This window comes from Mya arenaria, chromosome 5 (genome assembly GCF_026914265.1).
Source record: "Mya arenaria isolate MELC-2E11 chromosome 5, ASM2691426v1".
NCBI lineage: Eukaryota > Metazoa > Mollusca > Bivalvia > Myida > Myidae > Mya > Mya arenaria.
In genome coordinates this window covers 76,006,073-76,063,434 of record NC_069126.1, presented here as the reverse complement: position 1 = coordinate 76,063,434, position 57,362 = coordinate 76,006,073, and the positions used below count along the sequence as shown (strand labels likewise).

The 57,362-nt window shown below is 37.3% G+C and overlaps 1 protein-coding gene across 3 annotated transcripts; it reads right to left on the bottom strand.

Moving 5' to 3' along the window:
- Nucleotides 1–10,339: 10,339 nt before the first annotated feature.
- LOC128234461 (uncharacterized) lies at nucleotides 10,340–51,430 on the bottom strand. 3 transcript variants are annotated; one of them, XM_052948712.1, is made up of 9 exons: nucleotides 51,169–51,429; nucleotides 48,026–48,098; nucleotides 23,299–23,462; nucleotides 20,354–20,394; nucleotides 17,730–17,819; nucleotides 17,154–17,243; nucleotides 15,824–15,916; nucleotides 12,857–13,073; nucleotides 10,340–12,413 (listed from the first exon to the last, which is right to left on the bottom strand). In XM_052948712.1, exons 3-9 carry the CDS (start codon nucleotides 23,402–23,404, stop codon nucleotides 11,368–11,370), a joined length of 1,683 nt encoding a protein of 560 aa, XP_052804672.1. In that variant the 5' UTR covers nucleotides 23,405–23,462; nucleotides 48,026–48,098; nucleotides 51,169–51,429; the 3' UTR covers nucleotides 10,340–11,367. The 3 variants fall into 3 exon arrangements, with proteins under 3 accessions (XP_052804672.1, XP_052804673.1, XP_052804674.1); XM_052948713.1 differs by lacking the exon at nucleotides 48,026–48,098 and having other exon boundaries at nucleotides 51,169–51,430; XM_052948714.1 differs by lacking the exons at nucleotides 48,026–48,098; nucleotides 51,169–51,429 and adding an exon at nucleotides 28,589–28,784.
- Nucleotides 51,431–57,362: the final 5,932 nt, after the last annotated feature.

The window sequence follows — 57,362 nt, the reverse complement described above, 5'->3', positions numbered from 1 at the left end:
CTTTAATGGTAAAATAATTTTAAAGCTTGTCCGAGTGATAACTCAACAATGCCTGCACCAATGGCCCTCAAACTTGAAATGGAGGTTGGGCCTGACCAGTAGATGACCCCTATTGTTTTGGGGGGTCATCAGGCCAAAGGTCAAGGTCACAGTGACCTTAAATGGTAAAGGGTCGTCCGAGTGATAACTTGACAATGCCTGCACCCATGGCCCTCAAACTTGACTTGGAGGTTGGGCCTGACCAGAAACTGACCCCTATTGTTTTTGGGGCTCATCGGGTCAAAGGTCAAGTTCACAGTGACCTTGAATGGTAAAAGGTTGTCCGAGTGATAACTCAACAATGCCTGCACCCATGGCCCTCATAATTGAATTGGAGGTTGGGCCTGACCAGGAGATGACTCCTATTGTTTTTGGGGGTCATCGGGCCAAAGGTCAAGGTCACAGTGACCTTGAATGGTAAAAGGTTGTCTGAGTGATTATTTGACAATGCCTGCACCCATGGCCCTCATAATTGAATTGGAGGTTGGGCCTGACCAGTAGAAAACCCCTATTGTTTTGGGGGGTCATCGGGCCAAAGGTCAAGGTCACAGTCACCTTGAATGGTTAAAGGTTTTCCTTGTGATAACTTGACAATGCCTGCACCCATGGCCCTCAAACTTGACTTGGAATTGGGCCTGACCAGTACATGACCCCTTTTGTTTTTGGGGGGTCATCTGGCCAAAGGTCAAGGTCACAGTCACCTTGAATGGTAAAAGGTTGTCCGAGTGATAACTCAACAATGCCTGCACCCATGGCCCTCAAACTTGACTTGGAGAATTGGCCTGACCAGGAGATGACCCCTATGGTTTTTGGGGGTCATCTGGCCAAAGGTCAAGTTCACAGTGACCTGGAATGGTAAAAGGTTGTCCGAGTGATAACTCGACAATGCCTGCACCCATGGCCCTCAAACTTGACTTGGAGGTTGGGCCTGGCCAGAAGATGGTCCCTATTGATTTTAGGGGTCATTGGGCTAAAGGTTAAGGTCACTGTGACCTGGAATGGTAAAAGGTTATCCGAGTGATAACTCGACAATGCCTGCACCCATGGCCCTCAAGCTTGACTTGGAGGTTGGGCCTGGCCAGAAGATGGTCCCTATTGATTTTAGGGGTCATTGGGCCAAAGGTCAAGGTCACAGTGACCTTGAATGATAAAAGGTTGTCCGAGTGATAACTCAACAATGCCTGCACCCATGACCCTCAAACTTGACATTGAGGTTGGGCCTGACCAGTAGATGACCCCTATTGATTTTAGGGGTCAAAGGTCAAGGTCACAGTGACCTTGAAAGCGACCTCGACAATTCCTGGACCTATGGTCATCAAACTTGACATGAAGGTTGGGCCTGCCCAGTAGATGACCCCTATCGACTTTGGGGGTCATCAGGCCAAGGTCAATGTCACAGTAACCTTTAACGCAAAAATGTTAACAAATCTTCTCCCACTGATATCTCAACAATGCCTGAACCTATGATCATTAAACTTGACATGGATGTTAAGCCTGACCAGTAGATCACCCTTATTGATTTTAGGATTCATAGAGCCAAAGGTCAAGGTCACAGTGATCTTGAATGGTAAAAGGTTGTCAGAGTGATAACTCAACAATGCCTGAACCCATGGTCTTCAAACTTGACTTGGAGTTGCATCTGACTTGTAGATGACCCCTTATGATTTAAGGGGTCAAAGGTCAAGGTCACAGTGACCTTGAACGAAAAAAACTTGTCTGTGTGATAACTTGACAATGCCTGCACCCATGGCCCTCGAACTTGACATTTAGGTTTCTGGTGACCAGCTGATGACTCTGGATTTTGAGTTCATAGAGTCAAAGGTCATGGTCATAACACACTCTATCCTCACACTTTAATGGTCATAATCTGAAAACTGCCTTAATGGCAACAAATCAGCTGTCATTTCGGTCCATGCCTATTTCATTCAATTGCCCATATAATCCTGACAACATGGCGCTCAGGGGGGCATAATGTTTGACAAACATCTCTTGTTAACATAGACATGATGATTCAGGGATTGAGGCGTGCAGTGTGCAGGACCTGTAGCTGACATTTACCATAATAGAACAATCTAGGTGCGTTTTGGTTTATCCAAAGAGGGATACGGTGGATAGATGCACTCTAATAGATTGTCAGTTTTGATACTTTTATTGTCTCAGAATCTTCTTATTTTGGCACCAGTGCCTTCAATTCAGTTTTATTAGACCACACACAATAAAACATGCAGTGTATCCCAACTGCATGGTAAACTGTGGAAAATTTCATTTTGCTTAAAGCGAAATTAAGGTTTTTTGCCATAACACATCAATTTTCGAATGTAAATTTGATGAACTGCGATCTGATCATTTGTCATCAGTCTTATAGATTATAGTCTAGTTTCTAGATATTAAGTCAAAATTCAGCTCATTCAAAGACAAAAAAGTCAAAAAATCTGTGAGAGTGCAGCTTTAAAACAAACAACAGTGCCGCAACTGGGAGAAAATTCCATGTAGATATTGTAGAAGTAAGGAATGAAATCATATACAAAGATTTTGGATACTGGATATGTTTGATGAATTTCTGAAAGATCCTGTAGAAGCTTGTCTTACTGGTGAAAACCAACATATTCTGGCCGCAAATCTGGCGTATAACCATTTTTATGCTCCTTTAGAAGAATAGTGAATATATTGCTTTGCACATGACTGTCGGTCGGTAGGTCGGTAGACCAAAACATGTCCGAGTGATAACTTGATAATGCCTGGACATATGGTCCTCAAACTAGACGTTGAGGTTGAGTGGACCAGTAGATGACCCCTAATGAATTTGAGGTCATCTGCTCAAAGGTAAAGGTCTCTTTCATGCATGGAGCTTATAAGTTTGATAAATTGGCAATGGATAGACCTTTGGTCCTCAAACTTGATTTGGAGGCTGAAAGTGACCCTATCGATTTTGAATTCAATTAGGTCAAATGTCAAAGTCACAGTGACTTTGAATGCGAACAACATGTCAAGTGCTTATTTGACAATGCCTGCACCCATGACCGTCAAACTTGACATGAAGGTTGGACCTGGCCACTTATTGATTTAAGGTCATCAAGTCAAGGTCACGGTGACTTTGACTCCGAAAACTTGCCCAAACGATAATTTGACAGTGCTTACACATGACCTTCACACTTGACATGACGATATGAAGGCTGTCGGTGTGCCCCGTAGATGACCCATATTGGTTTTGAGGTCATCAGGTCAACAGTTAAGGTTACAGTGGCCTCAAATGCGAAAAACTTGTCTGAGTGATAACTAGACAATGCATAGACATATGGTACTCGAACTTGACATAGTTGTTGGGTGTGACCAATATATGACTCCTACTCCGACGGTCCTAAAACTGGACGTGGAGGTTGGGCGTCACCAGTAGATTTTAAGTCATTAGGTTATTCAGATGACATATCGATCCATGGATATGTTTTACATGTCCTATTATTCCTGACAAGATTACGCTAAGGGGGGTGGGGGCAAACTGTTGGACAATCATCTCTTGTCTATTTTAAAGAAGAAAAGTATAGCTTGTGTTTCTCTCGTCTGGTATTTAAACTCTCCCAGCCAGATTCGATTTGAAGCTAACTATACAATCATTTTTTTCAAGCTACTGAGTGTGTATAATTATCCCAGTTAGCATCTGCATACCCCAGTGAAAATTACCTCCATAGACCGCCTTTCAAATCGATAACGAATACGTTTTATTTGATTAACTCTGGACCTGGTTTTATTTTGGTTGCAGTTGATGAGCATGCCAACTGAAACTTACCTGATGTTTGTGAGATTCAGCAGCAGGTACAGCTGTGTCGAATGTACACTGGTGGATGAATGGGTTTATTTCTTTTCCGAGAAATGGCCATTGATATCGATTTTGTAAGATTGAACTAAACATGCCATCTGTCAGCCCTGGGACATATTTTATTAGTGTTTGTCTGTAGTTTTAAGGCTGCAGTCTGAGAAGAGTCAACAATGAAAAGAGACTCGTATCATCTGCAAAAAAGGTTTACGACATTAACAATATCGTTAATGTATAAAAAGAACACAATCATAGTTACGATTACTATTTATTGACGAATCATTTTGTGCCCACTCAATAACTTTAACAGCAGTCATCCATAAAATTGTGTACATGTAATTAAACTTACCAAATAAAGATGGCTCACAGATCGGCACGTACAATGTAGTCCTGTAACCAGCCAGCGGGGTCAGTGTTACAGCTCAGCATGAGGTTTTGTAGCAGTCAGAAAAAGGTAAGGACGACAGTAAACAAATCTCGTGGTCAGGTCAAAACTAGATGAAGGTCAGGGTCACAGCTCATTACGTAGTTCTATAACTATCAAGGGAGGTCGGGTTCACAGCTCAGCACTTAGTTTGTAACAATCAGGGAAAGGTCAGATACAGAGCTCAGCACGTAGTCCTGAAACATTAATGGAAAGGTCAGCCTCACAGCTCATTACGCAGCCCTGTAACAACCAGGGGAATGTCAGGCTCACCGGTCAGCACGTTTTCTCCTAAAAGTCGGGCTAAGGTTTTTGTCATAGCTCAGCACGAAATCCTGTAATAGCCAGGCGAATATCAGGGTCACAGCTCAGCAAGTAGTCATGCGACAATCAAGCGAATATCAGGGTCACAGCTCAGCTCGTAGTCCTGTAACAGTCAGGCGAATATCAGAGTCATAGCTCAGTACGAAGTCCTGTAACAGTCAGGCGAATATCAGGGTCACAGCTCAGCAAAAAGTCATGTGACAGTCAGGCGAATATCAGGGTCACAGCTCAGCAAGTAGTCATTTGACAGTCAGGCGAATATCAGGGTCACAGCTCAACAAGTAGTCATGTAACGGTCAGGCGAATATCAGGGTGACAGCTCAGCAAATTGTCATGTGACAGTCAGGCGAATATCAGGGTCACAGCTCAGCAAGTAGTCATGTGACAGTCAGGCGAATATCAGGGTCACAACTCAACAAGTAGTCATGTAACGGTCAGGCGAATATCAGGGTCACAGCTCAGCAAGTATTCATGTTACAGTAAGAAGGGGAATATCTGTGTTACAGCTCAGTCATGATTACATCTCAGCACGTGGTCCTGTAACAGCCAGGGAATGGAAAGACTCACAACTTAGCGCGATGTCCTGTAACAGTCACTGGAAATTATGGCTCACATTTAAACAAGTAGTCCTGTATCAGTGAAGTGAAAGTCAGAAAATTATCAGGGTCGCAACTTAGCACGTAGTACTGTAACGCTAAGGGGAGGGCAAGGGCAATAGCACAGTGTGAAGTTTTGTAGAAGTCAGGGGACCAGCATGGTCACAGTTAAGCACGTGATACTGTGATAGTCCGGGAAGGATCAGACTCACAGCTCGACCATGGTAACAGCTCAGCACGTAGTCCCCAGGTATCAGGGGATGGTCGGGGTCAAAGCTTAGCACGTAGACCTGCTACAGCCAGGGAAGGTCAGGGTCACAGCTCAGCACGTAGTCGTATGGCAGTCAGGGGGTGGTCCGGGTCACAGCTCAGCAAGTAGTCCTATGGCAGTCAGGGGATGGTCGGGGTCACAGCTCAGCACGTAGTCCTATGACAGTCTGGGGATGGTCGGGGTCACCGTTCAGCAAGTACTCCCATGACAGTCAGGGGATGGTCGGGGTCAATCTCAGCAAGTATATCTGTTACAGCCAGGGGAGGTCAGGGCCACAGCTCAGCACGTAGTGCTATGACAGTCAAAGGATGGTCAGGTTCAAAGCTCAGCACGTAGTCTTATGACAGTCAGAGGATAGTCGGGGTCACAGCTCAGCAAGTACTCCTATGACAGTCAGAGGATGATCAGGTTCAAAGCTCAGCACGTAGTCCTATGACAGTCAGAGGATAGTCGGGGTCACAGCTCAGCAAGTACTCCTATGAGAGTCAGAGAATGATTAAGTTCAAAGCTCAGCACGTAGTCCTATGACAGTCAGAGGATAGTCGTGGTCACACCTCAGCAAGTACTCCTATGACAGTCAGAGGATGGTCAGGTTCAAAGCTCAGCACGTAGTCCTATGACAGTCAGAGGATAGTCGGGGTCACAGCTCAGCAAGTACTCCTATGACAGTCAGGGGATGGTCGGGGTCAAAGCTCAGGAAGTACTCCTATGACAGTCAGGGGATGGACGGGGTCAAGCTTAGCACGTGGTCCTGTTACAGTCAGGGTTATAGCGCAGAATGAAGTTCTGTAGCGCCCAGAAGAAGGTAAGGACCACAGTAAACCCATCCCGTAGTCAGGATAAAGATAGGGGAAGGTCAGGTTCACAGCTCAGCAGGTAGTTCAATAACAGTATGGGGAAGGTCAGGGTCACAGCTCAGCAGGTAGTTCAATAACAGTATGGGGAAGATCAGGGTCAAAGTGTGTACGACGTGTAGTCCTGTAACACTTAAGGGAAGGTCAAAGCAACAGCTCATCCCGTAGTCCTATGACTGAAAGGGATAGGTCAGGGTCACAGTAAGATCAACTTGTAGTCCCATAACAGTAAGGGGAAGGTTATGGTAACACCAAGGTAACGGTCAGACTCACAGCTCAGAACGTTGTCAAGAAATAGTCAGGCAAAGGTCATGGTCACAGCCCAGAAAGTAGTGCCGTAGCAGTCAGGGGAACCCATAGTCAAGTAACAATAAAGGGAATGTCAGGCTCACAGTTTAAAACGGGCTCCTGTTACAGTCAGGGTAAGGTCAGAGTCACAGCTCAGAGCGAAGTCATGTAGCAGTCAGGTAAAGGTCAGAGTCACAGCTCAGAGCGAAGTCATGTAGCAGTCAGGTAAAGGTTGGAGTCACAGCTCAAAAAAACATAAACATGTCCATTGTTTTACTAGAAAAAAATCGACGGTAGTTGAATGAAACATATCATTAAGATAGAAAATAGATAAAATCTTAAGTAGTTACGTTTTTAAATCGATAAGTGATTGAGATGTTTCCCTTTCTCACATAATTATATAAAAGATCCTAACCTAGATTTGCCCAGAGTACAATTTACAATCTACTTAATAAGGTGTTGTGTCAGTAATTTAATGAGTTACTCTTTTAAGATATATCAGTAGCTTCATATTGAAAAGCAATGGTAAATAACATGCTCCCTTATAAAGTTTTTTTGTAATAGTTAGATGACGAAGTAACATTTTAATGATTAAAAAAGCGCGAAGTGAATGAGCCATTCTTAATCATTAAAATGTTTATTCGGGCCATCGTATTGTTAGAATACTTCCTCATTTGCTGATGCATTGTCAACGCATGTGTATACTCTGACGCGGGGAGTGTGTATCGGATGAGTAGCAGTAGGCGGGCCTTTAAACAGCCGAGAAAGTTAAAATTCTTAATGATAGTATTTAATGATTGCCTATCTACAATTTCCTTGGCTGTAAGTAATAGTTCGATGACATGAAGTGAATTCTTAATGATTAAAAACGGGCGGAGTGAGCACTTTCTAACTGACTTAGAATGAAACCTCATTGGCTAAAGCATTGTCGACGCAAAATCTGAGGCAGGGAGTGTGTATCGGATGATTGGCAGTAGGCGGATCTTTAAACACGCGCGAAAGTTGACCTACTTAATGGTTGCCTAGCTGTCTGAAAATGTAGGTTGTATTCTAAATATAGATTGTATTCTAACAGGTGTTAAATCTTGCTAATACTAAATGCAAGAATAGCTTAAATATGATATTAGGCCTCCGTTTAGAAGGACTACTGTGCCTTAAGGCTCTCTCCGCCCATTCTTAATCATAAATACAGCTTCATGTCATCTAACTAGTACTTGGTTCAACCGATAGATTTGTTCGCTCACGGATTTACGAAGAAAACAAATCGAGTTATAGTCATTGAGTTCAGCAAGTGTTAAACCTTGGTCATAACTCAGAAGCGTTTAAGATATTAAACTAGTTCTTAAGTTATTTTATGTGAAGAGACAATACGCGCATGTCCATCAAGCACATGTGTCCGGTCTTCCTAAATTGTCCAGTTATGCCCCCTTTTCGACGGAAAACACAGACAGTCGAGCGTTGGCGTTCCCTCCACGGCGCTCTTGTTTTACACCGAGAAGAAATCACTAAATGCTAATGTCGATAAAATATAGTTGTTTTTATTTCATCATAAAATAAACTATGCCAATGGCAATAGTACAAAACAACACACATAACACGAGAAACTAACGGGATTCGTCTACAATGCACCAGTCCTGAACATTGTAAGAGTATGTTTTTCTGGTTGGATATGTATGCATTTGAATTAAAAGTCATACGCCTCCAATAACATAAAACCCGGCAATATGTGCCAGTTTTAAAAGGTTGTTGACTACTAGTTACCGCTACAACAAACGACAAAAAAGGATGAAAATAACAATATATGTTAACATAACATGATGTGTCATAAGAACACAGGTCATATATCTAATAGAAAGAAGACAAATAACCAGATATAATGACTTGCCTGAATTTCTTTGCTAGTTACTTAGGGAGTCGGACAATGAAATTTAAGGCTTAATATACAAATAAAAATACATTTATATTACGTATTATATATATATTGTCATGGACATGTCATGTGAAATCAGTGTGAATTTAGATCATATTGAACAATCTCATGATCCACATTACCCTGAAAGCAAGTATAGTTTCGAAATCCCTTAACGAGTGATTTCTTTATAACCAACAGCCAACATGAATGATAACTTTTTTGCATACAAGTATTCTACAAATGAAAAATGTGCAAAACAAAATATCAGTGAAATAACTATCATGGAAATGAAGATTTTGTATTTTACACAGAAATCGGTCATAACAAATTCAAACCGTCACCTTAGAACGGATATTAAAGATTTATTCCAAAAATTATATGCCTAATAAACGACATTTCTTCCAGGGTATAGTATATGAATACCAGATGGCGTGATGAGAAATATACATGTGAGTCTAATATTCACTCTATTGAGGATATGATTTCCATCTTCCTAATGGAAATGACGTGCTCGATAGTCCAGGCGCATATTGAGAATATGATTTTAAATACGATTTTATAATATTCCTAATGCACCAGGTAATTGTAACCACGGCCCCCCAGGTCCGGGGAATAGCGGGGACTTTGACGTTCGGTCTAGCCAACCCCGGTTAAAATCCCCGCCCCGCACCCCAGGGAGCCAGGTAAGGCCCATTCCCCGCTATATTTTGTGCGAAGACAAAACCACCGCATTCACCCGGCACTGCGGGGCTACCTGAAAGGTAAAAACACGGCCCATTTCCCCGGTTATCCCCGGTATACCCCCGGACCTGGGGGGCCGTGGTTACAATTGACTGGTGCATAATGGAGTTCTCTTCTTATCTCGACTAAGCACAGCAGTTGCGTCAAACGCTTAGGCCTACACATGATTGATGTTGTTGTTTTCTGGCAATTAAAGTAGTTGCAGACATTGCATGGCATATATTATATCATGGAAATCAGCACACAAGTATGCGTAATCAATGTATACGGAACGTTCACAGAGCAGTGAGTCATTATAGTGAACATTTTCTGCCGATGAATGAAACTGACTCATACACAAATGCACGGCGATGGAAGCTCAAATAATGTCATTTTATGTTATATAACAAGAGGATCATTGTGGCCCTTTATCGCACACCAAAGAATCAATGGGATTTGATTTTTGATTTGGCCCAAGCGATTAAGATAAATACTAGGACCCCAGGACGGGGCTAGTTTTGACCTCAGGGACATTATTTGAATACATTTGGTAAAAGACCACTACAAGACGCTGCATACTGAATATCAAGCGTCTTGAAAATTTACTATTTAAAGCCATAGGAACTTTATTGAACCAGGGCCCGCATATTTAACGTAACGCCATAGCAATATCCTACTGGGAAATATAATTATAAAGTTGAATCATTTTGTATTTATCAGATTTTAGATTGACATTTCTTGTTTTAAATAAAACTGCATCAGGTCAATGATTGTTTGAGTATGTAAAAAAGAAAATAATGAACATGATTTTTTTCAGATAACATCAGTTTTCTAATACATAATTGTTTGTTATGTGTCGTCTGTTTAGTAGTATATCAGTGGGTCAAGGAATATTAAACATATGTTTTATTGTTTGAGTTGCCAGTATTAAGTCGCCTACAAACAATCAGCTAGCAAGATTTATAAACATGTAATTTACCATTTGAAACACGTTTTATCATAGTACTGATCATAATGAGGTTTGTTTTATTTCAATGTAGATACTTGCGTGGTATTGCTAATTTGAGATCGATCTTAATTGAATTGAAAGAACGCACACGTAAATTAAACAATGACCATTTATTGTGACTATATAAACAGTGATTGTCATTATTCTATTAAATTATCACAATTGTATGCAAGGCTGGGACAATGCAACGGCCAACGTTACAGTTTTTTTATCCTCTAAGTCTTTACGTACACCATTTTCAATATTTAAACATCTATATGATACCATGTCAAACTAGATACTAGTAGTTAGATTCCTTAATAAGCCGCTAGGCAGCGAACTTCACGTACATTCCTCACTAGCACATCGGGGTTTTCCTTTTCTGTTCATAGGTATGTATTGTTCCCTGTTAATAGTTTGCCATACTAGACAGAACATATATGAATGATTTTACCTATCTTGTATCACTACTATGAAGCACAATGGTTATCTGTGAGTTCTAATATTTCATGAGGAGCTAGTCGATGAAAAATCGTGTCAGACTTTGATATATCGATTCCTTCTTGTTTTGAACACCTCATGGCGAATTATAGGTTACTTTAAACCTGGGCACATTTTGTCCTTCCCAAAAGTGACGTCGGACCATTTTGTCCAATAAGTGACATGGGCATGCTCTACCCATTAAAAAAGTGACATGGACACGCTCTACCCATACAAAAAGTGACATGGGCACGCTCTACCCATACAAAAAGTGACATGGGCACGCTTTATCCTTCCGATAAGTGGTAAGGGCACGCTTAATCCTTCAATTAAGTGGCATGGGCACGTTTTGTCCTTTCAAAAATTGACATGGGCACGCTTTATCTTTCCAATAAGTGGCATGAGCACGTTTTGTCCTTCCAAAAAGTGACATGGGCACGCTTTATCTTTCCAATAAGTGGCATGGGCACGCTTTATCTTTCCAATAATTGTCCTGGGCACGCTTTATCCTTCCAATAAGTGTCCTGGACACGTTTTGTCCTTCCAATATGGAAAAACATTATTTCTGTATCTAATTTCCCTAACACCACCATGGAACACGAATATAAAATAAATATATAAATAAAACTTGTTTTGTCATATTAATCAAATCAAATAAATTTAATTTAAATGATTGTAATTGAAGTATTTCATAGACGCAATCGGCTCCTCTCCTCTGTTATAATACTTCTGTGGCGTCATTTCATATCCAAATAATAGAAAATCCTCCCGGTATGTGTCTTTAAATGCGTTTAAGTCTTTCAAAGGAACGCTTCTAAATGCCTCCATTCTAACTTCATCTTTCTGTTTCTTCAGAACGTCTGCATTTGAACGTTTATGTGCGGCTCGGGCTAGATTGATAAACTCATCTTCACTGACTGTGTCAACTTGTCCACTTGACATGTTAAGTTTAATATCAAACTCTATTATACCACGCATTTGAAGTTTCAGCCAAATCCTCTGTAAAGCTTGATCCCAGGTTATGAACTTACGAATATCTTTCTTCCACTCGAACGGACTTCGGATGCTGTCCGTTATAGCATCATCTATGGAAAGATTTTTCATTGATGATTGAAGTCTCTCCACCGTCTTGTTCATTCCAAGCTTCTTCATAATGAAGAAAGCGTCGCTTGAGAATGTCTCCATACGTCCAATGTACGTAAACTGAGAAGTACAAGGCTTACACCCTTTCCTTATGCTAATGATATGATTATCAGAGGGCTTTGGGTTCATCTCACTGGCTGTCACATATTTTATAAATTCAGGAAAGGTAATGTCATGACCAACTGTAGGAGGAGAAAGGACTACCCCACGTCTCGGGTCACCGGGATTAATCGGCGATCTTTGAATTAAATGTGGGGGCACTTTAAAGCCGGGCCGGCACAATTGTAAGGCTTTAAGGCCGAGTATGTTCCAATACGTAGGGTTCGGAGCAACTAGCTTGTCAATGAAAGCTGACAACAACCGATCGTACGGGTTTCGGACGAACATAAAACTAAAAGCACTGTCACTGAGCAGTTTTTGTGTAGCCTTGTTGACTGGGGTGAACAATATTTTTGAGTATTTCAGGGCGAGGTCAATGGGTACGTCGAAGGGGGTGGAATAGTTTGCCCTCTTGGGCTCCGGGCATGTTAACATGTAGAGTAATCGCCTCCAAAATGTGGTTCCTGGAAACGAATAAACGAGTATTTAGTGCATACAGAAATTGTAATTTTAAGTATAATGTAAAACTTATTTATTTTATAACGATTGTGAAACAAGTGATATGCATAAGTATATCAATGTCTTCGGAGGAAACCCACTTGTCTGCTTATCTGACCACTTACTAACAAAGCTTGTATTGAATGTAGTCTATTTCGTCCTCACCCTAACGCATTTTTCGTCTTTTGTTAGATGATAGTCAAGCTGTGCAGACAGTGAGACAGACAGACAGACGACAAGACAGACAGACAAGACAGACAGACAGATAGACGTTTTTTTTCCAGGTTTATATGGGGGGGGGGGGGGCTATGCAAGGAAGATGAATACATGAACAAACGTATTAATCTGAGCTCTGTATTGTTAATCGTACGCCTTTTAAAAAGTTGTATTGTCCGTGATACTACTGTACCTATCTTCTCCATTGGACAGAAGACCACTCGTAGGCTGGCCACAGTGTGTAGGTGCGCGGGCAATATTACTCCGGGGGACGGGAATTTCTCCGCGCGACATGTTTTTCGCGCATGCGCAGCTAGCTCAAACCCGTCATGACCATCGTGACCAGCTACATGCACGCGAGGGGAGGGCGCCAATTTCCTGGTTACACCCAACATTTTTTTCTGTGTGGGCTGAAAATTTTAATTATAAATTTGAAAAAAAAATGAGAGGCGGTTTTCTTTAAATTTGGTGATGTGTTGAATAACTTTACATTTCAGATAAGAACATAGATTTTTTTAAAGACAAAATTCACCATGCGTTTTGATATTTTAGTGCATGTTGTGAATGGTAATTCCGTTTCCATAACAAAAAGATGTCGTATATTAAAGACAAAACTGCACTTTATTTATATTCTTGAATATATTTCTATTGTTGTTGTTATATTGTTAAATCACGCAACAGCGAGGAAGAGAATCTTTAGGCGTCATTAGAGAGGCATATGTTCCAATTTGTTCCAATTAGTCAGACATTCATTCTACCTGATGGAGGCTCATACAATATTAAGGCTACCTACTGAATCAATAGCGCGACTGTCTCCCGGGAATTTTTTTTTCTTTTCTTTCTGTTAACGATAATATAATGGACCGACTCTGTGTTGATAAGTTGGTATAGTAATAAGATTAATGGGTCATGTTATATATGACAATGTATACGTAATGTAGAAAAATAATCAAATCAGTTAGGTTGTAAAGAAAATAATGCCTAATTCTGATTGTTCAAACACAGATTACAAAAGCTCAGTGAATCACGTACTTCAACTATTCCCCATGCTTTATTCGTTTGAACATATTAACATTAACATATGTTGACTAAATTTTTATAAGCGGATACCCTCTTACAGCATTTATCATTCTTGAACTAGAAATAGATATTAATACACTCGTATCAAATAGCACTGTGGTCGTATCGTATATTTATATCAATTATGTGGGTCGATGCATCGTCCATTATAACACGTCTCAAAAGCATCTGTGACACCAAAGCTTTGTTTTAAAATGGAATCATTCAAATATCGTTGACGTCATTTCAGGTATAGTTCGTGCTATTATGTAAGCCGCAGGAAATTTGATATCAAAACCAAGGCAACGACCAGAATCAAATTGATGAAGTATGATGAGTATTTGTGATGCTTGTAACGTTCGCTGTATTGATGTTTCAAGTGTGTGTCAGTAGGAACAGGTATTTCACCTACGGGGACCGTTTACAGGAGATATAATATTTGAGATGAAACTGGAAAGCAATGCAGTTGCCACGGCCCAAAATTCTCGAGACTTCATTAAGATGCATTCTTACTCCCAAATCAAGATTTACCACAATTGATATAAATATTTTGATATACCAAAAAGGATAAATAAATGTCGAAAACAATGGTTCTTATCTTACAGGATACCGAGTTTTAATTTGAAAGAAAGGTGAAGAAGACATGGTATATATGTACCTTATGAGACTATGGTAGATAACAGTAAATCTTTTAGCACTTACCAATCATTTAATAGTTTTGCGTTTTCAGCTTTTAAATACACGGTAACAATCTTGTTATCACTTTTTAATTTTTCTCTAAATGCATCATTAGTAAGTTGTTCAAGGTTTATCACTCAAAATTTATGTTTGTTGTACATGTGTTTGTATTGATTTTTAATAAGAGTGCCACTTACAACTTATTTCAATTAGCAAAAAACTTAATTGAATTTGAGTTTGATAAATAATGTTATTTCAATGTGTACACCCAGATAAATGCAGTTTATTTCACCTGCAAGTACTTCGTTGAAATGTTCGTCTCATACATTTTTACTATCAAAGAAATATATCGAGGCATGGAAGGGAAATCATCATAGATCTATAATACATGTTAATTATACTAAGAACACTTACTCGGTGGATAAACTAATTTAATGGTCATAAAATATTTACCGACTATGATCGAGCTGACAACTGTTTCCTTTGAATAGTTGATAACCACAATGGGTCCCAAGTGTTCTATGCAATTTGAGTCCTTCTAGTGACTTATACGAATTCATTTTAAACATAATGACCAAAGTTTTACATCATCCCTTTTTCATTTGTATTACCAAAGATTATCAGCTATCAGGATTACTTAGTTTTTGTTTTTGTTTTCAAATCATTTATATACACTACCTCTATATATATTTACAAAAATATTCGGTTAATGTATATGAAGTATTCGATTGAAGATACAATTCACTGATGCTACAACAGATGTTTGTTCGTAAACCGACTATAAAAAAAACAATAGCAATACAATTAAGTCATTTCTTAATTATCTTCAATTCAATGCTGTAACTTACAGTGTAAGATTGTAAATTTGTAAAGATTTGGTGCATATGTTTGTTATACTAATGCTTTAATAGTAATATTGTATTTAATAAATGCTCAGTTACAAACCTACTTTGTCTCGTGTTTCCGTACAAGCGTTAGGAATTAATAGTAAATAAAAATGTGCTGCTGCTTCTACTACTGCTGCTGCTGCCACTACTGCCACTACTGCCACTCTGCTGCTGCTGCTACTGCTACTGCTACTGCTACTGCTACTGCTACTAATAATAATACTGCTTCTGCTGCTACTGCTATTGCTACTGCTACTTCTACTACTACTACTACTACTACATCGTTTAATTAATATAATAGGATCAGAAAGCAGCGCTTTGATTTTTTTACAGTGTATACTATCAAATTGGTAATTATGATACAGATATGTATTTTAAATGTCATATAGAGTTACAGCTTAACGAAATCCATACGGGTTTCATACGGCTGATTCAGCGAAAAAGCTTCCCCTTTTAACAACGATGTTTAGAATAAAGTTATGACAAAATGTCATATTTTTAACTTAAATGTGTATAACATCCACATTTACACTTACAGAAGTGCCGGCATTGTGTGGAAGGTCTAAGAGGGAGAAGTTGCTGTGGTGTTTTTGTCGACCCATTTCCGACCCTGACCCTTCCTCTCGACGCTGCAAATATTAAACACAATTATTGTTTCGACTTGATATCGAGAGAACTGAAAGGGGACGCCAACCCGCGTTGTTTTTTCACTTAATCAAGGGGCATAGTCAAACAACTACCAACACGCGGTCGTTTTACGTAATCAAGGGGCATAGTTAAACAACTACCAACACGCGGTCGTTTTACGTAATCAAGGGGCATAGTTAAACAATTACCAACACGCGGTCGTTTTACGTAATCAAGGGGCATAGTTAAACAACTACCAACACGCGGTCGTTTTACGTAATCAAGGGGCATAGTTAAACAACTACCAACACGCGGTCGTTTTACGTAATCAAGGGGCATAGTTAAACAACTACCAACACGCGGTCGTTTTACGTTATCAAGGGGCATAGTTAAACAACTACCAACACGCGGTCGTTTTACGTAATCAAGGGGCATAGTTTAACAACTACCAACACGCGGTCGTTTTACGTAATCAAGGGGCATAGTTAAACAACTACCAACACGCGGTCGTTTTACGTAATCAAGGGGCATAGTTAAACAACTACCAACACGCGGTCGTTTTACGTAATCAAGGGGCATAGTTAAACAACTACCAACACGCGGTCGTTTTAGGCATACTTCACTAACTACCAACTCAACTCAACTCAAGTCAGTTTACTGCATAAAACATATACACATCTTATAGCAAACACAGGTTATAAATATGTATATATGTTCTACTATCCATAAATAGAGGATGATAAAGAATCTATCTACTTGTTATGCATGTATGCTAATCAGTGGATTAATATATTGCTCCAGTCAATTGTAACCACGCCACCCCCCCCCCCCCAGGTCCGGGGGTATACCGGGGATAGCCGGGGAAATGGGCCGTGTTTTTACCTTCTAGGTGGCCCCGCAGTGCCGGGTGAATGCGGTGGTTTTGTCTTCAGCCAAATTGGCCTTATCGAGGGTCCCTGGGGTGCGGGGGCATTTGGCGTTTTTTTTACCAGAAGTTCGTACCCGCAGGGCGGAAATTTTGCCCGGGCTTGGCTGGACCGAAAGTCAAAGTCCACGGTATTCCCCGGACCTGGGGCGGGGGGGGGCGTGGTTACAATTGACTGTTTAAATGTATCATGGTACGGTTCATTCACCTTAAAAACTTCCCCTTTTAACCACGATGTTTAGAATATAATTATGACAAAATGTCATATTTTTAACTTAATTGTGTATAACAATTACATCTACATTTACACTTACATGAGTGCCGACATTGTGTGGAAGGTCTAACAGGGAGAAGTTGCTGTGGTGTTTTTGTCGACCCTTTTCCGACCCTGACCCTTCTCGACGCTGCAAATATTAAACACAATTATTGTTTCGACTTGATAACGAGAGAACTGGAAGGAGACGCCATCACGCGTCCGTTTTAGACTTAATCAAGGGGCATAGTTAAACAACTACCAACACGCGTTCGTTTGAGGCATAGTTCATTAATTACCAACTCAACTCAACTCAACTCAAGACAGTTTATTGCATAAAACATAAATACATGCTTATAGCAAATACAAGTTATGTATTTGTATATATATATATGTGTATATGTTCTACTATCCACTAATGGATGATAATAAAGAATTTATATACTTGTAATGCATGTATGCTATTCAGTGGATTAATATAATACAGATATTTACATTAAAGGTATCATGGTATAGCGTTACAGTCAAACAATTCACATACGGGGTTTACGAGGTTTTATCGCCCCAACAAATATTTACCAGGGTTTTGGAATATGGTCATGACAAAATGCTGAAAAATTTTTACATATGAACTTACCGGAGTGCTGGCATTGAGTAAAAGCTCGGAGAGGGAGAAGTTGCTGTGGTTTATACGTCGACCCCATTTCGGCCCTGACCCTTCTCCACGCTGCAAAGAAAAATGAAACACAATTGTTGCTTCGAATTGATAACGGGAAAGCCACAGGAGGACGTAAACACGCGTCCGTTTTTACTTAATCAAGGAGCATAGTTAAAAAATTATGAAAGTCAGAGTAAAGGATATTTGTGCATATATATATATAGCTTAATAATATGTCGGCTATTGTCGTTGTCGGCTTTGTCGTCGTCGGTTATGTGTGTGGTCGAATGTTATACAACACAAGGCTATAGCTATTTACCGAAACAGAGTTCACAACTAAAAACATACAGTGGAAATCTATATCACTTCACTCGATTTTCTTGTTGGCTTAAATTGGAAGGGCCGATTTGTTTTTACTATTTGTTCATATTAAATTCAACCGGGTAGCTCGATTTGGCCTGACATCTGAAGTGAACTGCACAGCTTACTTTGTGGGTTTCTTAACACCTAAATACTCAACGTATCAAGCATATTGTGTCGATAGTTTTCAGCAATTAGTACATCATCATCAGCATATAATATAACACGTATTTCTCATCATTAATTTCAATACCTTTACTTGCTTTCACTTTTTTTTACAAGATCGTTGATGAACAGGTTAAAAAGAAATGGTGATAGAGAACAGCCTTGGAGTAATCCACAGTTTAACATCAAACCACTCAGTTGTGGAATGATTAGCTCCAACACATGATGACACAGACATATATAAAGGTTTAAGTGCATTAAACACTGATAACAATGCTGTCTAGTTTTTGCCATAACATCACTGTCAATATTTTTAAGACGGAATCATACTTCAAAGAAATCAACCAGCAAACGTCACTTCATTTTTTAAAGCTATATAATTTTATGTGACATATGTTTTTATTGTAGTGTTATTTGAGTGTTTTGTTTATCTTCCAACTGTAAGACGTGCTTAATGTATTGTTCATGTGAATGTGCTCTCTATATATTCAATGCTTTGTTTATAGTTCACAAGTTATGTTTATATGAAACTCTTTGTATGAAATATGCTCGTTTATTGTTTCGTATAGATGTGCTTTATTATTAATGTGTGAATAAATCAGAAAAAAAACATATGATGTTGTCATAGTATCGAATGTGCCATGTTCCGAACAGTACGTTGTTGGTTCGGGAAATACGTTATCTATGATTTCTCATTTTAGTGGTAATAAAGTAGGAAAATAACATACAAGGTAAACATGACTAAATTTAACGTTTCGAAGAAATATATAGATCCAGTAAGCATTCCCGCTTGGCTCGATATTCTTCCACTGCCACCACTACTACTACTACTACCACTACCACTACCACTACCACTACTACTACTACTACTACTACTACTACTACTACTACCACTGCCACTGCCACTGCCAATGCCACTACTACCACTACCACTACCACCACCACCACCACCACCACCACCACTACCACTACCACCACCAGCACCAGCACCACCACCACCACCACTACTACTATTACTACTACTTTGCGTTTTCTGTTATTAAATACCGGGTTACAAACTTGTTATTAGTAATAAATGCATTATTCAGTAAGTAGTTAAAGGGTTACCAGTCAAAATCGATATTTGTTATACATGCGTATGTATTGATTTTAAATAAGAGTGTCACCTTAAACAACTTAAAAGGTTTAACAAGAAATGTTTGTGTTATTGGAATACGAACAAGCTAATCATAGACTTTTGTTTGAAAATGTGTTGAGTAATCCTTCGATATAGATCTGGCGTGTCATGTTCCTTTCTTCTGTATAAATGTTCCTTATAGTGAAACTAGACCTCTGTAGAATGGTTTTATTTTCACCAGCGAATTTAGACAAAGCCGCAGCTAAGATTGTTCAAGAGATTACTTTGTATGTCTATTTCCCAGAATCTACATGGAAAGAATGCATTTGAATGTCCTATTTGAGACTTAATTGTATCAACGCTTTCGTGGGGACGACCTTAAACCCCAACTTATTATTTAAACCATGTTGTGTTCGTATTATGCGGGAAGAGAGGTACTTTCTTAGCTGCGCTCCCGAAATATGCCCGACTCAAACGCCAAAGCCTGAATGATAAGACGACGCCTGATGTTGCTACAAGCCTTGTATTATCAAGGCATAAACAGGTATAAGAAAAAAAATGCATGATGCTCTCCATATAGAGAGGAAATAAAATATCTATGAAGCTAAACTTTGAGAAAAACATTCAATTTTACTCGTGAACACACCTGAAAATATTTTCCTTGTGCGAAAATGAGTGATGTATGAAAGCAAAGCCGAATACCTGAAATATTACGCTTAAGGAAATCAGAAGTCTATTGGTTTTCAAACATAACCATTAAATGCTTGTGAATAGACTTTTCTCTTGACCGTTGATGTTATTTATATTTAAACTTAATGTTATCGTGTATTATTAGTGTTGTGTATGTATATATGATTGTAAATTGGCCATAGAAACTAGTTGTACAATTTTAAATGGCCAAAGGCAAGATGACGATTTGCCAATAAAACTTTTAATTGACATATGAACTATGTATGCTTACCTGTTTGATAACAAGCCTGCGTGGCAACAGTGGGACCGGACCTGGAATAGATTCATCAATACCAATATTTGTAAATAAATGTCCATTTTGCTGTCCAACATTTTATTGTTAATCCTTGAATAAATAGTTTTATAGACAGTGAAATTGAACAAGAGAACAAATTGCGTAGAAAAACACGTTTGTAGACCATCAATTGTTATCGTAACTTTTCCAAAATATAAAGTTAATAGTTCAGTCACAATTGTCAGCCGTGTTATAGCTCAGCCACAATTGTCAGTCGTGTTATAGCTCAGCCACAATTGTCAGCCGTGTTATAGTTCAGCCACAATTGTCAGTCGTGTTATAGTTCAGCCACAATTGTCAGCCGTGTTACAGTTCAGCCACAATTGTCTGCCGTGTTATAGTTCAGCCACAATTGTCAGCCGTGTTACAGTTCAGCCACAATTGTCAGCCGTGTTATAGCTCAGCCACAATTGTCAGTCGTGTTATAGTTCAGCCACAATTGTCAGTCGTGTTATAGTTCAGCCACAATTGTCAGCCGTGTTATAGCTCAGCCACAATTGTCAGCCGTGTTATAGTTCAGCCACAATTGTCAGCCGTGTTATAGCTCAGCCACAATTGTCAGTCGTGTTATAGTTCAGCCACAATTGTCAGCCGTGTTATAGCTCAGCCACAATTGTCAGCCGTGTTATAGTTCAGCCACAATTGTCAGTCGTGTTATAGTTCAGCCACAATTGTCAGTCGTGTTATAGTTCAGCCACAATTGTCAGCCGTGTTATAGCTCAGCCACAATTGTCAGCCGTGTTATAGCTCAGCCACAATTGTCAGTCGTGTTATAGTTCAGCCACAATTGTCAGTCGTGTTATAGTTCAGCCACAATTGTCAGCCGTGTTACAGTTCAGCCACAATTGTCAACCGTGTTATAGCTCAGCCACAATTGTCAGTCGTGTTATAGTTCAGCCACAATTGTCAGCCGTGTTATAGTTCAGCCACAATTGTCAGCCGTGTTATAGTTCAGCCACAATTGTCAGCCGTGCTATAGCTCAGCCACAATTGTCAGCCGTGTTATAGTTCGGCCACAATTGTCAGTCGTGTTATAGTTCGGCCACAATTGTCAGCCGTGTTATAGCTCAGCCACAATTGTCAGCCGAAATTGAAATTTCCTTCAAGTTGATTGGTTTTCTTTGCAAGTTGACACGAACCTTCCTTACACTCTTAGAAAAGTTGTCCCGGTCTGTGATGAGTTGTCGCATAGCATCCTATTGTTTTTGGAAGCTACCAGATACTCATTGTGTGGGACAGTTTTAATAGGTGGGATTAAGACTGTGTGTGGAAGAAACTTTACAATATTTTAATTCAAGTAAAATTTGTGTTAGATTTATCATGCATAATTTATAAAGCATACAGTGTTTATTATGTTCCCTTCGTTATTTCATCCTCTGATTTAGACAGATTATAACCATGACAATAATTACCCACGTATTTATTTTTGTATATATATTCGTTTGTACTACACTGTTTGTTTCTATGCATTAACGTTGACATTGGTGATTATAAACATATATGTGATGTGGACGATGTACATTGCACAAGTCGAAATAAACTGTCTGTTTGTTAAACATTTTTGTGTGAAAAATACATTTTAAATTTTATTTAAATTGTTAAACCTTAACAATATTCAAAACAAAGATGTAGATTAAAGTTTCAGAACTCCAACATGCGTCATACTAGAGTTATGGCCTTTAGCAATATCAATTAGAAACACATTTGCCACATTATGTGGTAAATATTCATGTATTCCTGGGCAAATGTCTTTATAACTGGACAATGAACGTCTTGACGTATCCGTGTCACCAGTCACTTTGTTTCTCTCGCAAATTTTGTTATTATCCTCATACAAACTGACGTTATTTCTTGTAAACATATGGTATATATCTGTATATCTATCTGCTTGTCTGTCTGTCTGTCTGTCTGTCTGTCTGTGAAATTTGGCGCACAGTGAGGTTGACGTCTTAACTAGTTTAGGAATAAAAGTTTTGCTATGAAGCATCTGGAAAGTTTATGAATATGACTTTGTTTTTCATTACACGTGAACATTTTTAACAACAACAGAAACACTTTGTATACTCATATTTTACCCATATCAGTGGAACAATAAATGAAATTGTTTTGTCACTGTTCCTTTGTCAAAATATCACACCGGGTTTTAAGAATGAAGATTGCTTAAAAAATCAAGGAAAAGGTTTTGGAAAATAAACCGACGACGACGGCAACAACAAACGCTACAATACGAAAAAAACAGGTTTTCACGCGTACTTTAATCAGCCCAACTGCGTTCAGATCCCCGATAGTGACATCAATCACGCAATTCATTAGTTATATTAAAACCAAAACTTTATTATTTCTTTCCAAAATTGCACCCACCATTCAAAAAGGACGACCCGACCGCAACCGGACACATTTTATCATACAAGAACGCGGGCAAAATAATCACTACAAAACGCTTATGTCAACAATACATTTAACAAATCATAAATTAATACTTTTCAGCATGTCGATGAAAGATTTCGTGGCCTGTTGACACAAACAATAAGATCATAAACAATTTTCGCGATGTTTCGAGATCCATAACATATCCGAAGTTGTTGCGTTCATCGGCAAATATTCGCAACTGCCGAAAGGCCGTACAATTAAGAAATAAAAGTTGAGGGGTAAATATATGTTAATGAACATTCCATTGTTTAATAATTTAGGGTATCGGATCATATACAGTAATTCATTGAACTGATGTACCAAAGCATGTGAATGTTTCCATTATATTCAATATTCATTACTATGATTTTCTTACAGAAAGCGTTTGAGGTTCCTTCTTCAGGAAATAATGAAAGTCCAGATAAGCATGTGCTTTACTTGTGAAAATATGGCTCACGACCACGAACCCTTACCATTATAAGATGGCAGCAGGCTCAGCTGCAGGGAAAACATGGCTAGACCAAAGATAAAGGTCACTTTCAGGAAACTACTGTACGTACACCGCTCCCAGCTGCTCATTCTACGCTAGCGGTCTGGCACCAGCCCTCCCAAAATGCGACTTTGTGGAATCCCACGACTAAAAGAAAGGAAAACGATGTATTAACACCACATTCGGCAGGTTGCATAAAAATATATATACTAAGCAAGATAATCATGTATTAAGCAGAGGTAGCACGAACATTGACATAAACATTTAGCAACACACCCATATCCATTATACATTTAACAAACATTTATTTTCATCAAAACTTAGCAACACATTCAAGGCTATCCTAACTACAGAAACATATGTATTGTAAAGTCACGATACATATAGCGACCCCCTACAATGTCATTATACATGACGTCGCCACCATGAAATAACGTCATTATACATGCATTTTTATTTTTTTACATACACAAAATTAGCTTGCTATATATTCCTTAATAATCACGTCCGATATCAGATCTCGTTATATTTTATATAGCTCTTTTTCTGATAGCTGTTTCTAAAAGTGGGCTCAAAGTACTATTTCCGGACCGGATGAAATCGATTTTGACGTCATAAATGAAAACCGTTGAAATGTTTTCTTGTTGAAATACCTGATTACAAAAACTGATTCTCGTATTTCTCCTCAATTGTAGGTCCAGATTATTCTACCAGATTGTTCCAGATTGTGTCATGATTGTCTCTGTGGCTCGTCGGACCAGAAATAAACATTTTAAATGAAATAATCGTATTTCAACTAGTTCAATTACCGTGCAAATTAAATTTGCATTCACTTGATGTCATTATCGGGGTATGGACGCAGTTGGACTGGTTAAAGTGTGCGATGTCCGACGTCAACGCGTACTTTAACCAGCCCAACTGCGTTACATATCACCGATAATGACACCAATTTCGAAATCCATTGCTTACCTTCATTATTTACACCAACAGATCATTATTTGTAAAAAAAAAATACTTTTTTTTTTTTTTTTTCAGAAAACCTTAACAGTTTTTCTTTCTCATCCATTCTGATCATTGTTCATTGCCATTATTTATCAGAACAAATAGTAATGTTTTGTAAAGCCACAACCGAAGTTTCAAAGTTTATTTTTAAAGTTTCTAAGTTAATTTATACACTCAATGCAAACAGAGTTTACTTTACAAACATGAGGATATTATAAGTGCTTTTTAACGAGGCCTTATGCATACACATAGTGAATACATATATGAAAACAAAGTATACAATGAGATTAAAAATGTCTTGAAATCCGAGCCTATATAAATACAATAGAATGAAACTTGAAAAATGACTTTCGCCGTGGTCTGTATGGCAAATTGACCGACTTCAATAATTTGATAAATACTATTGATATGCAAAATACCGAAATTATTGAAAATACTTATCGCGATTTTACAAGAATGATAAGAGGCGTAACCGACCCGATAGCCTCCTTGTTTTGGAGAATCATTTAAAGAGCTTAGAACAGACATAAATAACAATGTTTCTATTGAAGATTTTTACAATTATTTTTCTTCATTGCAAAATTGAAATTGTTGAAGTGGTGGATAACTTTGTTACTTAGGTATTAACTTTTCGTATACTAGAAATATGAATAATGCTGTTAAAATGCTGAATGAACGGGCTTTAAAGCCATACAACCATTTATAATCTGATTTTAGAAGATTTTCACTAGATATTAAACTAAATTATCATTGTTTGATGCTCTACTGGTATATATTATTTTATATGGATCGGAGATTTGGGAAGCATTTTGATCATAGCGAGCTAGATAAACTCCATTTAAATTTCTGCAAATATAAAATCATTTACGTATAATAATCATTGCCAACTTTGGAGAAATCCGCTGAAGCGAAAGTGCCTATAGAGTTATATAGGGAAAATATGGTTAAACAGTTCTCACGACTTAGTCTTTCAACAGATCAATTTACTTCCTACATATATGTTAGGATAATTCTTGCCCTTGAAGATGATGGTTTTGTATTAATTGTATGATTTTTACATTTTGGTCCTTTTTAAGGATTTTGTTGGTCATTAAAAGTTACATTGCAATAAGAAGGAGCTAAAAATTGTTTTGCTATTTAAAGTTATTATAGACATCTGATCGCTTAGCTTCCAGCGGATTATGATGCAGAATTTTTTCTCTTTCAAATGCACTTTTCGAAATAATGAATTTTTAAATATCTTTTGGTCCTTTTTGAACATTTATGTAAAATTTGTAGAAAATCGATGCTTAAAAATTGTGCATTCAACTGTATTATAGCTTCCAGCGGATTATGATGCAGAATTTTTTTTTCTCTTTCAAATGCACTTTTCGAAATAATGAATTTTTAAATATCTTTTGGTCCTTTTTGAACATTTATTTAAAATTTGTAGAAAATCGATGCTCAAAAATTGTGCATTCAACTGTATTATAATGGCTTTACGGCAAGGTTAAGACACTGGGTATGACATGTGCAACGAAGTTTGTCATTTATAGCAATAAAATTATTCCATAACCATTTCGGATTTTTTCTTTTATCATTATTGTAATAAAAGATATATATAATACTTGATTATTCATTTACATTAGTAGTTAAGAAATGTCATATATTGTTTTTGTGTATAAAAAGAAAGTAATATATTTAGCAAAAATATTCCCTTTTTAATAACAATCACTATTACAGACAGTGAAAACGTAAATCTTTTCTTATAAAATATTAATGTTTGAAGTTTCATTGGCAATTTTGGAAATACATATGGGCTATGAAACATTATAAATAAGGGTATTCAAAGATAATAATTTACATATCTACATCGATTCAACTTGCTCATTAGTATTGCTTAAGTTCTATAATTCTTAATGGTAAACATTTTGCTCTACCATTTTCCACTCAACCAAACATGTTTATAAATTTAGCGTAAATATAATTATTCTGATTAGGCAAGAAATGTCTTACATGGAATTTTGTCAGCATATTTTAGTAACGAGTGCACTAGGTTTTCATAACGTGTCAAAATGCCATTAAATCAACGTGTTGTTATGGAATAAAAGGGTGTACCTGTCTTATTGTCAATACAACATAAATGACATTTTAACTGGTATCGTTAAAGACCGGTACTAAATGATAGCAACTGTAGTTAATATTTCATTTGAGCTGTTCCTATCCGAAATTTTACACCCAATTTTGTGTAACACTGCTATTAGAAAAATTACCAACCTGTTAAAATAGGTGTGTAAATGGCCTCAATTAAATGTCTTGATAAACGATCAATTATAGACTTCAACAAAAAGACACGGAATATAATATGTAAAAGAAGTAAGTTTATTTGAGATGATTTGATATTTCAGTACTTTATCAACTAACGTTCTCCCTATAGAACAGCTCTACCTTATTATGGCTAAATCTAAAATCGTCCAAAACTGAAATTTTCTATCGAAACTTATAATAAAAGGACGAGTCAACTTTGTGATCCTCATAAATTTTGTATTTCTTATCTGCCTTAATCTGACACTGCGTCCAGTAGATAAATAAGTGCTAAACTAGCGTATCTTAACGCTACTATTGCACTGAGAGGAGAAATTGATAGAGACCGTCGTTACCCTGATAAGCTCCAAAGTTGGCAATGATCGAACAAGGAATTGATCTACCATTCTATAGTAGAAACCCAAGTATGTACAAGTTTATGGAACTTTTGAAATCGCAAAACATCGTCAAAGCAAGAAATCTAAGTAATTTATAAACCAAGCATTTATTATAAGAAATTTTATGACAAATAATACGATTTAGACTTTTAATTAATGATATTAGCCTCCCGAATCCCGATTATCCTGTAATTTCAGATATGTATCATTTAAATTTTGATTTAGATATTTATCATTTGTAGTTTTAAAACAATTCTCTTCTCTGATATGTATTTATTTGTCTTGACGATTTTGTCTTTGTTATATGTCGTGTTTCATAGTGACCATATTAATTATTTTCTGATGCATATGTTTTGTTAAGAAACTGTTATTAACAAGTACACGACAATAAAAAAAAATCATGTCTGTCTGTCGGTGTGTATAAAATAGAACGACCCGACCGTAACCAATAATTACAGATTGACAGTTGAAAAAAAGGTCGCGGAATCAGCTGATTTTGGCATCAATGCCTTCAATTCAGTCATATACGATAATTCATAATAGAACAGATCTTAATTGTTTGGAAAACTGCCGAAAATTGTAGTACTGTTAAAGCATTAGTATCGCTTTAAGTCATAAAACTTCAATTTTCGAACCTGGCTTATTTAAAAACAAAACTTGTCCAAAATGTCAATATGTCAGAGTATAGCTTTAAATTGGTGTTGCATTAAAGAGTTTGTTGATAATTTTGAATGTTATTGTACAGTCTTGGACTAATCAATGTGAAAAATGCATTCATATTATTTCCGTTGTTCTGTATTTTAGGCACTGGCATAAACCCCAACATGCCAATTACCTAAAGGTTGACCTGCAGTAGATTAAATACATGTATAACAACTGCAGTGCAACCCTGGAAGGAAAAATAAGCGCATGATTGGCCGACCGAATAAAGAAAAAGAAACAGTTACATTTTAAAGCCTACAAAAAATGCTTTAGTATGGCACATCCTTGGCAATGCCATATTGTGAATTTGGCTCTTTAAAATGTGAAGTGGTTAAAGTGGTCTAGTGTATAAGGTGTCCGCCTTCAATCCAAGGTTGTGGTTTCAAGCACGACCAGGGTACTTTCTCATGGCCTCAGAAAAAGGACGTCGGTACTGGTTTCTACCCAGGAAACAGACTGGAGAGTTATTCTAAAGGCTTTCAGCCTGCGTCGTAATGTAGCTTAAATAATTTGGCATAAACCAAAAATTGGGCTGACTAACAAACAATTTTACCTTTGTCCTTACTTGTTTTGCTATCAGTCAGAATGTTCATATTCTTCATTTTTAACTACAAACAAAAGCACATACTATCGCACTGTATAGCATTATGAGATTGCATCTATACGTTTGTGTGTAAATGAATATTTCTAATTTAGAATAATCTCTAAATAAGATCAAATTGACTTTAACAGAACATGACAGGTGATTTTACAGATACATTTTCTCATTGATTACAGGTTTGTTTTCTAAGAACTGGATATTTATCTTCTATAATTGTGTAATTTACTAACACTATACATACACCGGTCGTACGGGATCAAATTAGTGTTTTATGATGAAATATGTACCTTTTCGAACCAATCCTTTTTTAATCAAGCTAAATTCTTCCGGTATTTGCTTCTTATATACTTAAAAATAGTCATTGTAGTAAACAAAATAAACCCATTTTGGGCAAGGGCCCAAACAAAACTATATTGTGTCTTACAAACACCACATACACGCATACAAACACTACACCGATAAATGGTCCGACCACTTGTAAGGGTATTTGTTCACTGACATATACACATGTGAATGTAATAGTGACAGTGGAAATTATTTTCGAATTTTAATGTATCGGATTGGTTCGAAGCCGCCAGAGGCGGTCATTATTGGAAAACCTAACGCAAAACAATCCAATATTTGTTGTCTTCCTGCAATTTGACATCGACCGTCGTCCAGTATTGCGATCAAGTAATCAGCTCCTCAGAGCATTTATTTATAAATTATAATGGTGGCCATTTAAAGCCTTTATAATAACTCTCCAGTCTGTTTCCTGGGTAGAAACCAGTACCGACGTCCTTTTTCTGAATGTGGTCGAAAATTCGCGATATTTTGAAATATTGGTTCGCGAGACGTTTAAAATGTAAAAGATATACGAAAATAAATAATCTGGTCTGAATAATAGAATGACTGGTTAAAATATAACAATATATGATATTCAATTAATTCACCTTTAATTCTATAAATCGAGATTGGGAAAAATGCATGCATTTGATATCTGTCAGGACAAATGCATATAAGCAATCAATATGTAATTTTCATACTTCTGGCAAATCATTTGATATGACAAACAAAATAAAAATGTTTTAATGTAAATAAAGAATAAAGTGTTTTCTTGTGCCAACATAAGAAAGGTAGTATAATTATGAAAATAACTATAGGGGTATAACGCTACTAAGTACTTTGGGGAAACTTTTTACACGAATTTTGAGCAACATACTATCTGAGTGGGCCGAAGGTTATTCAGTATATATTGAAGCACAGGCTGGTTTTAGGTCGAATGTGGGTACGATAAATACTTTTTTTGTTCTTTATGGTTTATTGACGCATGTTCTTAACCAAGGTAAGCAACTGTATTGAGTAGTTATCTAAATATTTACTAAAGCCTTTGAATATGTTGAATAGGGATAATTTCTAAATGCTCTAGAGACAATTTTCTATGAAAAAGGTATTAATGGTATCAATGTTGATTCGTTTAAAATTTTCTGATAGTATATGCTGATGATATTATTATTATTATGTTTGCTAATAATGCTGGGGACTTGCAAGAAAGACTTAATGTATTATCAGAATATTGTGAACGTTGGAAATTAGTTGTGAATACTGATAAAACAAAACTAATTAATTTTAGGACGGGAAGACGACTACCGGCAAATTCTCATTTTTATTACAATGGTAATGATTTTCAGGTTGTAAATAAGGTTAATTATCTGGGAACGGTTTTTACTCCCCGGGGCTTATTTTAAGTTGCCAAAATTACAATTGCAGGTCAAGCTTTAAAAGCAATTTTTAAGATGAACAAGTATTTGTATAAATTTACGAACCTTACTATTAAACATTACTTAGATTTGTTTGATAAGCTTATTTCGCTCATTCTAAATTATGGAAGTGAAGTCTGGGGCTTTGTCAAAGGCACGCCATAGAGCGAATACATATATGCAATACTGTAAAAGATTGTTGGGTGTTAAAAGAAGTACACGAAATGATTTTATTCATAGTGAGCTTGGACGTGTATATTACCAGACAATTAGATACAATGATATTGTATAGTATTACGTACATATGATAACAAATTTATTAAGAAAATATATATTACTTTATTGAATGACTGGGGAAGGCATCCTAATAAGAAAAAATGGTGTTCGTTATTACGAGATTTGTTAAGTTCACTCGGTTTTTATGATGTATGGCTCTTCCAAGAAGTAGGGAATGATAAATTATTCCTTGCTTATGTTAAGCAGAGACTAAATGATAATTTTATCCAAATCTGGAACGTTAGATTAGAAGTCTCTTGTTAGTAGTAGAGCATTGTTTTATAACAATATAGCATGTTTTAAACTCCAACCTTACTTAATCTCATGCACTATTAAAACGTTTAGATTTAGTTTATCAAGGTTACGTGTATCTGCACATAGTCTTTGATCGAGAGTGGAAGATGGGTGAACCTGATGAGAGGAAATGTAACACATGTCAAGTCTTAGAAGACGAATACCATTTTGTACTGGAATGTGGCATATACTCTGGTATAGGATGTAAATATATACCAATATTTTATAGACGCAAACCAAACATGCAAAAGATTATCTAATTAATTACATACGATAAACAAGACCTATTAAGACAACTTAATATATATGTTTACAGTGCATTTTTAGTAAGATCAGTTGACATTACAAGTATCTTCCATGGCCGAGGAGAGTGAATCATTATTTCTTGAAAGGTGCGTGAAAACTGTTTTATGGTGACAATTAAAGCGAGAATTATTAATTAGCGTTCTAAATATTGCCACAAGACAATGTTGTGACCATTAAAAAGGAGTTCCATACGGGCATTTTATCTTCGACCGTGGGCAAGATAAGAATTTCTAGCATGGTTAAATTATTGGATCTACTTATCTGAGGAGAGAGAAATATGTGTCCTAATTATTGCATGTGTATTGTGATCTATCCGTTTATCATGTAACGTTTTGTATTGAAAAGTTAGTTATGAATGTTACTCGTTTAACAAAAATGTATGAACTACTTTTAAATAGAATAACTGTTACATAAGTGAGTGTTCAGCTTTAATTATTTAGAAAAACTGATTCGAAAGTAATAGTTTCTTTAATGATGTATGCAAATACTGGTGAAGTAACTCTAACCTGAAACAAAATAAGTACGCTTTTTAAAGTACGCATGATTGCTTAAATCTATGAGTATTTATTAAATATTACTTTTCACTTCGACAAATACTTTGTCTGTATTGTTACTAGACTGAATACTTACACGGAGTTTTCATGTACAATGATTTTCTGTAGTATGTTACCTTAACAACTTTAAATTATCTTACCTGATTCAGATAAGACTATTACAAAAGTAAATTTTAGTTAAATGAGATCCCTTAGGCTCCTTATAGTTTCGTTTTGTATAGGTTGTCCGATATAGGGAGTTACAGATATTTGCAAACATAACTCTCATCATAGAACAACTATATATGTACATGTACATGTATATGTATACCCTTTATTTCCACTCATCTGTGATTATGCATATAATGTTATTGCCATGTTAATATAATTAATAGATAGCATTATAAAATATTTTGATTTCCTGAACTTATGAATTGATGTATTTGCTTATCTAATATTTATCTTTATTTTTGGTTGTTAAGATTTGTAACTTGTATGCATGGAATCACCTGAAAACACTATATTGTATATGTATCTGTCCACATGGGGTATGGCTTTCTGGATATTCTGTAAATAAATCTTGAATCTCTTGACTCATAAAGCTGCACTCTCACAGATTGAACGTTTTGACAACTTATTTGTTTTGTCTTGGAACAAGCCAACCTATGCAAAAATGCATGTAAACCAGTCATATAAGACTGCTGACAAAAAATAGATCGCAGATTTTTATGTTAAAGTTCAAAAATTGATGTTTTATGGGTTTTTCTTAAACCGTTAGTAACGCTTTTAGCCATAAAACATTAATTTTCGAACGGAAATATGAATATTTGTGATTTGATATTTTGTCAGCAGTCTTTTATCACTGGTTTGCAAATATTTACACAAAGATTTGCTCATTCCAAGACAAGAACTAAAAAAGTTGTAAAAATCAATAAATCTGTGAGAGTGCAACTTTAAAAAGCATTTTATATTTCGGAATAGTCTTTTGTCATTTCAGTATGCTTTTATGTCATTTGTTTGAGGACTACCTAATTAACCAGTATTGAGGTCGTGTGGTGATTGCTTCTATTTTAAGAAAGATATTTGCATGTTTGTTACTAAGCAATTTATTGATTTTTTTTAAAAAAAATAAAAAATACAAGACAGTGTTGAAGAAGCATTTCAGCGTGAATGTCAGATTCCTTTTTAAAATAACAGAGTTGCCGAGGTGCTTAGACATGCAGATTTCCCCATAGTAAGAAAAAATACGGCAACGATCTCTTCTTCCTGATTATTTTTCTGAGCAGACAACAGGGATTTCAACAGAATCTAACTAGTTATATGAGCGTTTACTACTACTACTACTACTACTACTACTGCTGCTGCTGCTGCTGCTGCTACTACTGCTGCTGCTGCTGCTGCTACTACTACTACTGCTGCTGCTGCTGCTGCTGCTACTGCTACTGCTACTGCTACTGCTACTGCTACTGCTACTGCTACTACTACTACTAACACTACTACTACTACTACTACTACTACTACTTCTACTACATCGTTTAATTAATTTAATTATTAATTAACTATTTATTATTTGTACCTCCAGTTTCCTATGTTTTATATCCTTAATAGCGAAAAAGTGACTTTTTTTTAAACAAATAAAATGCCCCAGTGCGCTCTATTTGTATAAGAAATGTTTGCAAATAATATATGGATGTAACCTGAAATATGTTTTAATAAATTCAACGTGTACTGTTGCCACTCTGACAACTATTTGTGCCAGAGTGTGTACACAAACTGCGGGAAAGCCCTTTAAATAAAATACTCCGGAGGATTGAGATCCCCGGGGTCATTTTTCACAGCGGAAGGTGGATAATTTTTTAACAGAACAGAACAGAACAGTTCTGTTCTGATATTTTTTTAACGTCAAAAAACTATCCCGACCGTTAATTAATTGACCTTCGCTGTGTGAAAAGTTGACCCTCGTTAAAGATTTATCAAGGCTGGTATTTAATATCAAACTTAATATCAATCCTATGGTCTTTTTTCATTGACTTTTTATTAATGACTAAGTCAATCTAATATCCAATTAACCCATTATTGAATAACACCCTAACTGAAGTCATGTCACTGCTCAACGTTGAAAAATGAATACATGAACAATGACCCCAAAGTCGCATGCAAGGTACTGATTGCCACGCGGCACAACTTTCAGTCGATTAACATTTTATGGATTGTAACTATCAATTCAGTGAAACGTATGCAACAGGGTAAAAATACTATTTGTTTGCTTAGTCTATAACCATGTATGTGCACTAATAACTAAAGGTGCCTTTTCGACTACACTTTCAACTATAGGGGTAGCGCTGTTTGTTGTTGTTGTTGTTGTTTTTAAACACTTCTCTTTGTGAAATGGAGTAATCAGTTTAGATCCATGAAGACAAAAAGGGACAAAACTCCAGCAGACATGTGTCCTACAAATTATAAACATGATTTTTTATGCATTAGTATACATGGGTGTAATAAATCGGTGGCTCAATTTTATCACAAAACAAACCAAAGCGAAGCATAAAGCGGGTTTGTAGTACTATCTTTGAAACAAGCCCATTTAGACCTTATGACTTCCCGGACGATAATTTAAACAGCTGTGTGAAGTTAGCTAAACATACGACATTGAACATTGGACATTCAAAATCGAATGTTGTGCTGGCACGACATTGGACATTGGACATTCAAAAGTGAAAGTCGTGCTAGCACGACATTGGATATTCAAAATCGAATGTTGTGCTGGCACGACATTGGACATTGGACATTCAAAAACGATTGTCGTGCCGGCACGACATTGGACATTGGACATTCATAACCGAATGTTGTGCTTGCACGATATTGGACATTTAAAATCGAAATAGCACGACATTGGGCATTCAAAATAATATGTCGTGCTGGCTAGTTGTCTTGGTAATAAATATAAATTTTGGACCCATGCTAGACAGAGACTTCGAATGATCCTTTAAGATAGATTTGAGCAGTTCACGCGTCCATTAACTGAATAATATGTGGCCAGTATTGTAGTCGAATTGAACTGCTTGTTTTATATTTGAACATTCTTGGACTGGTGATAAGGCTGCAATTCTAATTTGTCCATTCAAATTATTGTGTTAAATAACGACATTCAACTTGGCTTTTATTTTTTAAAATATGGTTTATAATAACGTATATCTGTCTATTCATAGTGACCAAATATTATTTAGGCATCCAATGGAAGTGGTAAATATTAAGAGAAAAAATATAATGAAACGACAACCAGTATACAAATAATAATTGTTGGACATAGGTCATTTTTACTCATTAATTATCTGTCAGGAGTACCCTTTAACATAATACCAAAATTATATGGGATCCCCATGCATCAAAATGTAGCATTATCGCCAATGGTTTATGCATTGAGAAGTTTAGCTGTGTGTGTATGTTGCCTTAAGTCACATCCATGTCCGACAATATTATACATTTGAGGTACCTAACACATATTTAACAAAGAAATTTGTATTTGAAAGTCCGCAACATTGTTATTGAGAGTTGTATTAAAGCAATCCTTTCGATTGATATACATACATATTCCCATGTAAATGCAGACACATTCATTAATGTAATATAATTATTCTAAAGCTCTGTAGATAAACCCATACTGAAGTGCACATTTGTTGGGTTTATATAATTATTCGCGCTTTGTTTCCTTTCAACCCTTTCAACCATTGTCAGTTCTGCCCAAGATGCCATTTCCAATGGCTCTGGTGTCACATTTTACATGTATAAATTGTATATTCTGTAAAACCTATAAGAACTTATGTCGTATGTGATGAAGACGTCATTTTGAATTCTTTAATGTCGATGCGATTGATTATAAAACGCTTTGTGTAATTCTGTCGACTTATAAATATCAAAAAGGTTTATCGAACACAATTATTTCATATAAACTTTACCAAATGAAGACGACGTAGCATGTTCGACTAACTGAGTCGATAAAAAAACAAGTCGACAGGCAAGAATAGGTTACTTTATCGACTCATTGACAATATTTTTTTGTGTTTACGTAAAACCAGATAAAAAAGATGAACGGACGATTGCATTTATACTTGTAGGAATCATCAATGCATGTCTATATTTTCCATACATGTATGTCATTATATACTGTGGATATAATTATCTTCACTTCCTTTATAAATGGTACTAGATGTGTAGCAGTGGTGTGTAAAAAATAAGCTTATTAAAAATATGCCATTTTGAAAGCATTATCACTGTTTGTCTACATATAATACACGATCATTCATAAGTATATTCATTTGAATCTTTCTCTGCATATGTGACATCATATATATATCTGAATCATGCTTAAGTTTCAAATATTGCGATGGAATCGTCATGACAATGCTTCTCTTTGTGTTAATAAATTTTATAATGGTTCATTGCTTTTTGATCTCTAACCCTTTTCCAATAATTTCAAGACAATATCTCAAACAAACAAAAAATCCGAATATTGATTGCCATCAAAATTAATTTAAAAACGGTAAAAAAAACATTCATTCATAAAACATGTCATACATTGATTTGAATGTGCTAACTGCTAGCACGACTTTCACTTTTGAATGTCCAATGTCCAATGTCGTGCCAGCACAACATTCGATTATGAATGTCCAATGTCCAATGTCGTGCCGGCACGACAATCGTTTTTGAATGTCCAATGTCCAATGTCATGCCAGCACAACATTCGATTTTGAATGTCCAATGTCCAATGTCGTGCTAGCACAACTTTCACTTTTGAATGTCCAATGTCCAAGGTCGTGCCAGCACAACATTCGATTATGAATGTCCAATGTCCAATGTCGTGCTAGCACGACTTTCACTTTTGAATGTCCAATGTCCAATGTCGTGCCAGCACAACATTCGATTATGAATGTCCAATGTCCAATGTCGTGCTAGCACGACTTTCACTTTTGAATGTCCAATGTCGTGCCAGCACAACATTCGATTATGAATGTCCAATGTCCAATGTCGTGCTAGCACGACTTTCACTTTTGAATGTCCAATGTCCAATGTCGTGCCAGCACAACATTCGATTGTGAATGTCCAATGTCCAATGTCGTGCCGGCACGACAATCGTTTTTGAATGTCCAATGTCCAATGTCGTGCCAGCACAACATTCGATTTTGAATGTCCAATGTCGTGCTAGCACGACTTTCACTTTTGAATGTCCAATGTCCAATGTCGTGCCAGCACAACATTCGATTATGAATGTCCAATGTCCAATGTCGTGCTAGCACGACTTTCACTTTTGAATGTCCAATGTCCAATGTCGTGCAAGCACAACATTCGATTATGAATGTCCAATGTCCAATGTCGTGCTAGCACGACTTTCACTTTTAAATGTCCAATGTCCAATGTCGTGCCAGCACAACATTTGATTTTGAATGTCCAATGTCCAATGTCGTGCTAGCACGACTTTCACTTTTGAATGTCCAATGTCCAATGTCGTGCCAGCACAACATTCGATTTTGAATGTCCAATGTCCAATGTCGTGCTAGCACGACTTTCACTTTTGAATGTCCAATGTCCAATGTCGTGCCAGCACAACATTCGATTTTGAATGTCCAATGTCCAATGTCGTATGTTTAGCTAACTTCACACAGCTAATTTAAACACACTCACGCGCAGAGCGAATACACTCCAAAATTTTCGCCAACGCAGAAAAGGGTTTTTTGAATATAATTTAAAATACTTATCATTTGTTAGAGACATACGCATTTTTTCATGGTATCGAATCATTCGTTTTCCTATTTAGACCAGAACCGAAATCAAATGGTAATGATGATGGTGGTGGGGATGATGATGATGGTGCCGGTTGTGATTGTGGGGATGATGGTGGTGGTTGTGATTGTGGGGATGATGGTGGTGGTTGTGATTGTGGAGATGATGGTAATGGTTGTGATGATGTTGTCGATTATGATGATGATTAAGATTAGGGAAAATAATTTGAAAAAAAAAATCGGGGAAAGTAGGCATGCAAATTGGTCAAAATTAAGGTAATATTTTAAAGTTGAGCAAAATTGAAAGTTGAAAATTAAATTATTACTCCCCTTGGAGTGTTCATAAATACACAATAAATGAAAGAAAGGCGTCCATGATGACCCCATATCAGTCATCTGAGTCATCTTGTTCAAGTGCCCAAAACTTATGTTGTGTTTACTTTTTTGGAAACAATATAATCTTTAAAAGTTTTCCTTTCGTTGCCCTGGTAGCCAGAGATATACGCTGATGACCTAGACGTGAATACATCGCACAATTACCAGTGGTTCTTGGCAAGGAAATAATTCTTACACATATGAAGTTGTGAAGATTGTTGGATTTCTGTTGTTTGTCCGTTGTTAACAATTGACTTTTCAAGAAACATTTGAAATGACGTTGAAAGTGCGTACTTGCCCGTCAGGCTGACAAAAAGGCGAGAATATAATATGTTACGTCATACGACGATTCCATTTTCTGATTGTCCCAAATGACGCTGTTGTGCGTTGTCGTAACATATATTCCCGCGTCGGCCAAACGTCATTTCAAACGTTTTCGCAGAAAGATCGATTGGTTTGGTTCACATTAAAAACGATCTTACTAAATCTTTGTCAGACTTACGGCTCTAAAAGTCTAGTTCAAAGCTTGGTTAAGTGGACACAAAAAACTAAATCCGATCTTGATGAAACTTCATCAAACACTGTTGTACTAGTATGTATTTTTTATGTGGCGAAAACGTGCCTTTTGCCACAAAAGAAAGCCTGTTTATGCGTTGAAAATCACCGCATAAACGTGGACGATTTCGTTGATGCGGCGATGCTGTTATGCGTCGTTACAGCGCGTGACTCGTCTTACATGGGGGGGGGGGGTGTTGAGACGGGTTTTTTACCAGCACAGGTCACATGGCTGGAAACACACGTCCGGTATGCAAGAAAACAATTACCAGCGTGGTCAAATATTTGGATTGATTATTTTCCGACCCAGAAAAGCAGATCCAAAAATTTACTATTTTTTAAATTTTGGTGAGATGACGTCATAATTTGTCATTAGCTTTATCTACTATTTAACGCAATAAGGACCGAAAGCCTTTTAAAATGTTTTCGCATGATATACCACGCTTTCCACGTTAGATTAACTTGGGAAATGTACTGCTGTATTCAAATATCTTCACCATGAATTCAAAATGATAAATAAGCGTATAATTGCTAGAATATTGCTAGAATATTATTTTGCCAATTCAACTTCAACTTCAGCTTAATTAGACATCCGGCCCCCCCCCCAAAAAAAAAAAAAAACTAGTATCTATACATCTTTAATTAATACAATACAGTGGTGTCCTTGTTTAATACAAATTTTGATATTAATCTGCGATTAGTTTTAAATATTTTATATTGCCCGTTGTGTAATAACAAAGCTATTGTCTGAGTGTAGGAGTCTGTAAAAGGCATGAGGGTCAGAACGAGTTTTGCACCATCGTCGACAACCACGGTACTTTATTCCATGTGAATCGAGGTATCTGAAAATGCTCGTGTACCAACTACATAAAACTGAATGCTTACACAGTAGAGAACATCGCGCATAAGAAAAACGCATAAAATTCGTCCTCTTACAAAAGCCTGTACTCGTTGATTTACATAAATATGCGAATAGTGTGGCGACGATTTTGTTGTTTCATAATTTGTGTTCGTTTAGCCACACTGAAGAATTATTTTTCTCTCTCTCGTTTATTCATCTCACTAATAAAACACATATTGAATAACACATAAAGAATTTGTTCACTTTTAATCCACATCACTGTTTCCAAAGGTAATAAGTTCAAAAATCCAAATCAAGATGGCACAAATATTGTAATGCAAAAACTCTAATCAAGAAAATAAGCCTGCCTTTATATAGTACAATTTCCCGCCAAATTTAGCTCGTGAATAACAAGAAATCGTGCGCGGTAAACTGTTCAGAAAATAACGTGGAAATCATGTTATTCCGGAGAATAAAAAATATACATATACTCCGTAATGGTTACAATGGTACCGGAGAAATTAAACAGTATACCATCAAACATATGAATAATATTCACCGGAGTAATACAAATACTTAGTATATCCAAAAAAATCGCGATCTTCGCGACATTCCCCACAGAACAATATATTAAACATTTCAAAACATAACCAATACATGTAGTTATACTACATGTTTTTAATATTTAAATTTTATCAATAACACACATCAGATAAGAAATATCAGTTCTGCTCAAATGTCCGTGTATGTTCAGTTTACACAAATTTTAATTTTTCATGACATACACATAATAATCATCCTCATATCTGACATGTGAATAGACAAGTTCATTGTCTCTGTATGTGTTAAAACGGAAGCCCGTTCTGCATAATACTTCTACTTCCGTCCGCAGTGAACGTTCTTCCAGCTGCTGTTCTTCGTCGGAGTCAAGAACTTCGATGACATCTATAGTTTCATCCACTACGGCGCTATCACTTTCGGTGGACCAATCATTTTCATTATTACTGTCACTAAAGTACATACTTGACGAGGAGAACACTGACATTTCACAAATTTCACTTTCGCTCTCACATGGGTCGTAGTCTGTAGTCGATACTCCCACAGAATCACTAAGCACAGAACATGGCATCATAACAGCAATACCATCCGCGACGTCAGCATTGCTAGCGACATCATCACCAGCACTTTCAGCAACCGAATCATCATCAGCTATGCTATCAGCAGCATCATTGTTGACAACCGAAGCAACGACATCAGGCACTTCAGCATTGTTGGTTGTATCATCATCGTTTGCAACGACAACAGCACCTTCAGTAGTGCTAGCAATAACAGCATCGACAGCATCGTTATCGTTAGCAATAACATCAGCATCACTATCATCACTTACTTCTGCTGCACTAGACGCCGCTAATTGTCCAATGTCAAAATGTTCAATGACGTCACACGCCATTTCAACGTCGATTGTTGATGACTGCTGCTGGAGAATGTCCAGAATATCCTCATCTGAAGATATATCCTCATACACGCTCTGCACTGGCCTTTCGTTTTCACGTTTCGCATACAACGTTGCCGTCCGTGCATCATCACGCGTGTATTGATGGCACTGTATGAGATGTTCAAGCAAATATCCACGACGAATTCATTTGGAAGAACAGTTTTCCACAACACATTTCCAATGACGAACAGGTAGATGTCGTTCCATTATGTGTCTTTTCAAGTTCCTGCTGTATTTGTACGTCTTGCCGCAATTGCCACACGAATTCATTCCTTATAGTGCCACTTTTAACAGTACGGTTTAAATGACCACAACATTACTCAAATTTGCTAAATATATACTGCAGACTTTACATATACCCGATTATCCCGTGCACTAAATAGACAGTAGATTTACTCCGGAAAAGCACGTGCAAAACGATTATTGACCTGTGTTATAGTTACTCCGGACTTTAAAAAACCGCTGTGTATACTCTGGTCATGTAAAGCACGAGGATAACTATTTAATGATTTCTCCGGGTCAGTTTTTAAAGGCACACTATAATTTAATGTTCGCTAATATGCGATCCTCCCCTAAGAACAAGTACATTCATATTACTTAATGTCCTATGATAAATGAATATATTAGCACTTTTTCAGCGATAACTGCTAAGACACCTCTACTGGATATAACAGATTTAAAGGGCGCCTTAATAGTCGTCCAGAGGACATTATCAGTTCCACTGATCGAACTTGGCCATCATTGCTAATTTGCAATTTTGTTATTTTGCCCATTTTCCATTGTCCACGTGGTAAGTCATCCTTTATAAGTACCACGCTACCGACACTTGGACACACGTTTGATTGAACTCTTCGTGATTTTAACTTGTTTTGAGTCCTTTCTCTTAAGCTTAACAAATATTCATTACGCCACATTTTCCAAAACATGTTTATCAAACGCTGTCCCTTTTTCCATAATTTTAACAATTTATCAGCGTTGCTTTCATATGGTTTATATTCTGGATCATTATCATCACTGTCAATGTCCGGTATGCCTGTATATGGGTTCAGACACAAAAAATGCCTTGGTGTGATCGGAATAGATGATTTCAAATCGTCTCCAACATACACTAATGGTCGTGAATTTATGACAGCTTCACATTCTTTTAGAAATGTTCTCATTTGATCTACAGAAAGCAATTTCCTACCTATTGTCTTTCTTAAAGCACGTTTGGCTAGACCCACTAATCGCTCATAGAAACCACCCATCCAAGGGGCCATTTCTACGATAAATGTCCATCTAATGTTGTTATTGGAGGCATAATCAACGATGTCTTTGTTTTGAATTAGTTTTCCCCAAATAAGCTTCATAGTATCGTTTGATGCTTTAAACTGTTTGGAATTATCACTTATCACTTCAACAGGCGTACCACGGATGGCAACAAATCTTCTAAAACACATCAAGAATGAATTTGCTGTCATATCTTGAACAAGCTCAAGATGTATGGCACGTGTAACAAGGCAAGTAAACAAACATACCCAGATTTTCTGTATGTCCTTATTGTCCTTGATGTGGAGTGGCCCAAAGTAATCAATCCCCACTCTGGCAAATGGCGTTGATTCGGAAACACGTGTACGTGGTAGAGACGCCATGAGTGGTGTTTTGTATGGACCACCTTCAGATTTTCGGCACACTACACAGCCTTTAAGTATTTTGCTCACTGTAGCTCTACCTCGAGGTATCCAGAATTGTTGACGTATTTCACTTAAAGTTTGTGATACTCCACTATGAAACAGTTTTTTATGTATTTTTTCTATCAACAGATGTGTAAGTCGCTCGTTTGGAGGTAAAAGTATCGGCATTCGAGTGGCTTCACTGAAATTGGCGTTTTCTAATCGTCCACCGCATCGCAATAAGCCACTTTCATCAATAAACAAATCCAATTGTTTGGCAAAATTGTTCGGTCGTTTATCACAAATAGAATGTAACACTTCAGTATAATGTTTTCGTTGCACATATTTTAACCACAACAATTCTGCGTTATGAAGTTCTTCAGTACTTAGACAATAAGTGACTCTTTGTTTTCTTCGCACATTTGTAACAAATCTTAGACACCACGCTGTGACCCTGATTAATTTCAAAACTGATGAATATTCGTATTCGTTAATTTCAAATGGCGAATTGCTGTTTGTAACTAGTGCTTCAAGAACTCTTTCATCGCCTGTATCACACTGATTACACAACATATCACAATCACGCACTTTTATGTCAAACGCAACGGTTTCTGCTTTGGCTGACATATCTGTATACTCAGGCCATTTGTCGTACGGTAGTAGTAACCACACTGGTCCATGCCACCATAGTTTGTTTTCACATAAATGTGAAGTTGTGCATCCTCTACTCGCAAGATCCGCTGGATTTTCTTTCGTATTCACATAACGAAATGCGACATTCTCGTGGCGCCTGATTTCTTTTACTCTGTTTTCAATAAATATCGGTAACACCTTTTTAGAACACAACCATTGCAATACACATTGTGAATCCGTCATCAGAATTACAGTATTCATTGGCAATTTGAGCTCTGTTTCTACAAATTGAATACATCGTACACCAATAAGTACTGCCAGAAATTCAAGTCTTGGGATAGATAATTCCTTTGTTGGAGCAAGTCGACATTTACTGAATATTAAATCTGATTTCACATCATTGTTGCTGTGTTGTAATAAATAAATACACGTAGCATATCCTTTCGATGAAGCGTCACAAAAGCACACCAAACTATATTTTCTGTCCTGTTTTAAACCTGAAATAGACACACATCTGTGAAACTCGATCTTGTCAAGCTGAATCAATTCTTTCTTTATTTCAATCCATTTACTAGCGTCTTCGTTATCAAATGATTCGTCCCAATCCAAATGTTTACTCCAGACCTTCTGAATCAAAACTTTACCCTTCAGTAATACAGGTGAAAACAGACCTAAAGGATCAAAAACAGAAGCTAACTGTTTCAAAACATTTCTCTTTGTTATTTCACGATCATTCACAATGCATTTTGGTTTTTGAATTGCCACTGTGTCATTTCTTGTATTCCATGTATGGCCTAAAACCTTGACATTTTCATTCTTTTCCAGATCTTCATATGCAAACGTTTCATTAACTTCATCACTATTGGTCTTCCATTCTCGTAGGTTCATCTTGGCATCACCAAACATTGACTTTGCACTTTTGTATAAACACACAGCTTCTTCTTTAGTATCAGTTCCGGTTATAATGTTGTCCATGTATATGTCCTCTTTCAATTGGTTTGCCAACGCTGATCCATATGTATCTAAATGATGCTCAATGGTAGCACCTAGAAGAAAAGGACTCGATATGACACCAAATGGAACTCGTCTGAAACGGAATTCTTCAATATTTCGCTGCTCTAATTGTGGATCTTCGTAATTCTTAAACCACAAAAAACGTGTGACATCACGTTCAGAAGGTTGTAATTCGACTTGAAGAAAGGCCTTTTCTATGTCTGAAACAATCCCGATTTTTGGTATTCTGAACCTCAATAGTATTCCACACAAATTGCGAAGGAGTACCGGGCCTCTATACAAACATTCGTTGAGACTTTTGTTTTCCTTTTTCACTTTAGCCGATGCATCATAAACAATCCGTAACTTTGTTGTTTCATTTTGAGATTTGATCACCACATGATGCGGAATGTAATGCTTTACACCATCGGATTTATTTCTATCAACTCTTTCAATCACATCCTGTTTTAACTGATCTTGGATCACTTCATTGTATCGTTTCATCAATTCCGGTTGTTTGTGAATTTTATTTGCCAAGGATTTGAGTCTTCCTATTGCTAATCCATAATTTTCTGGGAGATCGGAAATATCATCCTTCCAAGGCCATGTCACCTGGTACCTTCCATTTTCGCGCTTCAGTGTTTCTTTGAATCTTTGCATAATCATTTCGTCCTTGGAATCCTTTGTTGTGTCAGTTATACCTATTGATTCGATGTTCCAGAAGTCTTCAAGGTCCGGCTTCACTGACAATACGGAATCAACTTCTGTAAATATATTGCATTCTGTAAGAGTATTTCCATAAGTCAATATTAACAAGTTCATATCACTTTTGTTTTCTTGAACCTTGATCTGATTTTCTTCTGTAGCCGATGTTGTTCTTCCGGACAATATCCATCCAAGTTTTGATGCGAGTAAATATAACCCTTGGCCTACTTTGATTTTTTCAGCTTCAATTATGTCAAGATAATAATCGTTTCCAATTAAAAGTTCAAGTGAATTTGTTTCAGTTTCAGTTGGAATTGTATCGGCTAAATTGAGATTTCGAGTCAGTTCAGCTAAATTCTCTAGTTGGGTCTTATTTACTGGGTTACGTTGTATCGCTCCACTAATATTCTGTACAATATTTGCACTCATCGTCATAAGCATCCCAGATTTCAGTTTTACTTTCAAGGTTGTTGAATGTGTTTTTATGACCTTTGACTTTTCACTACCAAATGTCACCAGTCGTATTTCTTCTTCCTTTCTTTCTTTAAGCCCTAGACGGTCTGCTAATGATCTTGTGATATAGGTTCTGTGAGATCCGGAGTCTAGAATCAATCGCACCTTTTCATTTTTACTACAATCTTCTCCACATGCTTCTACTAATGCAGTCTGCATTAACACCTTTTCGTCGTGCGAAAGTAGACCGGCTTCTTCACCAATTGCATGATTGGTTTGATCAACTTCTTCGGAAAGATGCACATTTTCTTTTGATGCATATTTTGGAAACTTTTTCTCACACAAACTTCTGTGATGTACATCGACTTTCCCACAATACACACATTCTTTTGAACTTTTACACTCATTTGCTAGGTGACCATCTTTTAGACATTTGTAACAACTGCCTTTCAGTTGCCGTTTTCTTTCTTCGGTCGTTTTGTATTTATTACACATGTCGCTCCAATGTGATTTTTCACAAAATCTACACTTTTTCGTTGACTGTGTTTGGCTCCCTTTCTTTTCACTTGCAACAAGTGCTCTAGAAGCTAGCTTTTGTGTAGTCTGATATGTTGGACGTTTGAAATTAGTTGACACTCTCTGAGATTGGTACCGTTGTGTCTTGTCATCACGTTGTGACGCAGTTTCGTACGGTTTGTTCTTTTCTGCCTTTTCTTTTGACACTATGTATTGCCGAAGCAAATCGCGTAATTTCATAACCGTCCATTTATTCTCTAAACCTTTTAATATTTCTAGTTGCAATAGAACTTCACTTGGCAACTTATTACGGATCATTGACACAAACACATGCTGATCTAAATTCTCTTTTAGTACCTCTAGACTGCGGAGGTGGCGTTCAACAGTATCCAACAAATAGCGTAGACTTTCTTTTGTATTTTTGGCTGGCTCAAGACTCATCAACTTTTTATAATGTAGATCAATGATTTCCTGTTTATCTCCGAATCGTTCGTGTAAGATTTTTATGGCAACACCATAATTTTCATTCGATAAAGTCAGTCCAGCTATTGCACTTCGAGCGTCGCCTGTAAGCTTACCTTTCAAGTAATTAAATTTGTCTACAGGCGACAACCTCTCATTTTCATGAACAGCGCTTTCAAACGAGTCCCAGAACTCTATCCACTGTAAGCGATTTCCATTGAACGATATTAAATCAATCTTTGGTAATTTCACAGTTTCCTTTGAATGAACCTTTTGACTTTCTATGAACTCTTGATGCATCTTCATCTGCATTTCACTTTTTTCATGTTGCTTTGCAAAAAACTCGTGCTGTAGTTTCAACTGCATATCACACACCTTTTGGATTACACTTTCATCAGACTCATGAACAGTTGAAACATTTGCTTTAGTGTTACTTTCTATTTCAAGCACTAAGTCTTCATCACACAATTGAAGTTTATATAACACTGACAGAGCCCTTTCGGTTAACACACAATCTTCATCTAGAATCCCTTTTGTAAATTCCTCGTCAGAATCACCTATAGCTTGCGCTAGTTTTTCAGACTGGCTGCTCAATTTTTCAATGTAAGCATTAATTTTCAATTTGCTTTCATTTACTTTTTTTCGAACTTGTTTACATTCTTGTATAGATAAATCACTTTTAACTTCCAACAACTCTAAACCAGTTTGTACTTCTTTATTTAATGTATTCAAGTACCGCGTACGAACTCCTTTAATGTATTGTAAATTTATTTGCGCCATCATTAACACTATTTATGTGAGAAAACTTTGCACTTTGTATTATAGAATCTTGACAGATGTCGGTCAAAAGAGATGCATTACAGTTTATTCACAAAGACAATTTTCACGTATGAACATTTGTTACTTACAAGTTCCATGCCGCTTCATTCAGTTCTGTATCCGTTTTCAAACACAAAAGTCCCGGGTTCCGGCACCAATTTCAATGTGGCGACGATTTTGTTGTTTCATAATTTGTGTTCGTTTAGCCACACTGAAGAATTATTTTTCTCTCTCTCGTTTGTTCATCTCACTAATAAAACACATATTGAATAACACATAAAGAATTTGTTCACTTTTAATCCACATCACTGTTTCCAAAGGTAATAAGTTCAAAAATCCAAATCAAGATGGCACAAATATTGTAATGCAAAAACTCTAATCAAGAAAATAAGCCTGCCTTTATATAGTACAATTTCCCGCCAAATTTAGCTCGTGAATAACAAGAAATCGTGCGCGGTAAACTGTTCAGAAAATAACGTGGAAATCATGTTATTCCGGAGAATAAAAAATATACATATACTCCGTAATGGTTACAATGGTACCGGAGAAATTAAACAGTATACCATCAAACATATGAATAATATTCACCGGAGTAATACAAATACTTAGTATATCCAAAAAAATCGCGATCTTCGCGACAAATAGAGCAATATTATATTACACATGTTAAAAACAGAATAATACGTGATGGCCATATTAAACAGGAAACAAGGTAAACATCTTATCATGTCGTCTAAGCAAATATAAATATAACTAATGTAATAACTTTTACATAAATGAATACCGTTGAAATATATGCATGCTCTAACGCGTATGCTATAAATAGATTATCACAAGCGCAGTATTTCAATACGAAATCTTTAAAACTTCATGACTTCAATTGATAAACAAAATCGCTAAGGGTCGTATATCTGCTCTTTGTAGTTTCAGACTGTATATATATATATATATATATATATATATCGTTATTGTATCTGTGGCTGTTCGAAGCAGAACTTAGCATTTCAAATGAGACAAAAGTCATGTTATTCAACTACTTCAAGCACAGTGCTAATTCATTGATTTTGCATTAACATTATATTCAATTGCATTATATACAGCTGCAGCATAATAAAGCCGCATTGCATTTACCACTCCTTAATATTTTATGTATTTGGAAACTACCTATAAAGGAAATCCGACCCATACTGATACCGACCCATTAACATTAAAGTGACTCGCTCATGGTTCGTTAAATGGACTTTTTTTATTACGAAATAAAGTGTGGCAAATCATAAGGAGTGTTAAAAACAAAACATACCAATAGCTGGAACCCTATGTGGATTGGCAGGCTGTTTTTGTCTTGACTTTATCGGTGTGGGTTCGAACTCAACCTAAAACAATATACTTTTATGCTGTAGATTTCTGGAATTTCGAAATCATAGACGTGTAAAATAATGATAGAATAAGTGTTTTCAGATGCATTACCGGAAAAACGAATTTTTGGTCCAAAAACATTGGCGAGTCACTTTTATGTGAAAGTTTGGTGCCTGGTGAACCCATACAATTTTGGTTTCATCTGAAAAGGTATTTATTTGCTGACCACTATGTTAAATAAATGAAAGAAAGTCCATAAAACATTAATTTATAACATTGTGTATATTTGCTCTTTATTTCATAAGAAATCGGACGTAAATGACATATTTTGCAATCTGTGAACACAAACAAACTAATTTGTTATACAGTCGAACCCCGTTGGCTCGAATTCGCTTGGCTCGATTTCCTCGTTGGCTCGAACTGGATGTAAAAAGACCCATTTCTTTATACTCAAGGTAAGCATTCCAACTTGGCTCGAATTCCTCGAGGCTCGAGGTTGTTTCGCCGGTCCCTAGGAGTTCGAGCCAATGGCGTTCGACTTTATTATTATGGATGCGCGTTTTACACATGGGTGGCCAGCTAACCATTCACCGATAAATGATCCGTACACTTGTAAAGAATGAAAAGACATCAGTGCAATTATGTTCGATTTATTTTCGGATTGGTTCAAAGCCGTTAACTGTCAGAGGCTGTCATCATTGGAAAAAATAAGCTCACCTAATAATAGTTCATTCTTATAATAGGTACATACAGCATCACATGGTCCTGATTCTTAATGGCCTACAACTTTTGAAAGCCCAAAACATAATATTTCAAAATATTATTCATGTTCATTATAGCCATAAGCAAGTATGCTACCAGCATACTTTGCTGAAAGTTTAACGAAGATGGCTAAAAAAGCATTTGATTATTTGAAAAGTCTTTCCACAACTAAGTACATGTAATATGTTTATATTAGGGATGCAAACGAATGGCAAAAGTGATATTCGAATATTTGGTAATTCTTTTGATCGAATATTCGAATACCAAAATGAACCTTTAAAAATTGTAGTAAACTAATATTATTCACTAACGTAATAGCGGGGGCCCTGTTACCCTTCCTGGTCGTATTCGGTACACGCGACGGACCCTTATAGTTCCACAAATTAGCCTCTGAATTTCCCCATTTTCAAAATATATCCCAAGAAAAAGCGATATATCTTTAACAAAAAACAAAATCGAATTGTACCCATTCCTCTGCGTTCATTTTTGTAAACAATGCAAAATAAGATCAGGGAATTGCGTTTTTCTCGGTTAAATAACGATATGCGCCAACGTGGGACTTGCAGCCTCGTTCTGGGATTGATGTTTACGAAATATATTTATAGAAAACGACCTCATGACTAAACGTCGCTCTTGCCTTAGGTATTGTACAACAATACAGGACATATATCCTTAAACGTTAAACCATACAGTTAATTTCTGTACGCAAGAGCGTTATATTGAAAACATGGAAACAGTTTAATAACACATAACTAGCACATGTCCTTCATATCATCAAGGCGATTTGAGCAATATCGCCAAGCTTGATTAGCAGTGAAGACAACACATTGGTATAAAGGCCGATCTCTTAAACCCTAATTGGCATGGTCATTTAAATGTACCCAAAATAATTGTAATGTGTTTTATTTCACTTGTCTAACAGCCAGTAAATGCAAAATTACGGGGACTGTTTACAGTTCCCGGCGATATATCCGATATGACGCGTGTATAGTGTCACCAAGTTCACACCTATGGCATTAGGGGTCCATCGTTGTAAAAACAAAACAGATGAAGACAGTTGTAGGCAAAAAGTTTATTAATTCAACAAAAACATCGAATATTCGAATACCTTTCTTGACATTCGAATACCAAACGTTCGATCGAATATTCGAATATTCGTTTGCATCCCTAGTTTATATGGAAAACTCTTCAAGACTACTTAATCGAAAGGATTAAACAGAATTGTGGCTTTATGGGGATTGCTTCCTTTGGAGAAAGGTATTTGCATGAATGTAACTATCAAGTTTATTGATTACTTTCCTTATTTGAGAAGAATATCAGGAGGAGGAGAGGATAAACAGGAGGAGGAGGAGGAGAGGAGGAGGATGAAGGGAGGAGGAGGAGGATGAAGGGAGGTGGAGGATGAGGAGGAGAGGAGGAGGATGAAGGGAGGTGGAGGAGGAGGAGGAGAGGTGGAGGAGGAGGAGATGAAGAGGATGAAGGGAGGTGGAGGAGGAGGAGGAGGAGAGGCGGAGGAGGAGAGGAGGCGGAGAGGTGGAGGGGGGGAGGAGAGAAGGCGGAAGGCGGAGAGGCGGAGAGGGGAGGGGCGAAGGGGGAGGAGGAGGACTGGCGGAAAAGGAGGAGAAGGGGGAGGGGAGGAAGAGGAGGAGGGGAAGGAGGAGGAGGAGGTTATATGCGAGTAGTTTCGCCATTCTCTCAACTCTTGTTGTGTCGGGGTGTGTGAAAAACTGCGGGAAATAATTTTTAAACAAAATATTCATGAACACTGCTAATTTTCTGGCTATGTGGAGGATCATTTCGTTATATAAATTGTATTTGTGATGACATTTCAAGCCTTGTTTAGGTATACTGTGTATCGAAGCTGCACTCTCACAGACATCCTCGACACCCCAGTGTATCATAACCTATAAAGGAAGTCTCACAGATTGACAGTTTTGACATCTATAAAAAAACTGTTTTAGAGTCAGCTTAGTTGTGCATCAATGTAAGATTAATCACATATTATATCACTCATATAAATAAAAAGTTTTATCATACGTGAAAATGCCCCTTTAACGTTCGTTTTGCAATACCAGTAAACACAATTACCATACTGTTTATGTTTTGAGCACAAACTCTAGTTTCTACTTAAAAAATGGCTACCGTAAAGCACAGTTCCTGCATAAGAATAGATTAAAACAAAGCAGTAAATGAGTTAAATATACCGAATACTACGATACAGTAGAAACAATGGCATCGTATTTTCAACTTCAGACGAGAACCGACCGACAGAACATAAAACATCAGTATTTGATTAAAACAAAACAGAAAATGAGTTAAACATACCTTATATTACGACGGCCCATACTTCAAACTGTGACACGGTATTTCCAACTTCCGACGAAAACCAAAACAGAACATTAACATGATTATTTTAAACAGGTTTAGAGCAAATAAACCGTGGCTCAAAGTTGTGTACAGAAATCAATGTGCATTCTACTTCCTCTATTTCTAAACGGCTCACTGAGAAAGACGCCATATCAAGTTTCATGCGTAAAGCTTCTTGCTGCTTGTTCGTTGTATATAGTGATTGATAAACTTCACATTAAACCCTCAACCCTTTCTGAAAACATGACATCTATCACGTTAAATTCGTGTTTTTACGTTGGCACGAGCGGAGTGTTATGACGTGTTACGTATTTTAAATCTTTTAAGATTTTTATGTTATATTTTACTATCAAATGCATGTATTATTCAGAATAAAATGCTACAGTTTAAAAACTCTCCAGCCCCCAGTCTTGCGTAAGGGATTGTCTACGATATTCAGGGACATGTCATAGTCGTACACAGTTTTACAGCGCTCCATTCGGAGCTCTTCGGCATTTTTTTCGAAATTGTTTCCGATAAAATAGCCGAGGAGTTCCGAATGACAGCGCATACGGTTTTTTTTCGGTTTTCCTGCATTCCTTTCATGTATACTGGGTATTTTTAGTTCGATACTCAATAGGATCGCTAACTCTTCTTTGTACTTCAAGACTGTATCTTCCGTATTAATTCCCTTTCACTATTTAAAATTAAGAAAATACAGACATTCAACTACCAGATAAAAGACATCATGAGGAAGAGACAGTAAACCATATTTTCAATGTGAACAATTTTATATGTACCTCACATGTTCAGCAGAAAACCTGAATAGATCACTAGCGGATCCAAGGGGTGGCATCCAAGATATCGTTTTTATTTCAATACTGTATAGCAGAAAATACGGTACTTCAGTACCCATAAAATGCACTCTTTCGACTAAATATGGGCAAAAAATAAGGTGAGCCCCCCCCCGACCTCCGCTAACAGTTAAAACCAAACAAAATCCAGTGAGTGAGTGAGTGAGTGAGTGAGTGAGTGAGTGAGTGAGTGAGTGAGCGAGCGAGTGAATTTCGGTTTGGAGAGAGGGGCGCTAGTCATAATCTTACGCCTCTTGGTTTCGACCCCACCCTAACGTTAAATCCTGCATACGCCCAAGTATTGGTTTCTGTTTGTTCATGCATGTGTTGACTGTCGCAAAGCTGGCAACTTTTACAGAATGAATGCTACTGCATGCGCAGCAGTAAACTAGTAATATATTACATCACTGGTAATAAAACATAGATTTGTAACTTAATGGAAAAAAGGTAATGAGTAAGGCTTGTGCATACCTATATATATTTCTGAAAAGCCCGTCTTTGTAATTGGTTATCACAACATTCATGCACTCTTCGGTTGATGACGTCACAAATATGACGTCACGAACTGGGTTTTTTAACGTTGATATGCACGAATGTATTTATGTTAAGTAGCCCTCTATATATGTACAACAAAGCTTAGACAAAGATGTCGGAATATATATATTTTGCATCGACTTGAACATTCAAATGGAGGAAATACAAAACATAGCACACCATATTATCATATTAATATATATATAAGACAATAATAAACTTGACTTTTTATAAACCTAACCTAATAAACAATCAAGTTAAAATTAATATATAACTTGCATAAAACTTGCAGGCGCGTAGCTGACTGTAGAAAAAAACGCAGTTGCGTGATGAAATTTTGACATTTCGAAAGTCAAGTTTGTCAAACCAAAACCAGCAAATTTCAAATGCAAGTCGAAGGGGGAGGGGGGTGGGGAGGTAGGGGGTGAAGGGGTCAATATGCTGTCATTGATCTGCATAATCTCAAATTGGCCCAAGCTACACGCCAGACAAGTGTAGTTATTATCACAAAAATGCATGGAATGCTAAATCGACATAAACTGAAATATTTGAATTATTTTAGGAATTCAAGAACTATTCAATTCAATTAAAATAGCGATACAACAAAAATGTACTTATTAAGAGCAACGATGCTGCGAATAAAAAAATGGGGCTTTTAAGTATTTTTAAAGTTTGGATACCAGACGATACAACTGCAAGAAATTTATTTAAAAATGCATAAAATTGATGTCATTGGATACAACGCAAGAATTTTAAGTACTGATGTATCACATCGATAACGACACGAAGTTTTTGCGTATTTTTCTAATTCGAAAATTGACTAGGTTTGTCTATCACGTATAATGGCCATTTGTTGTTTAATGTATTCGTGTTTAGCAAGCCATAAAGTGTTTGTAGAAACTTTCTACCTAAGCCTACTGAGTGCCTCGGTAAACCTCGTTTCCGCAAAACACCCTACGCTCGGGTCGGAATGAACCTATCTTACACTCTCGACCATGGAAGATACTTATAATCTACAACCAACCCTAATCTACCAAGCAGTCATCAACGACTGGCTCTTGTCAACCACAGTTTGTCTACAATCAACCCTAATCTGCCAATCAGTCATCAACGACTGGCTCTGTTCAACCACAGTTTGTCTACAACCAACCCTAATCTGCCAAGCAGTCATCAACGACCGGCTCTGTTCAACCACAGTTTATCTACAACCAACCCTAATCCACCAAGCAGTCATCAACGACTGGCTCTTGTCAACCACAGTTTATCTACAATCAACCCTAATCTGCCAAGCAGTCATCAACGACTGGCTCTGTTCAACCACAGTTTATCTACAATCAACCCTAATCCACCAAGCAGTCATCAACGACCGGCTCTGTTCAACCACAGTTTATCTACAATCAACCCTAATCTGCCAAGCAGTCATCAACGACCGGCTCTTGTCAACCACAGTTTATCTACAATCAACCCTAATCTGCCAATCAGTCATCAACGACTGGCTCTGTTCAACCACAGTTTGTCTACAACCAACCCTAATCTACCAAGCAGTCTTCAACGACTGGCTCTGTTCAACCACAGTTTGTCTACAACCAACCCTAATCTGCCAAGCAGTCATCAACGACCGGCTCTTGTCAACCACAGTTTATCTACAATCAACCCTAAACTGACAAGCAGTCATCAACGACTGGCTCTGTTCAACCACAGTTTGTCTACAACCAACCCTAATCTGCCAATCAATCATCAACGACTGGCTCTGTTCAACCACAGTTTGTCTACAACCAACCCTAATCTACCAAGCAGTCATCAACGACTGGCTCTGTTCAACCACAGTTTGTCTACAACCAACCCTAATCCACCAAGCAGTCATCAACGACCGGCTCTTGTCAACCACAGTTTATCTACAATCAACCCTAAACTGACAAGCAGTCATCAACGACTGGCTCTGTTCAACCACAGTTTATCTACAACCAACCCTAATCTACCAAGCAGTCATCAACGACTGGCTCTGTTCAACCACAGTTTGTCTACAACCAACCCTAATCTACCAAGCAGTCATCAACGACCGGCTCTGTTCAACCACAGTTTGTCTACAACCAACCCTAATCTACCAAGCAGTCATCAACGACCGGCTCTGTTCAACCACAGTTTGTCTACAACCAACCCTAATCTACCAAGCAGTCATCAACGACTGGCTCTGTTCAACCACAGTTTGTCTACAACCAACCCTAATCTACCAAGCAGTCATCAACGACCGGCTCTGTTCAACCACAGTTTGTCTACAACCAACCCTAATCTACCAAGCAGTCATCAACGACCGGCTCTGTTCAACCACAGTTTGTCTACAACCAACCCTTTTCTACCAAGCAGTCATCAACGACTGGCTCTTGTCAACCACAGTTTGTCTACAATCAACCCTTATCTACCAAACAGTCATCAACGACTGGCTCTGTTCAACCACAGATTGTCTACAATCAACCCTTATCTACCAAACAGTCATCAACGACCGGCTCTGTTCAACCACAGTTTGTCTACAACCAACCCTAATCTACCAAGCAGTCATCAACGACCGGCTCTGTTCAACCACAGATTGTCTACAGCCAACCCTAATCTACCAATCAGTCATCAACGACTGGCTCTGTTCAACCACAGTTTGTCTACAATCAACCCTTATCTACCAAGCAGTCATCAACGACTGGCTCTGTTCAACCACAGATTGTCTACAACCAACCCTAATCTAGCAATCAGTCATCAGCGACTGGCTCTGTTCAACCACGGTTTGTCTACAACCAACCCTTATCTACCAAGCAGTCATCAACGACCGGCTCTTGTCAACCACAGTTTGTCTACAACCAACCCTTATTTACCAAGCAGTCATCAACGACTGGCTCTGTTCAACCACAGTTTGTCTACAACCAACCCTTATCTAGCAATTAGTCATCAACGACTGGCTCTGTTCAACCACAGTTTGTCTACAACCAACCCTCATCTACCAAGCAGTCATCAACGACTGGCTCTGTTCAACCACAGATTGTCTACAATCAACCCTAATTTACCAAGCAATCATCAACGACTGGCTCTGTTCAACCACAGATTGTCTACAACCAACCCTAATCTAGCAAGCAGTCATCAACGACTGGCTCTGTTCAACCACCGTTTATCTACAACCAACCCTAATCTAGCAAACAGTCATCAACGACTGGCTCTGTTCAACCACAGATTGTCTACAACCAACCATAATCTACCAAGCAGTCATCAACGACTGGCTCTGTTCAAGTCAACCTTGTATTCAATAAACATTGTGTTACTCCCTTTGGCGTCAAACACATCATTAAGGGGATCTACCAAGCAGTCATCAACGACTGGCTCTGTTCAAGTCAACCTTGTATTCAATAAACATTGTGTTACTCCCTTTGGCGTCAAACACATCATTAAGGGGATCTACCAAGCAGTCATCAACGACTGGCTCTGTTCAAGTCAACCTTGTATTCAATAAACATTGTGTTACTCCCTTTGGCGTCAAACACATCATTAAGGGGATCTACCAAGCAGTCATCAACGACTGGCTCTGTTCAAGTCAACCTTGTATTCAATAAACATTGTGTTACTCCCTTTGGCGTCAAACACATCATTAAGGGGATCTACCAAGCAGTCATCAACGACTGGCTCTGTTCAAGACAACCTTGTGTTCAATAAATATTGTGTTACTCCCTTTGGCGTCAAACACATCATTAAGGGGATCTACCAAGCAAAAAGTGTGTTGAATAAACCTCATTTTTGATGTACTGGAGACTATTTAGTGTCAAACAAGTCCCATTTAGGTACTACATGTATCCAAGTCAATACACAGACTAGCAAATCCCATCGTATCTCAAATGAAACTCACCTGAGTGTCAAACGTACCTCTGAAGGGGTTTTCAACACCCAACCATGTACCAACGCAATGTGCTGTTTTTAATTCCGCATACTTAGTACCAAAAAGACTACATTTTGGCAATCATGAAGCCCATTCAGATCCATGAGCAGAACTTATAAAGCCTTCTCAGTGCCAGATATACCAGCTGTTTGTAATCATCAAGCCCATTTAGAACCAAACAAAAGCATCTCTAATTTTGACAACTCAGTGCCACTTAGACCACATGTTGGCGGTAATATAAGCCCATTAAGAACCAAACAAATCCGTATGAGCAGAACTTATAAATTCTGAAAGAAACGTGGGTTAGTAGTCAATGTCTGTTTACCACATGATAAATTACGTCACATATGCTACGTCGGAAGGCAACATTTTCCTTAAAAGGATGAGTTTATACAAAGATACCTTTTTTTACTACACCATTTTAAATTAAAGAGCCCCGGCTTTATTTCATATCGGACTTTGATTTAGTGATTAGTTTCATCAAACACTTCGACAAACCTGTTCCCAAAGTAATGTTTTGACAGTGCTCCTTCAGACGGATGTTTTTAGAAAAGGCTTGTCAAAGTGTTTTAAGAAACTAAACTCTCAATAAAACTGTAGTAAACGATCGAAGGCGAGGCTCTGTAAGCGGCTTAGACTGCGCTATATTTCATTTAAAATGGTGAAGAGATAGTTAAGTTATCTTTGTTTGAAGTCTTAATCAAATGTTAAACATTGCCTTCCGACGTAGCATTTATGACGCAATTTATTACATTTTATACACACACTGGTGGTGGAATAACGCTGGTTTGAGGATGAAAACAAGACAAAATCAATCAAGTGATTCAGCGCGTTGCGTGGGTATGAGAGTTGCGTGGTGATGGTGATGAGAGTTG

What these genes read in the sequence shown, in the direction of transcription:
- LOC128234461 (XM_052948713.1), bottom strand. Translation starts at nt 23,404, where the DNA reads ATGAGCAGCTGGGAGCGGTGTACGTACAGTAGTTTCCTGAAAGTGACC. An exon ending in CACACAATGCCGGCACTTCT is followed by an intron (nt 13,074 to 15,823) that starts GTAAGTGTAAAT and finishes TAAAATTTTCAG; the next exon opens with CCCACACAGAAAAAAATGTT. An exon ending in CTGTCCAATGGAGAAGATAG is followed by an intron (nt 12,414 to 12,856) that starts GTACAGTAGTAT and finishes ATTCGTTTCCAG; the next exon opens with GAACCACATTTTGGAGGCGA.